We start from the raw sequence: 72089 nt of genomic DNA, 5'->3' as shown, positions 1-72089 counted from the left end.
CTCCAGGAGGGACCCTGAGATTCCAGAGCCCATTTGAGCTCTTCCTTCCAATAAAGGACCCTCTGTGGACCCAAGCTCTGCCAGCATTTATCTGGGATGGACATGGTATGGTCAGAGCTCCTATTAATCTTGTAAAGATGAGAGGTCCAGGTGAGCACACCTGGCCCAGGTCTGCTTGACATTACCCTGGAGCTAGTCTGGGTGTTTGACTTCCCTGTTTTGGTTCAGAAGTCCTCAGTCTCTGGTCTTTAGAATTCACCCCATGCTTTAGGCAGAATGTACTTCCTGGATATTCTTTTCTTTCAGCCGCTTCTTTTGACCTTCCCTTTCTGGTCAGTATTTACCTGCATCCTCTGAGATCCCTCTTTGTAAATTCTATTCTCTTCCACTGACTGACACTGTGGACAATCTGCCTAGAATCCCTCTAGTCCTGTTTCTGTGCATTTATAGATTTATGCATATCCTCTCCTTATAATCAACATATGATCCTGACTCAAGTTTTTACAGCAAGTATTGTGTGATAAATGAAACATCTTTCCTCTTCAGTAAATGAGACTCTATTATATCATTTTTTAACAGCTGTTTAATTTCTACAAACAGTTCCTTTATCCTTTATCCCCTATGGTAATTTCCTAGTTTTTTCTGCTACAAATAATTCTGCCATAATATATTTTCTTTTCATAAGGGAGCACAAATTATGGGGATAAGGGCATGGGTGGCAGGTTGCATGGGGGAGGGTCCCCTAACATCATGAGATGTGTGGCTTATATACCAGGTGCCCTGCTCATTGAGATGTAGAGTAGGCAATGTGCCTTTGTATGGGTAGTTGTATGATTGCAGCTAAATATATGTCTGTACATTTTTGTTCAGCGAAATGAGGGTGAAGGGCAGAGGTTCCAAGAGTCAGAGGTCTTTGCTCAAATCCCAACTCTCCAGTTTACCAGAATGTGACGCCTTGGGGTGATTTCTTAATGTCTCTGTGCCTCAGTTTCCTCACCTGTAAAATGGGCTTGAACATATTTCACAGAATTGTCATAAGGACCAAGTGCATTAATTAATGTAATGTACTTGTAGCAGTATCCAGCACAGAGTAATCACCAAAAACCTTTGACAGAATGTTCACGTTGTGAGTTTTCCCTGTGTTGATTATTTTAGGCAACTGCATATTGCCTCTGAATTAACATGAATATGTATCTCATATTGTGTAGAATGTATTGCAAATTACATATTGTGTGTGTGCTTACATACCCTGTAAGAGTGGGCCTCTCAAGGTTGTTTGAAATAAGGAAAGATATAAATAAATAAACACACCAAAAGATAAAAAGGTAATAACTATTTTTAAGATATATAAATGTATGTGAATTTCTCTATATCAATAGGCTCTGTTCTTGGGACTCTCTGGTAGAAAAGGCAACAGTAAGAGAGGTTCTCTCCTGTTCCATCATTAAGGGTTAATGAAAATTGGATGTCAGAGGTCTATTAGACATAGGTAGAAGCATAGACTCAGGATTTTCCATTGCTGTGGAAGAGAATGCAGTGCAATGAAACAAAAGGGTGTCATCTTTTTAGAGTGGGATGGGCAACAGCTGGAGGAAGAAACCAAACGCGTTTTCCTACCAACATCCCTTCCAAACAGCACTCTTCCTTCTTCCCACCAATCCAACCCTCTTTGTTCAACTGTCTACCCAACCTGCCCAACAATCCCCAGCCCAAGCAATTGGATCTTGATCATCTACATTATGGCAATACCATTCCTCTTGTCAGTGATTCATTTTGGGTGGGCATGTAACTTAGTTTTGACTTAGGAGGCATGAAGGAATGCATTCAGGAAAGGGTTCCAGGAAAGGTTTTTCTCTCCTAAGAAGATGACAATGGAATATAAGCCCTCTTCTTCCTCTTAGTGAGAACATGTCAGACTGTGAAACCTGGCACTGCTACAGTGACCTGTGATGTAGAAAGGCAGCCAGGAAAGAAAGCTAATTTAGAGGAGGATATAATTAAAATTTATCTCTTATCCTGATTGTTTGCAACTTAGACCTTCTCTTGTTATGGGAGGTTAGACATCTTTACTATTTAAACAGGTAGAGTTCAGTGTCCTGATATTGTAATGAAAAACTTCCTAAATGATAAAAAGCTATACTCCAGAGCTAGCACATATTATTGCCAAAGAGCCTGCTAATGGCTCTGTTTATGATGAATCAGCAAGACTTATCTCTGGGTTATAGGAAGCAACATTTAGGATTAATTTATATATAAACAATGTAGGATTCAGGACTTAGAAGCTGGTCTTTAACTGGGTCAAAGTCATAGCCAGATGTTATGATTTCCTAATACATCTTTCTTAGGTGGAACTCCAGACAAGAGCCTCAGGGTCATTCCACCAGTTAAATGAAGCTTCTTAAGTGTTCTTAAATTAATACAAAGTGTGAACTTGTTATGTTACCATAGCTATACAGTTTAGGCATGATCCATATCTAAGTTACAAATTTCATGAAAAATAGTTTATTCAAACAAGAATATTATATGAAAAAATGAGGTGAGAGGAAAAAAACTATAGGGTAAGAAGAAGAATTTAAACTATGAGAGCTAGAATTTCTTAGCAAAGGAACTGTCAAGTTTACCCATCCAATAATGTCCTTGGTAAACTGTCTCGTCAAGAAGCTTCTGACAGGCAATTCCTGAACTTTCAGAGAAAAATAGAATTAAAAAAAAAACACAAAATCAAGAAATTATGTTAAAGAAAAGAAATAATAATAATAGTGGAAATCATTTTCAACATGGACCTCACCAAAACAAATAATTATGGAGGTGCACATATTATACCCTGAGTCATTAATTTATAAATGACAAAGATCGGAAATCAGGGATTTTCTCACCCAAAAGACATCCTAGTTACTAAACCTATGATGCAAAATATAACAAAAGTCAACAAAAGAAAAATGAAAAGGAATGTATGTAATTACACCAAAGACAGGATGCATGACATTTTTCACCGACTGATATTACAATAGGTAGATGGATTAGCTAACTATACAATATGACTTAAAAAAAATACAGAAAGGATTATTTTTAAATAATGTCATCTAAAGGGCTTAGTTAACTTCCTTTTGTTGAATAGAATTCACACTTTAGTGACAGTACTTTAAGAGTTTATGAGCAAATGCAGGAATGCTGTAGAATAGTTTTTAGACCACCTACATTTAGCATACATTAAATTACACAACACATTCCTTTTAGTGAATACTTTTTTTTAATAGCATTCATTCCAGTTACTGATAGAACTGCAAACAGAGGTATACTTTTTAATTAATTCACAAAATGCAGCTGTACTTCTAGATCTTGGCAGCTGTCCAATTATTTTATTGTAAATTAAAATGAAGAAGAGAGAAAATACTTCTACCAGAAAGAGTTTCAAATTTCCCTACTGCTTTTTAATTTTGGAGGGATATCAGTAGATGCAAACTCTGGGCAAGTGTACAGCAAAAATTAGAGTCTCAGTGGACAGGACATAGACCCAAAAAGTGACGTGTATGTGAAAAAAGCCATGATATAATGAGGTACACTCACAAGATAATATTAGCTTATCACCTGAATTGGTCAGACTCTTGATTATAAGTGACAGAAATCTAATGAAAATCAGCTTCCACCAAAAGGGAAATACATTGACTTGCAAAACCAAACTGTAGTAAAAGCAGGTGTGGCTTTAGCTAGAACTAAGTAATCAAATGTCATTAGACTTGATCTTCTCTTGCTCTATTAATTGTATTTTCTTCTACTATCGATCCACTGTATATATGTAACAAGATATATGGCTGCTGGCAATTTCTGGGCTCATTCTAACAGCTTAATAAAGAGGGCAAAGAAAAGATTCTAGGAAAACTTTCTGATTGACCTGCCTTTTGTGATTGAGCAATAACTGGCCAAGTTTGTGAAGTTCAGTTAATTTAGACTGGGGCCAAGGATGTGGGTCATGCAGACTTATTCTTATTTTTTGGCTCTTTAACAATACCTCTCATGATATGGAAAAGGTATAAAAATTACTTAATAATAATGCATGCAGGAGAAATTCTAATTAGCCATAGTTAGAGAAGAGGTAGATAAAGTCTGTACAAGATCATGAAGCTATAAATTGTAAGGCTCCTTCATTTTCTGAATAGAAAAGCTGTAACCCCTGAAAAAGAATTTTTGTGCTTTTAAGTGTAAATGTTATTTGAGAAATAGTTTTCTAATTTCTTAATCCTTCATATTCTTCATGGGGGTGATGCTTAGGAAGGTGAGGTTTTCATTGTCCCACTGCAGAATTTGCCTCACGTGTCTTGTGATTTTTTTTCTTTGTTTATGGTATTGGACTATCACTATCCTTCTAGTCCTATTATATGTTCCCTCATTCTCTCAGGTTCAGCATGTAATTCACATAGTTATATACTTCTAAATGAAAGGCTATTAAATTCAACTCAAGTAAAGGCAACCAAATATCAGTGTTTTCATTGACTAATCCTGAGGTGACTATTGGTGGTCCTCTATTCCAGCTCACCATGTACAACTTTCCTTTCATTTCTTTTTTCTTCTCTCCACTTCCTTCTCTTCCTGTATCCACCTAAACTCTTGAATGTCATGGAATCAAACCAGTAAAAGTTAAAAAGAGCATTTAGGGAAAACTGTAAGAAGGGCACATCGTACTTACCCAGGTCTTCTTCCCTGTATCTCCAGATTCTGCATTTCTTTGTGTCTTAGTTTTGTACTCTCAGACCAGCTTCTCCCCATGACAGAAACATGGCCTGGCAGCCCCCGGTTTATGTCAGAGCTTCACCACAGTGAACGGGCTGCTCCTATCTCCTTAGTTTCAATTTGAAAAATCTAGGGGAATTACGCTTCTTAGTCTGGCTCAGGACATATGCCTATCCTTAATGCCAGGAAAGTGGAGAATTCTGATTGCCAGCCTCACTGGACCACAGGATGAGGGATGAAGAAGTGCCCTCAAAGACGAGGCATCTTCTTTCCATAAGATGATAATGATCAAAAGGCAACCCAATACCTAATCACAATATTTCCCTTTCCTTTGCCTCTTTCATTCCTTTTCCCCTTTCCTCTTTCCATTTCTTTTATCTTCTCCACTCTTCACCTTTCATCTCTTCTCCTGTTCTCTCCAATATTCTTTTTCTCTTCTTCTTCCTTCTCTTTCTCTTCTCATCTTTCTCCTCCTCATCCTTGCTATTGCTCATACTCCTTCTGTTCCCCCGCCCCCCCCCCCCCAGTATTAATAGTTCATGCTTGCCAAAGGTGCCTACAGCCATTACTGATACAACTGACAGGAATCTAGCAGACTTCAACTTGATTTCTGCTTCTTATTGAAGGTGTCAGGGGTCCACAAGACCACCACCAAGTTCATTGATTTGGTAGAAGTACTCACAGAATTCAGGAAAGCTATCATACTCATGGTCACAGTTTATTATAGCAAAAGGATACAAATTAAAATCAGCCAAGGAAAAAGGCCCAATAGGGGAGAGTGCTAGGAGAGTCTCAGAGAGACTTTCTAGTTGTCCACTCCCAGTGGGTCATAGGGATAATGCTTCATTCTTCCAGAAAACATGTGTGACAACAGACACAAAGTATTGCCAAGTAGAGATCCTCACCTGAGCCTTTGTGTAGAGGTATTTTATTGGAGGTCAGTCATGGAGGCATGGAGTGCCTGAATGACTGATCTTAGTTACATAGTCTCCAGCCCTCCAGAGGTCAAACCGATGCAGCCTGGTTCAAGACCTCTGTAGCAGTTTGAGATTATTTATGAACTCCCAAAAAGATAAGGATTATGTTTGTAAACTGGTCTGTTCCTCTGGGCATTATACCCTTTGATTGTATTAGATTCAGCTGAGATGTCTGATTAATGTTGAGAATAGGGCTTTGATTCAACCATGTCAGTAGGTGTATCTCAGGTTAAGTCCCTGCCCCCTTGGTGGGCTGAAATAAATGGGCACTCACCCAGAAAGACACAGAAGAAGATATACAGGAAAAGAGCAAGAGCTCCATAGACACTGCAGGGGAGAGGACTTTATCCTGTGACCCCAGGAAGAGAGATGAGCCATTCAACTCATAGTTTGGAGCTGAGCCCAGAAAGAAACAAGCTCTATTATGCCAGCTTATAGCTGAGAAAGAGGAAGGCTGAACCCTTGCAGAGATTGCTCACCATCTTGTTTCACCTTGTGACAACTGACTTGGGTGAAAAAGCACCTCTTATGGCACCTTGAGTTGTACTCTTTAGGGCCTTGTGACTGTAAGCTTTTGCCCCAAATAAAAGCCAACAGATTTCTGGTACTTTGCATCAGTACCCTTTGGCTGACTAATACAACCCCTATCCTAAATCATACTGTTAACATAAACTATCTGACCTGGCTCAAGGCCCCAAGGACACAAAGACACTTTTATCAGGCAGGATATTCTAAGGGCTTAGAAGTTATGCCCAGGAGCTGGTCAAGGACCAACCCTATTTTTGTAACATGCAATGTTTAAATATCCCAAGCCTGCTGAGTTAACCTTTTATTGTGTATTGATTATCCAGATCAGTAGGTAAGGGGTAAAGAATTGGGCAGAGCCTCTTTGTTGCTCAAATGTGGACTCTCTCTAAGCTGAACTCAGCATATAAAAGCAATAACTTCTGCCCAGTGTGGGACATGACTCCCAGAGATGAGCCTCCCTGGCACCAAGGGATTGCTACCAAGTACCAAGCAGCAATGTATCTGGAAAAAAAGGAAAAAAAAAAAAAAAAAAAAACCACCTTTACCAAAAATGGGAAAAGCTAAAGTCCAATGAGTTTGTATGGATTAGAGACTTCAAAGTGAGTTGGGAGGCCATCCCAGAGGTAGTGCTTATGCACATCTCAACAGGATCTCATTGACAGCCAAAGTAGATACTACCACAGATAGTGAAACTCCTCAGGGATATGGTGAAATCCAGACACGATAGGGCAGATAGCTCAGGAATTTGACCCCTTGCCAGTGGGCCCCAATCTGGTATTTATGCTCTGCAGTGTGACAGAGTTAGACTCAGCAGTGGTTTCCCTATGCATGACTCTTCTGTCCTTCTACTTGAACCTATAATTAGTACTAGAGTTGATAGGTGTACATCCAAGAAACTTAAATCTTTGAACTGTCCATGTGCCAGCTGAGCCCCAAATCTCAGTGGAGTTGCAGCACCTACTCTCCAGCACAGTGGACTCACCCAGGACAACTAACGGGGAGGAGATGATGGACAAACAACACACCAAGGAATTGAGAGTGCCTACAATTGCAAGCAAGAGAGTCCCTTCCATCAGATGTATGGGATAAAACTGGACATCACCATTCCAGCATCCTCAGGATTGGGAAATGAACTATGGACTTAAATAAACTTGCTAGTATTCTACTATAGACTTACTGTGATTCTGGCAATGGAAGAAATACCATTGTTGTGGAGGCAGTGACCCATGGATATTCTGGGATTGAGGAGAGGGAAAACCAGGTGTGATAGGGGGGCATTTTTGTACTTGGGAATCATCCTAAATGACATTATAATGACAGATACAGACCATTATATATCCAGCCATAATCTTCAGAGTCAAATGGGAAAGAGTATAAACTACAATGTAAACTATAATCCATGCTTAGTGGCAATGCTTCAAAATGTGTTTATCAATTGTAATGAATGTACCATTATGATGAAGTATGTTGCTAATGTGGGAGAATGTGGAGGAAGCAGGACATATGGGAATCCCTTATATATTCTCTGTAACATTTATGTAATCGAAGCATCTTTTGAACAATAAAAATGAAAAAAAAAAAAGAATTGGGAGATCCTAAATTAGCTATTAGTCTATCTTTACCATTCAAATTTGGAAAATTTCCAAGCTTTCTGGTAAGTGTGTCCTAGGTGCGAAAACAGATTTTTTATAACCACAAATGAATTTATGAGACAAGAATGACTTCCTAAACTTTAGAAGTATTAAACTTCAGTCCCAAACCCTCTCAATGCCTTTGCACCTTTTATGAAAAATCTTCTAACATATTAACCTTTCATTTAAATGCTTATTGAACTTTACTCTGCTGGTTGCAAATTAACAAGAGCCCAGCAGCTGAAAAAAGTCCATATAGAACACATAGTTAATGTGGTCAGTAAGACAATTTGGAATTATGTATGAAGGTAATTGGAGCATTTCAACCTCTAAGCACATAATAGCAACATCTTTAGTGAACCATCTATTTGCCAGTTAATATTAAGAAGTCAATTAAATTAAAGTATCTTTAAAGCTATGGTGCTCAAGTTATTTGTTTCCTAATTCACATTGCTTGGAATTTGCCTTGTTCATATCTCTCCATTCCTGACAGAGCATATGGTTTATAGCAGGGACCTAGTCAATTTTGTTGAATGAATGAATGAATGATGAATGAATGAATAAATGAAGAGTTCCTGGTCATCTAAGACAGCTTCTTCATGCAATACGAGGAATACTTTAAATTGCTTGATGGTTCATATATGGCCAAACCTGGTGACCCAGGCTTCCTGAAGCTGGTTTTGAAGTCTCTTCCTGCCACAGTAGCATACAGATGAATGCAACTAAGAATCTGTCTCTGAGATCCCTGGATGCCATTGTTAACAGTGATCATCTGCAAAACCAATCCAGACAAACAAGGAAAATGACTTCAAGGCCGAGTTCTCTTTCTGAAGTTTATCCCCCCAAAAAAGTGATGGAGATGTGGATGAGAAAATCCCAGCATCTTCAAATGCTTGAATTTCAAAGAATCTTAGAGAAACCAATATATTGAAAAATCGAGTCCCAGGATAATGTTCCAAATTTGACATATTGGTAACACTTTACATTGTCCCATTATCTTTTTAAAGTATGTAGTACATTTAAAATTTTTTTCATAACAGGGTGAGAAAAATATGTATTTAACAGGCAATAGTATTTATTCTGACAAATGGTGGTATTTTTAAGGCCAACACTCAATACAGATTAACTTGAAGCTTCCTAAAAATCCTTTAAAAATGATCTCCAAATTAAATGATTGCCTCTTGATGGTAAAAGAGTTGGATTTATTTTTACATTTAAACATGTGGTTCAATGTAGATAAGATTCTAACAACAAATCTGTCTTTTTACTATTAATCTAGAAATTGTCAAAATGAAAAATTTTGTAAAATTGTTTGTATATACAGTGACAGGGACAGGGATTCTTTTAATAAGGACTGAGTTTGACAAGAGAAATGTACTCTTTTTGGTGGTGTGTATATTTATAATATAAACTTATATGTATATAATATATATACACATATATTTAGTTATCGGTGCTTAACAAACTACTTCAAAATTTTAGTAGCTTACAACAAACATTTGATATCTCTGCTTCTGGGTGTCAAGAATCTGGATGCCTCTGTCTCAGTGACTCTCTGAAGACTGGGACTGCAGTCATCTTGGAGCTCCACTTCGGGGAATCCACTTTCAAGTAAACCCACATGGCTGTTGGCAAGTCTTATGACTTCACTGCTTGTTGGCCAGAAATATCAATTCCTTGTCATGTGGATCTCCCCATAGGGCAGCTCACTCATGATAGCCGGCTTCCCTCAGAACTGGCTAGAGAGCAAGAGAGAGCATACCTAAGACAGAAACCCCAGGCTTTTTGTCACACAATCTCAGAAGTGACATCTTATCACTTGTCATATTCTATTCATCAGGAGTGAATCAAAAAGTCCAGCCCACATACAAGGGGAGGGAACTACAGCAGGATGCAAAAACCAAGAGGCAGGGGATCATTGGGGGCCTTTTAGAGGTTACCTTCTATACACACAAATATGCAAGCATATATATATATGCAAACATATATATATACACACACACACATTTATATGTACATTGACATTTATATATAGAGAAAATTTATGCTACAAACACCTGATTGTTACATCATAAATATGATAAAATGCAGCATTCCTGCTAGCATTAACAAGTCTTCTCTGCCAGTTCAGTATAAACTGCTCTCTATCAACAATTCTCATCAAGTATCAATTGAACAAAGTGAGGGAAGGATTAGTAATTTCAGTGACTTGATGCAATGAAATCCTAAAATGGAATTTTATCTTCATGACTCGTGTGACTTTTATGGCCAGCACCATCTCTAATTTCAGGCAAGGGGATCTTCCTGCCCTGGGCTCCGTGATTTAGAAGGTCCTGCTCTAGTTCTCCCCTGGACACCCTCAACCATGGGACGAGTGGATGTGCCTACCTGGAGACCTTACCCCTCATCTTCTTCATACTCTGTATGTTATCTCCTGAAATTCTCCAGTCCAAGATGTGCATGCGTACACCAAGGCCCAAGGGATAGTCAAGGGTGGCTGTCTGGGGGGGTGGACAGACTTAGATGTGGGGGTTGGGGTAGCCACACACATGTCCACAGGGTTCCCTTTTTCTGCACAGCGCTGGGCCTGAGAAAGAAAGACTGCTTGCAACATGCCAAGCGGGATGGTGGTGGTGGTGAGGGGCTCCTTTTGCACGCCTCCTGAAGACCTTGCAAAGATTGGGAGTACAGCTGCCTCAATACCTAGATATATAGTTACTTTTCTTTTTTACTTAGAGGAAACATATGTAATAGGACAATCCTGACTGAAATGGAATCCCTAAAGGATTTTAAGAACTCAATTGGAAAGAAGCTAAGCAAAGTCTCATTTTTACAAAGAGTTTCTTGCTCCCAGAAAGGAACATTTCCATTTATCCCTGGGACAACCTGTTACTTTGTTTTGAGATGGTCATCCGACCTTACAGTATTTAGTTGTAATTGCAAGGTATGTATCCACCCATTGTTCTTGGGAGAAAATGTGCAATCACACTGAAAGTAGCATAGGTTTTTAACTGGAAATTATTGTGTTTGGTTAAATGTGGATCTTTTCTAGAGGTTTCCAGTCATTTCAGACAGTATAGAAATGTTTCCAAACTGGACCCACTTTTTATTCCTTTACAGGTAGGTATTTGGGGGTTGTGTGGATTCTGAGAGGAGACATGGTATAGACAGAAGAAGGGGAAATGGGTTGCTTTCTTGAGAGAGTTTAAGAAAAACTAGATGTGGACACTCTTGCTTCTGGATCCTGATAACAAAGTCTCTTAGAGAGAAATTTGTGGTATCCTTTTGGCTCTGAACCCACCACCAGTCTGATAATTCAAAAGAAGTCAGAGCCTCTGCTCACAAGATGTGTGGTAATATGAGAGACTCATAGTGAATTGTCTTCCAACATTCCACTGTCATTTGCATTTTGTATGAAAAAAAATTGGTAGTGACTGGGAATTTAAGGCTTAAAATGTACAAAGCTCTTATTTAATGTTCTGGTCATTAAATGTTATTGAAAAGATATATCTTTTCATACTTATATAAGTATAAGATATAAGAGAGTATATTATTGTGGCTGATGTACTGTGCATTCTCTGCTCATTCTACATCATAGAAAATGGCCGATCATGATCATTTTACCTAAAAAACATGTCAAGATATTTCTTTGTTTCACTAACTCAGAAACAAAAGACAGGCTGATCATTGGAATTGGTCAGGACAAAATTAGGAAGAGAATTTTTACAATTATGTTGCTTTAATGATAGCCATCACATTTACTACAAATATTTTTTTCTCACACTTTTCACTGGAAGATTGTTCTTTAAAAACAATTATATGTCGGCATCTCAGTAAGAGTCTAACTCTGGGAACAATACATACTACTAGTCTAGGACAGGGTCATCAAACAATAGATTCTTTTTGAACTGAACTTCCAACTTATTCATTTTGCCGTGCAGAAAACTGAAACTCAGGCCCAGAAACATTAAGTAACTTGAAGGTGGCCAACAACTAGTTAATGTGGGAGCTAAGACTAAACCCCACATGCCCTGACTTGGAGCACATGGTTCTTTCTTCTTATCCAAACCACATACATGATATGATAGAGCTTTCAAACTGGGGTATGCATATCCCTGCAGGCAATGGCAGTGTGCCAGGGAGGTAAAGCCATAGGATAAACACAGGGTGTCTTGCTTCAATATAAATATTACTCAAAGATTTGATGGGCGTTAGGGGGACCACTTTATTTTTATATTAAAACAAGATTGATTGTGGAGTATGCACATTTTACATGAATTTTTAAAATTTCAGGCTGATTCCTCAGGCTATGATCCCACTTCATGGAGGTAAAAGTTCTTTCTGCTCACTCTGCTACGGATATTTCTGTTGCAAAAATTTTATACCACCAATCTGAGGATGTTTGGGAAGGCCATCTTAGCCAAAAAGTACCTTCACAAACCTCCACACTTCACATTACACAATTAGAGTGGCATTTTTTAAACCTTTGTGATCAGTGAAATTGTAAATTCTTTTTGAAATGGAAACACATTAAGATGATTGTGAATAAGTTTCTCAATTCCTTTCCAAGAACAGTGTTTCTGTTGTTGTTTTTTTTTAATTTGCTTTTCTCTTCTTTATAAGTGCAAGGTAAAGAGGTTTGAAAACAGAGAAAGGATAAAATTTCTAATAGGATTTTGGTAGAAATTAACTGGTCAGTAGTTTAATCCTACTTGATATTCTATAAAAGTATTTTCCATATGTTTCTAAAATTCACATTTGTGTAATGTACAAAATTGAACAAGTAGTATGTATTTCTATTTTTCCATGAAGCATATTTGTGAACAATATCTGAAATATGTAAAGCACTTTAACAGCAAAAATGGGGAACAAGAGACCAGTGAATTATTCCTCTCATCTGATTTTTATTTCTGGGATAAAAACCTTTTAAACAATAGTTCTCAAGTGATTATCCCCTCCACGATAACTTGGAGAGCTTTTATCCCCGAATACTTTTTAGAAGTACTGAAATAGTGTGTATTTGATTTCTCCACTGAGACATTTTTAAACGCTCTAATCCAACACTAGCGTTTTTTAATGCAAATAGCCTGCCCCATTTTAAAAAGCTACATTTAATTCCCAGACTTCCAGTTAAAATTTGGAGCTGAGAAGCCGACTCATGCAATTCAATCAGCATTTATTGAGTGCACTGTGTTTGGCCCAGCCAGAAGGTAGAGATAACACAAACAGGATACTGCTTCCAAGGTTTCTCAAGCTAGAGGGGAACCAGACTCATAAATAATGATATAAACTAGTCTATGCCAGAGGTTCCAATAGATCTAGGGGAGATATTAAAAAAAAAAAAATCTTGGAAGAGAGACAGGTCAAATAGTGATTCAACTTAATCCATTTTCTGCCTGAGGAATAATTTCTAGATAGAAGACTCAGCTACTGAATTCCCACCTCCACCCCAGGACCAGGTGGAGGGTAAGGGGACTGAGGCACTTGCTTTGGCATCAAAATGTTGAGAGGGCACCAGAAACTCAACCGTCAAGATAAAGATCTTAATCCAAATTTTTTTAAAAAGCAAAATTTATTCAGAAACATCTACGATGAACAAAAGGTCAAAACTTTACATAAAGACAGGATCAATTATTCTGCTGTCTTCCTTTTGCCCCTGACTCCAAAGCAGCTCAGGAAGGCACTGCTGCACCTCAGGCCTCTGCGCCCTCACTGTGGCTAGGGATCGCCAAAGACGCATCTATTTTCAGAGCTCAAATCAATAAAATAATGAAATTATTATTCCTGGGTGACTGCAGTTTGGGCCCTCTGACCCACTCTTGGTCTCTGGCAGAGTCGAGCAAGCCTCCCCTCCCGCGTCCGCCCACACGTGGCCCCGCGCAGATGAAACACAGGCGTCCCGGGTGTGGCGCGGGGCGCGCTGCAGCACCACCCGCGCGCACGTCACAGAAGTCCGGACCGGGCTTCAAATCCTCTCGAGGGTGTCGACTTTCAGTCCACCGGGCAATGGTCATTGCAGGTATCAGTCGAAACACGAGCTGCGGGTCGGGCTGGGCCGGGCCCACTGCTGTGCCATGATCCGGAACCCGAATGCCCCGAGCCTCCGAAACGCGAATGTGACGAGGGTGCCGAGCGCGGCCCTGGAGAGCAGTCGCAGGGTAAGAGCGTCCCCCTCCACACCTTGAGACCTCCCTGCCACTGCCAGAGTGCCTCTGGGGCCCCCGGGGCAGATCCCAGCCAAACCCTGCATCTGCACCAAAGAGGAACCGAGGTCGGTATCCTCCTGGGGAGGATTTGGGGGTGCCCTCTGCTCCACGCTGATAGACTTTTATTGACTTTTTACCATATAAAATATGCTACATATAAAAATGGCGATTTGAAGATAAGGTAATAAGGCCATAAATACAAGAGTCCTGAATAAGGAATATCCAAAAGGCTTAACAAGATACAGATATATATTCCTGAGATGTTGTTCTCCTAAGCTCCAGAGGGTAACATCGAAAAGAAAAGGTTCTTTGATGAACAATACAAAGAGTTGAGGGCAGTTCAGGTAATGGCTAAAAGCAGTGCATGGAGGCAGAAGTCCTCAAAAGATGACATAGGTGCTATCAAGGTGTCCTAGAATTGGCAGAACTTTTATACATGGCTTGGAGCTTCTATGATTAAATAAGACCAGGAGTTCTATCATGAATTGAAGCTTCACAGCACTGAGTCCTAATTTGTATGTGTGTGTGTATTGTTTATAGTTACTGGAATTTATCTATCATTACAATATGAAAATCATCAAAGAGGACATTTTCTTTCTTCTACACATTTTAATGGAGATTTTATTTTTCTAGAACTTATTCCCACAATTTTTAAACATCTATTTTATCTAGATCCGAAGGCACTGGATGCTGAGGGGTAGGGGTGGGTACCTGCTATCCTTTTTTGTGCTAGAATTGCTTATCTACATCTGTATTAATCAGCCAAAGGGGTGCTGATGCAAAATACCAGAAATTGGTTGGTTTTTATAAAGGGTATTTATTTGAGGTGGGAACTTACAGATACCAGGCCATAAAGCATAAGTTACTGCCCTCACCAAAGTCTGTTTTCCCTGTGTTGGAACAAGATGGCTGCAACATCCGGGAGGGTTCAGGCTTCCTGGGTTCCTCTCTTCCCAGGGCTTGCTTCTTTCCAGGCTTAGGGTTCCTCTCTTCCTGGGGCTCCAGCTTAAGGTTTCAGCATCAAACTTCAACATCAAAACCCCCCCAACTCTGTCCTTTGCCATGCCTTTTATCTGTGAGTCCTCACCCACCAAAGGGTGGGGACTCAATGCCCTACTAGCATAAGAGGTTTACATAATTACTTAATCAAGTAAACCTATGAATCCAATATAATCTAATATGCCCAGAGGAAAAGATCAGTTTACAAACGTAATCCAGTATTTCTTTTGGAATTCATCAATAATATCAAACTGCTAAAACATCCAATTCTTTACTTTCCTCATATTATCCATTTGCCTTGCTCCATGCTATAATGATTTGATATCTGACTTTTACCTCAACAGGCTTCTGAACTTACCCTTTAAATTCAATATGATTTTGAGTTAATATTTTTCACACCCTATGCAACACTTTACACAATGGATTCAATTTCCACCTTGTTGAATATACCCCTTGCCTACTACATTCCTTTTGTCTCCACCAAATTCATAACCATCCCTCTGTCTCCTTATCCAACTTGTTTCCCTCTTCTCTATAAATGCAGACACTTGACAATGATCTTATGTGGATCTACATCTCTCCTCTGTGCTGATATGATTCACAATCTCCATATCTACCCCGTCATCTCTGGTGGGCACCGATTTCACACTTGAAGCTTTCTGGAAGATAACTTGACCTACATGTTCCATCAGGGCCTCAAATTCAGCATTTCCCAGCTAAATTCATCTTCCCTCTCAGCCACTCTTTTCATCATCATGTCAGCACACCATCATTACCTGATTTCCTCTGCACTTACTCTCAGCTTCCAGTTACTTGACAGTTCTCAGTAATCCTCTTTACACTCCCCATGTCATATCTGTTCACTGCTTATTCCTCCCACTATCCTAAGCCAGGCTTATTGACTCTTTCCTTCATTTTTCAGAGGTGGTCTTGTTTTGAAGATGTAAAAAAATTTGAGTTTCCCAATACACATGTTCTCTGCTAAAGTTGAACAAAGCAACACTCTGCCTTCTTGTTTCAGGTCTTATACTGTAAACCAATGTCCTTTTCATGGTATATTTAGTACCATGTTTTCACATTTTTCTGCTATTTGTTGGTGATTTTGCTGTTTAAAATGGCCTCCAAGCATAGCACTGAAGTATTGCCCAGTGTTCATAAGTGCAAGAAGACAAAGAACTACCTTACAGAGAAAACTCAAATGTTATATTATTATAAGCTTCTTTCAGAATGAGTTCACAACCAAATGCTGTTGGTTGTGAGTTCAATGTTAATGAATCAACAATATGTTTTAAATAAGGCATCTTTAAACAGAAACATACTTAAAACAATTTAAATGTTGATTGGTTGATGAAAGTGTTGCAACCAAAGGCTTTCAGGAAACTATCAATGTATTTCCCAAGGAACAATGGTTCAGAATATGCTAATTCATTGTTTACAGTGACATTAAAGAACACAACTATCATAAATAATGTGAATCAACTCTATGTGTATATATATATGAAAATTAAAATTACAGATTATGTAAAAATACATGGTTTTAAGTTAGAATTCTCAGGGACTCTAAAAGTTTTATTTGGGCACTGTTTTAGTACATGCTTCTGAGCCTAACTTGCAAAGTTAGCAAAAATAATATGCCCCAATCCACCTTTCTTAGTTGATTTCTCTTTATTTCCTTCCATCTGTCTTTCACTGCAGCCAAAGACTGTGCATCTATACATGCCTCACACTTCCTTCCCCCACTTCTGCCTAAAAAGTCCTTATACCAACACCTGGTTTCTAGTCTCTTCTTGCCCTTCAAGGTCCAGCACAAATGTCAGTCCTGCTCTGAAATCTTCTCAGATTGCACAGGCCAACAGTAATTTCATTTTTCTCTGAATTTGCTCTATCATGTTTTTCTCATGGCCCTCAACTCTTCCAATCTTCTTGAATAGTATTATATGTGGCCTTCCTTCCCCTACTAACAGGTTTACTCATAGATTACTTAATTTTCATTGCTATCGTTACCAAAGCAGCTAATCACAGACTCCTGTCTGCTCTATGCACTTGGTATTTGTGGTCCAATAAATGACTGAATGAATCTGTTTGGCCCTATTATTTTTTAAATGTTAATCTTAAAGAATGCTTACTGGGCTTCTTTAGATGAAGGAAATATGCTGCTCCTGAGCTCTGTTGATTGGGAACTGGAACTGCTCCATCAGGGATTCTCTGAAACTTGAGTCTTCTTGGCATGTTTTCATGGTTCTTGGCTCTTTGACATTAATACTTGTTACCAGATTCATATGAAATTTTTGGTTGGAAAGAAACATTATGATAAAAAGCTGTGTAAATAAGTGATTAATTACACCAGCAATTTACATATTATGCTGATACTTTCAATTTTCCTCTTGCTCTCTTATTTTTCAAAATGTGATTTAAATTCTTAGATATTTATTCTATGGCTAAAATATGTTAAACGTGTATTACCAAATTAATAAGTGTTTCTTACAAAATATTCAAACATAATAAAGTATGTACTGCATAGAAAGTGAAAGAATCCCCCATGATTTCAAGTAAGGACTTTAACAGTTTGGAGTGTGTTCATTGTGTAAGCATATATTCAACATATAGGTATTATTTTTATAAAATATATTGCTATGGTTACACATATCATGCTGCTGATAGTTTTTTTCCTTAAAAATATATTTTGCATATGTTTGTATGTCAATATATATTTTAAACTATTGTACAGTATGCCATTATGAGGTTAAACCTTAACCCATTCTCCAGTTAGTGAGGGAGTATTTCACAATTACAGTGTATGCCAAGGGGAGCGATAGTATTCATATTTTTTAGTGTGTATATACCTGTGTATTTTTGAGCACTAGAAATGGCTGGATCCAGTTAGCAACTTATTGATAATTTTAATATGTACCTACAAACTTTAATTCTCCTTTGGCTAGCTTTTAACATCCATATAGTATGCACACTTATGATTGACTGTGTGTAGTAGGTACTGATGCTTAAGTTAAAAAGCCCAGATGAGATGGCTTAAATCCAATCCAATGGACTTTTTCAAAATTTTTTTTCATTTATTTTATGTTTGTCTTTTTTTGGTCTTTATTTATTTTTTTAATGTTACATTAAAAAAATATGAGGTCCCCATATACTCCCCACCCCCCACCTCATTCCTCCCCCCAAAACAACAACCTCTTCCATTATCATGAGACATTCATTGCTCTTGGTGAATACATCTCTGAGCACCGCTGCACCACATGGTCAGTGGTTCACACCATAGCCCACACTCTCCCACAGTCCACCCAGTGGGCCATGGGAGGACATACAATGTCCAGTAACTGTCCCTGCAGCACCACCCAGGACAACTCCAACCCCCGAAAATGCCCCCACATCACATCTCTTCCTCCCACTCCCTACCCCCAGCAGCCACCATGGCCACTTTCTCCACACCAATGCCACATTTTCTTCGATTACTAATCACAATAGTTCATGAATAGAATATTAATAAGTCCACTCTAATCCATACTCTATTCCTCCATCCTGTGGACCTTAGAATGGTTGTGTCCACTCCACATCTATATCAAGAGGAGGCTTAGATTCCACATGGATGCTGGATGCAATTCTCCTGCTTTCAGTTGTAGGCACTCTTGGCTTCCTGGTGTGGTGGTTGACCTTCTTCACCTCCATGTTAGCTGAGTGGGGTAAGTCCAATAAACCAGAGTATAGGAGTTGCAAGTCTGTTGAGGCTCAGGGCCTGACTATCACATGGTCAGTCCAGAGATTCAGGTCCCTTGGGTATACACTAAACCCCAGCACCAACTACAGATCTGGTAAAAGTAACAGGAGAGGCTTGTGGACAAAGATCACATCCGAGTCCAGCTCCATCACACAGAAACACAAACTCCAAAGTAGGGCCAACTGACACTGAACTCCATCTGCCATGAGCATAGAACCTGTGGGATCAGGTTAACAAAATTCCCTCATGGGAATGCCTAAGCCTAAATCTATGAATCCTCCATGTACCTAGACTCAACTTGCTTTAACAGAGTAACAAAGGAAGTTTGGAAATATAAATTAGCAGCTGATCTCCATCTCTAGGATATCTAGCTACTTTGCTTCTTTAGACATTTGTTTATCTGACTAAATCTTAACCCTTCTTAAAATCCTCTATTAAATAATACAACCATCATAAACTTTCATAAAGTACTCACTGACAATACAACCTTACCAACCACAACAAATCCACTCCAAACTGAAATTTTGTGACTCTTTTGACCCTGGTAATTACAAGTTTGTCAGATTCCAGAAGTGCAATTGTTATACTTTTTTTTTTGTTCAGTCTTATCAGCTTAACTCTTTTCATGGCAAATTGTAGATGGGCCTTAATTTTTCCATACCATCATAGGCCATGGGGCCTATAAATATTGTTTTGTGATTTAGAAAAGGACCTTAAGAAGAAAAAGCAAAGCACTAAAATAGTTTATTGGATTTGTATTTTCAAAATAAAATTGGTTGGAATAAAAGTTGCTTCTTCACCAAAAATTCCCATGGTGCAATTTTGTTAATAACTCATGAAAAATGATGTTACTCTTTGTGTTTTCATTTATTTATAGAAAATTGCATTTGTTCACTCACTTGTACATTTGTCAGACATTTGTTGAGACCTTTATTGGGTGCCAGGTCCAGTATGCTGGCACATAAAAGATTTTTCTATCATAACATATATTATGTTCTATTTCCTCCATCTCCAAACCAGCTACTGGGTGTCTTCTGTAAATAAGGGAAACTACCAAACACCAATTCTTCATTTTTGAAGTAGATTTAAGAATAATTATTTAAAGAATGAATTACCCTGCCTCACAGAGAATAGAAAACTTGTTTTGAGTGTATATATTGTGTGTACACATACACATTTTTTCTCTCTGATTAGAAATTATTTACTCATCTGCATCCAGGATTAAGGTTAATGAAATTCAACCACAAAAATGAATAAATAATATATAATTGTAGTGTAGGAATTTATCATTTTAGAGTAGTTGCCTCCGTATTCACCTTTCTTTTGATCTTCTTGTAGACGTTATTGTTATTGACTGCAAATGCCTCAGTATTTTCTGCTCATTGGAATGTGGTTTGACAGATTAATTATATGTTATCAGGCAGTTGAAGATCAGCTAAAGATATGTGGCCACAAGAGGGATGCTGATGTCTTGGAGCTGTTCCTTTCTCAAAAGTAAGTGTATTTTATGTAAGAAATGGAAGGGTATTGTGTTGTAATATTTTATGGATTCAAACGTTCTTTTCTGTTTTTCCCTTCCTGGTCTGGGTGGACAAATATTACCCTCTAATTACTTTCCTACTTGTTAGGCTACACAATCTCTATTGGAAAGGCAGAATATTGAAATGGGGAAAAAACGAAGTTTATAGAACTAGTCTGAGTTGAATCCCAGCTCTGTCTCTCCTACCTGGGTGATCTCAGGCATGTCATGTAACCTCTCTGTTAGGGTTGTCAGATTTAGCAAATAAAAATATAAGGTGTCCAGTTAAATTTGAATATCAGAGACATAATATATATTTTTTAATGTATGTGTATTGTACATTGGGGCATTTGTGTTTCTCTGCAATTCAAATCTAACTGGGTGTCCTGCTATTTTATCTGGCAACCCTGTTCTTTCTGAATAATAATAGTACCTCCTTTACAGGGTTTTGTAAAGATTAAATGAGTTAGTAGAAATTAAGGGAAAGTCTAGTACACAGGAAGCATGTAATGAGTGTTAGTACAGTTTGTATTATTAGAGAGCAGTTACTCATTATAACCCTATCCTATATAAATAATCCCTTTTATGCTGTAGTCCCTATGCTATACTAACAACCCCTATACCAGTAAGTAGGAAAACCTCTCCCTTATATCAACAAATGCTGTTGTTTTCACTCAAACTCCCTGAGGTGGCAGAGAGCAAAGTGGGTTCTTCTACAGGGTGGTCACAGTGTCTGAGATGGAAAGCAGGGGTAAGAGGGAGAGGAAGTTACAGGTAGGTTTAGATTCTGATCCTACAGTTGTTGCTGGCCTGTAATTTACTGTCTGTGCAGATATAGTTTGCATTATAATAACAATGAATCTATTTTCATATCTGTTTTCCCTCTCCATGTTTTTTAGTTCTTCTGAAATCTATGTATTATTGCAAAATAGGCCTGACCTGTATTTACTCTTATGTAATCTTTGGACCTCAGCTACTTTTAAAATAAAATGCACTGTTTTATCAACTAAATTAATCACCTTTATCTCTAGTGCCTTGAGTATCCCCTATTAATAAATATCTCCCTCTTGTTATATGTAATTTAAAAATTTTTTAACTTATTAGTACAAAGAATAAAGTTTATATCTGTAATGGCCCTAAATCTCTTGATAGGAAGGGAATAAATAGCTGGCCAATTTGAGATTTAAAAAATTATAAATTTTGAATAAAACAGGTGAAAGGAAGAATTCTGACACACTGAAGGTCATATTTTGATCTTTTTTATGGATCAGTTAATTTTACAATAATGAAAAGTACTTCATATGGTCAAAAGATTACATCTCTAAGCCTGATGTGATTTTTACAACTGTATACTGTTGATCACATGGGTAAGTGGGTATCAGTAAGAACTGCTTTAAAATACTTGAAAAAAATTAAAAATACTGATTCTTTGACAGTGGAATTAGTGGTCTTTTTGTGTGAAGGACAACAGATTTTATAATTTAAGAATACATAGCATTTAATCTGACTAGGGACAAAACATGTTTCACAGGCTAGACACCAATAACCTAAGGTATTTGTTTAAGTCTTCATTGCCCTTGGAAAATGGAAAGTGTCTTACCAATGTCTGCTTGAGTAATTATTGAGTGGTGACAGAACATATATTGTGAAAACTGTTGACATATTATTGTCAGCACAAGCTCATTGCCATCGTTAGTAGTAGAATTACTTTTGTTTTTTTTCATTTGCTTCACCTTAAAATATTACAGCCCATTATTGATTTGATACAGGTTTATGTGCAGAATGAACCCTTTTAACTTGAAGGAACTGAAGTACCCTCAGAAATGAATTAGACTGATGTCACAGTTTATGGTGGAGTAGGGTGCACAAAGAATGACTTCCCTCCACTGAAAGAGCCATATGCTGACAAAGGCTGACCAAATGACTTTTTCAGAACTCTGAATTCTAATCCAAAAATTATAGAAACCAGGGAACTGTTTAAGGAAGAAAAGAGCAGCAGGATTTTGGTAAGAGCAAGATTTCATCTGTCCTCATCCACCCACGATCCTCCATTTCTCAGCCTGGCAATAGTGGCTGTAGGGATGGAAGCCCACATTCCTGGTACAGCCTGCTGGTGCCAGCTAGTACAGACCTTGTTCTTAAAATAATGTGGTTGTACATGTTGACCTGTCTAGTAGTTCCCTGAGGGACAAGCACAAAGGCTGACTTTGGTTTCTCACCATCCTCCCGGAGTCTGGGGGAGCTTCCCATGTGGCAATAACATCTGTTGAAAGATTTAAAGACACAAATTACCCATGCACTCCAGGAGCAAGATATGACAGATGGGGCAAGCAGCAGACAGATCCAAACCCTGGGAAGGAAAAGGCTGAAGAGCAAGTATCTTGGAAGAATAGTAGCTTAGATGGGCCCCACGTACACCAGAGGAAGAAGGAGTGTAACACACATGTCCAAGATCAGGCACATGTTCAGAAAAGACCTGAGAGGATACAATGTTTGAACCTCTGGCATATCTGTGGGCTCAATGAAAGCAGAAGTTAAAGACTAAGGCAGAATTGTAGGTTCCTTGGCTTAGCATTGAAAAAGTGCCCCAACTAAGAGCTAAGCTTCAAAGACAGAGAGAGTATTATTATTTTTCCTTCTTTCTTTTTCTATTTCCTGGTGTTTATGGAAATCTCCGTCAGGTCACTCGTTGACCACTGAGATAATGAACAGAGACTTAAGTGACCACACACAATAAGAATTACATCTTTGCAAAAATAGTTTGGAAAACTCAATAAACGTATGGACAACTGTGGCCCTCAACAATCAACAACAGGGCAGTGGACTTGGTCCAGTGGTTAGGGGGTCCGTCTACCACATGGGAGGTCTGCAGTTTAAACCCCGGGCCTCCTTGACCCGTGTGGTGCTGGCCCATGCGCAGCGCTGATGCGCACAAGGAGTGCCCTGCCATGCAGGGGTGTCCCCCGTGTAGGGAAGCCCCACGCACAAGGAGTGCGCCCCGTAAGGAGAGCCACCCAGCACGAAAGAAAGTGCAGCCTGCCCAGGAATGGTGCCACACACACGGAGAGCTGACACAACAAGATGACGCAACTAAAAGAAACACAGATTCCCGTGCCGCTGACAACAACAGAAGCAGACAAAGAAGACACAGCAAATAGACACAGAGAAAAGACAACAGGGTGGGGGGAGAAGGGGAGAGAAATAAATCTTTAAAAAAAAAAAAACAATCAACAACAGCAAACCCTGGAGAATGGGGAGAATCTCATTTCCAGAGTTACCAAAGTCATAATATTAAAAATATTAAAAATGTCAAATTTTCAACAAAAAATAACAGGCAATAAAAAGTACAGGAAAGTGTGACCCATACACAAGAAAAAAATGGACAGAAACTGTCTCTGAGGAAGTGCAAATATTGGAATTAATAGACAATGACTTTAAACCAACTGTTTTAAATATGCTCACAGGGGTAAAGTAAACCATGCACAAAGAACTAAAGAAAAACAGGAAACAATGTATGGACATAATAATGTCACTAAAGAGATAGAAACTATAAAAAGGAACGAAATAAAAATTCTGGAGCTGAAAAGGACAATTAAAATGAAAAAAATAAATATCACTAGAGAGGTTTGTGATGGGTTGAATTGTGTACCCAAAAAGATATGTTGAAATCCTACCCCAGTTCTGTGAATGTGACCTTATTTGGAAATAGGGTTTTTGAAGGAGTAATTAATTAATATGAGGCCAAACTATATTAGAGCAGGTCCTAATGCAGTGTGACTGATGTCCTTATAGAAAGAGTAAAATTTGGACAATAGAGGAGAGAATGCCATGTGATGATGGAGGCAGAGTTTGAGGGGGTTTGGGTCCAGATTTGGACATAGAGAGATGTATGCACAGAAGAAAGCCAAGTGAAGACAGAGGCAGAGATTGTAGTGATGCATCTTCAAGACAAGGGATGCTTAGGATTGCTGGAAAACCAATAGAAGCAAGAAAAAAAAAAGGGGGGTGGGTGGGTGGATTCTTCCCTATAGGTTTCAAAGGGACCTTGGCACTGACAACATCATTTCAGATTTCTAGCCTCCAGAACTGTAAGACTAGAATTTTGTTGTTTTAAGCCACATAATTTGAGGCACTTTGTTAAGGCAGTCCTAGGAAATGAATACAGGGTTCAATAGCAGATCTAAATAGGAAAAAGAATCAGTAAACTTAAAGATAGGACAACAGAAATTATCCAGTATGAATAGCAAAAAGGAAAAATAAAGAATGAAGAAAGGTGACTAGAGCCTAAGGGACCTGTGGGACACCATCGTGAAGACCAGTAGACTCACTGTGCGAGTCTCAGAGGGAGAGAAGAGAGAGAGGAAAGGGAAGAAAGAATATTTCAAGAAATAATGTCAAAAATCCCAAATTTAATGAAAGACATGAATCTATAAATATAAGAAATGCAAAGACTTGTAATTTGCAATGGTTTCTTAGATATGACATGAGCAACAAAAGAAAAGTTTTAAAAATTGACTTCATATTTAAATCTATTGTGTATCAAAGGACATTATCAAGAAAGTGGAAAGACTTCCTATAGAATGGGAGGAAATTGTTGCAAATTGTGGTGGATTGAGGCTTTCGTGGACCTCAGAAAAGACTGTTCTTAAATTAATCCATTCCTGTGGGTGTGAACCTATTGTAGATGGGACCCTTTAATTAGATTACTTCAGGTGGGGGCCCTTTGATAGGTTACTTCAGTAGGGAATGTCCCAGGGTGAGTCTTAATTCTCTTAGTGGAATCCTTTATAAATGGTATGAATATGGAGAGAGGGACCTGAAGACACAGAGAGAACCCCCCCCAAGAAACTGAGAAAAGGTCCTAGAAGACAGAAGTGGAAATCAGTGGAACCCAGGGGAGAGAAAGCCACAGGAGCAGAAAGAAAGCAGGAGGAAGCTAGAAGCTGAAAGCAACAAGACCCAGAGGAAAAAGGAAATATACTATATGACACCACTGTGCTGCCATGTGACAAGAGTCCCAGATTGCTGCCAGCTGGTCTTCAGGGAGAAAGCTTCACCTGATGCCTTAATTCAGACATTTTTCTCAGCCTTGGAACTATAAGCTTATGAGTTAATAAATCCCCATTGTAAAAGCCAACCCATTTCTGGTATATTGCCTTGGCAGCCTTTAGTTAACTAAAAACACAAATCATGTATCTAATGATGGTCTGTTATTCACAATATATAAAAAACTCTTGCAACTCAACAAGAAAAGACAACTATCCCATGTAGAAAATGGATAAAGGACTTGAATAGATATTTTTCAAAAAATACACATGGCCAAAACACATGAAAAGATGCTTAATATCATTAGTCATTAGGAAAATGCAAATGAAAACCATAATGAGGTACTACTTCACACCTAATAGGATGGCTATTAATTTTTTTTAAAGTAAATATATCAGCTTCAAAAAATAAAATAGACAAAAAGCAGCTTAACGAATTCTGGAAACATTACTTTAAAAAAATTCTGTCAAGCATCTTTATCCTATTTAATCCTAAATATAAATTCAGTTGTTTCTCCAGTGTTAAGAAAGATAAGTAAATGAGCACAGATTGGTTAAATACCATGACCAAGATCTACTTGTTAATGAAGAAAATAAAGGAAAAAAATGCTTGATTATATTCATATCTCATAAAATTAAATCCCATATTCTTTTTCTGACCTTTAGCATTGATAGCTTACCTTCTTTGCCTTTGCTACAAACATATTACAATATTACTGTTAAGTGTAGTCTATAAATTACATTAGTTCTATTTTTCCTATGTATAACCATATTCTTAACACCTTGTGATAGAGGAACATTTTTGTATTTATGCTATTAACCACAGTCCTCATCTACCACTAAAATCAAAATATCACACAGTCCCTAGATTATCCTCTAGAATAATCCGAAGAAACAGTAATCAGATTGATAGTTACTGTGGTGGTTTGAGGCTGTATATACCCCAGAAAAACATGTTCTTAAATCGAATCCATTCTTGTGGATGTAAATCCATCTCAGTAGGACCTTTTGATGAGATTAGTTCAGGTAAGATAGGTCTTAATCCTATTACTGGAATCCTTTTTTTTTTTAGATTTATTTTTATTTATTTAATTCCCCTCCCCTCCCCTGGTTGTCTGTTTTCTGTGTCTTTTTGCTGCGTCTTGTTTCTTTGTCCGCTTCTGTCGTCGTCAGTGGCACGGGAAGTGTGGGCGGCGCCATTCCTCGGCAGGCTGCTCCCTCCTTCGCGCTGGGCGGCTCTCCTTATGGGTGCACTCCTTGCGCGTGGGGCTCCCCTACGCGGGGGACACCCCTGTGTAGCACAGGCACTCCTTGCGCGCATCAGCACTGCGCATGGGCCAGCTCCACACGGGTCAAGGAGGCCCGGGGCTTGAACCGCAGACCTCCCATGTGGTAGACGGACGCCCTAACCACTGGGCCAAAGTCCATTTCCCTGGAGTCCTTTATAAATGGAATGAAGGGACAGAGACAGAGAGAGAGACAAGAGACGGAGGGAGGGAGGGAAAGGACGCCAGGGAAGCAAGAAACTAAAAGCAGTAAAACCTGGAAGAGAAGGGAGAGACCAGCAGATGCTGCTATGCTTATGTACCTTGCCATGTGGCAAAGGAGCTAAGAATCACTGGCAGCTGGTGTTTGGAAAGAAATCATTACCTTGATGATGCTTTGATTTGGACGTTTTCTTGGCCTCAGACTGTAGCTAAAAAATTCCCATTGTTTAAGCCAATCCATTTCCTGGTATCTGCTTTAAGCAGCCTAGGAAACAAAAACAAGTTACCAAGGAGGAGGGAGAAATAAGGAGCAAACTTCTTAAGGATATGAGTTTCCTCTTGGGGTGGAACTAGATTGAAGTGGTGGTTGGCCATTATGAAGGTACTAAATATTCCTGAATTGTTTGCTTTAAAGTGGTAAATTTTATATTATGCAAATTTTACCTTATCTAATACCTGGAAAGTTAACATTGATATTCCTAATTCAAAGAAATTAATGACAGAAATATGATTGACAGAGTTAATACCTTTCAGAATTAGCATATTAAAATAACTTGTGGGCAATCCTTGGGGAAATTCCCTAAGTGGACCCTGAGAGCCTTTGATGTTACCAAGTAATGATTTTTTTAAAAATAATGGGAATGAATAAAACTACCATGCAGTAATTATTGCCCATCACAATAGCTAAGGTGTACCAAGTTCCAAGTGCTACTTCCCATAAATAGGCTACATATCGATAGTGAGAGAGGAAAATATATTAAGTGTGCAAATCTCCCGTTAAAAGTTGTTTTGGGGGAAACTGGAACTTTTTTTGTGTGTGCTAAAAAACAGGGAACTGCTCAAAGATGAATGATACATTTCAAAAGGACTCAGAAGTCTGCTTGAAGGGCCTTCCATTTGGGAGAATTTGAGAATTAAAAATTACAGTAGTAAGGGATTTAGGTAAGTAGGAAGTGATGGGAGAAAGTGAATGAGAGAAAAAAGGGTGAGAAACAGAAGAATGCCAGCTGAAAAAAAAAAAAGTAAAAAGAACGAGAGCATTAGAAAATCACTATTTTATAATCCCCAATCTACTAACTGATTCAAGTAAAGATTATCAATCAAAACTAAAGCCAGGGAGCAGGTGTAGCTCAGTGGATCGAGCACCCACTTCCCATGTACAAGGTCCTGAGTTCCATCACTTATACCTCCTAAAAAAACAAAACAAAACAAAAAAGCACAAAGTTAAAGGCATTGAATAAATAGTTAAGAAACAAGGTATACACATGGCTTAAAAGTTTTGTCCCACATATTATTTTTCAGTTATAATATTTGTACTTCTACAATGGAGAGACCAAGAAGACAACCACTTTAACGAAAAGACTGAATTTAGCTTCACAGAGTTTGGGAAAAAATGACATAATTTACCTCCTGACATGCTGCAATCAGAAGTACACATCATCACCTATGTAATTGAAAAGTGATCTACCTTGAATTTAAACATTAGAAAGCAATCATCTAAATAAAAAATGTGGGACATTCTTAAAAGAAAACTGGACTCTTCAGAAAGTAAATGTTAAGGTCAAAAAAAAAGGAAGGGAGACTAGTCTAAATTAATATACACTACAGGGTTATACCAACTGAAGATGCAATGCATGGATGTCAATGGAATTCTGAATTTAAATAACACTATAAAAGAAATGTAGGGGCAATTTGGAACATTTGAGTATGAACAAAATATTATATAATATTAATGAATGAATTAAATTATGAGTTAAATTTAATTTTCCTAAGAATGATAAAGGTATTGTGATTATGCAGGAAAATGTCCTGATTTGGGGCTATGCATTGTGAAGTAGTTAGAAGCCTGCAATAATAAGCTGCAACTTATTATCAAATGATTCACCTAGAAAATTATCAATCAATGTGTTAGGAGATAGTGATTAGATAGAAAGGTAGGTAGAGATAGAAAGTTTAGTTTGATTCCTGCTATGACAAATACCTCACAATGTTGGCTTAAACAACGGGAATTTATTGCCTCATGATTTTGAGGTTAGAAATCCAAAATCAAGGTATTGGCAAGGCTTGCTTTCTCCCTGAATCTGTAGCATTCTGGTGCTGGCTGCTGACAATCTTTGGTGTTTCTTCGCATGTATCTCTGCCTTCCTCCACATAGCAATGTCCTATTCTTTCATCTGCTCTTCCAGTTTTCTACTGACTTCTGTCTCATCTTATGTTTCTCTTTCTGTAACACCTTCAGTAATATGGATTAAGGTCCCCCCTCCTGCAGTTGGGTCACACCTTACCTAAAAATAGCATCTTCAAGAGGTCCTCTTTATAATGGGTTCACACTCACAGGAATGCAGATTAAGATTAGGAAATAATATTGGGGTTCATAATTTCTTAACTTCCATCATTATAGATGATAGACAGATGGGGTATAAATAAGACTAGATAGATAGATAGATAGATAGATAGATAGATAGATAGATAGATAGAGATAGGTGAATGGATGGATAAAGTCGGCATAAATGTGACAAAATATTAAAATATTAAAAATTATGAAGGGTATAAAGTGCTCACAGTATTTTTCCTTCAACCCTTCATAAGTTTAAAACTTTTCAACATAAAAAGTTGGTGAGAAAGTTTTCTTTTGTTTAGAAGGGCAATTTACATGATATAAAAAGTAAGTATGTTTTCATAAAAACTAGGAAAATTTTGCCCCTCTGTGTCTCAAGGTAAAAACTAATTATGAGAGGCTGTTATCATAAATGAGTTTATATATACATATACACACACACATATATATATATACACATATGTATGTAATATCAGCACTGATTTTTTTAAGTGCTTAGAAAAGTGCTTGGCACACAAGTGCATGTTCTATAAGTGCTCAAAGAATGATACATATATGCATACATACTTGGGGCCCACAATATCTGCCCTGAAGAAAGAAATAAAAGGAAGAAATAAAAATAAATGTTGCAGTCCACCTTAGTCAAATGACCAATTTCTAATACTCCCAGAGGCTCTGCTGTCAATCATCTTGCCCCCTCTCCATGTGTCTCTCTCTCTACTGAGTGAGATGCATCAGCTCCAAGGCCAAGGACCACTTAGACGGTTTCTCTCATAGTTCAAGAAAGGTGGATGATATTTTGACCCTATAATTAATCGACAATAAATAAAGAATAAAACACTTTATTAAATCTTTGTCTCTTAGTGTCTTGCAATTTCCATCTCTAAGTCCAGACTGTAGAACAACAGGGACTGACTCCAAAATAAGGGACCCACAAACAATGTTGAAGCAGGAGCTGATTGTGTTTTACACATTTGCTTTAAAGACCAGTATCTTCTGCATTTAATTTCCCTCTGTCATCTTCCTAATGTAACATGTTTTGATAAATTCAGTCATAATGAGATGTAAATTTCTGCTAATGTAATAAAATGCTCTTTTTTTAGGGATTTGCTTTAACAGATAAAATCATAATTCAAGTAAATGAAATTATAATTATGGAAGTTAAGAAATTAGAAATGGGCTGGCAAATATGAAAGGACAAAGAGATACACCTTTTCAGTTAACACAAATCATATCACCTATATGACCAGTCTTATCCATGAGTGAATTAATTGTCACTAATGTTCACCATTTTTTTTCTTCCAGAGAATTGACAGAGGTCATTGATCTTTCCAGGTTTAAAAAGTTAAAATACTTATGGCTTCATCATAACAAGGTAATTTCCTATTTTATCTTTAAATAACTCTATAATTAAATGATCACACTTTCATATTTTAATAAAACTAATGTTTAAAGGTATTAATATTTTTCTATACTCCTAAAGTACATTTAGGTAAGAAACTGATACTATACATATGTAACTGGTACATTGAATAAGTACAATTTGTTAGATATTATCAGAAAGCAATATCACTTTTGTGTTCTGTGTTGTATCAGAATTAGTCTTTGGGGAAAGATAGTTTTGGAGTAGGTAGGCAGGATCAGAGCAGAAATAAATGAAATTGAAAACAACAGCAACAACAACAACAAAACAATAGAAAAAACAACAAAACCAAAAGCTGGTTCTTTGACAAGATGAACAAAATGGACAAACCCTTAGCTAGACTGACAAAAAAAGAGAGAAGATGCAAGTAAAATCAGAAATGAGAAGAAGGACATTACCACTGACCTCACAGAAATATGAGAGATGTAAGAGAATACTATGAATAACTGTATTCCAAAAACTAGACAATGTAGATGAAAGGGGCCAATTCCTAGAAACACATGAACAACATACACTAATCCTAAAAGAAATAGAAGACTCAACAAAACAATCTCAAGTACAGAGAATGAAACAATCATCAAAATCCTCCAAAAGATGAAAAGTCCAGAACCAGGTGGCTTCACAGGTGAATTCTACCACTCATTCAAAGATGATCTAACAAATGGTGCTGGGAGAACTGGGTATCCATATCCAAAAGAAACAAAAAGGATCCCTATCTCCCAATTTATGCAATAATTAACTCAAAATGGATCAAAGACCTAAATATAAAAGCTAAAACCTTAAAACTTCTACAAGAAAATGTAGGGAAACATTTTCAAGATCTTGTGGTAGGTTGTAGTTTCTTAAGCCTTATACCCAAAGCACAAGCAATAAAAGAAAAAAAATAGATGAATGGGACCTTATCAAAGTTAAATGCTTTTGTTCTTCAAAAAACTTTACCAGGAAAGTAAAAAGGCAGCCTACTCAATGGGAGAAAATATTTGGAAACCACACATCCAATAAGGGCTTAATTTCCATGTTATATAAAGAGATTGTACAACTCAATAAAAAGACAAAAAGATTAAAAATGGGCAAAAGACTTAAATAGGCAATTTTCCAAAGAGGAAAAACAAATGGCCAAAAGGACATGAAAAAATGTTCAGTGCCACTAGCTAGTAGGGAAATATACATCAAGACTACAGTGAGATACCATTTCACACGTTATGGAATGGCTATTATATAAAAAAACAAACAGAAAACTACAAGTGCTGGAGCTGATGTGGAGTAACAGGAACACTCTTTCACTGTTGGTGGCAATGTAAAATGGTGCAGCCTCTGGTGAAGATAGTTTGGCAGTACTTCAAGAAGCTGATATGCGCTAACAGTACCATTTTTAGGAATATATTCAGAAGAACTGAAAGCAAGGACTCAAACTGACATTTACACATTGATGTTCATAGCAGCATTATTCATAATTGCTAAAATAGGGAACCAGTCCAAATGTCCATCAACTAATGACTAGAAAGCAACAGTGGAATACAATTCAGCTATAAGAAGAATTGAAATTGAAATGACAGCATGGATGAACCTTGAGGATATTATGTTGACTGAAATAAGCCAGACACACAAGGACAAATACTGTATGATCTCACTACTATGAACTAACTATGATGAGTGAACTCACAGAAGTAAACTCACAGAAATAAACTTTGGAGTATAGGTTACTAGGAGATAGAATGTGGGTTGAGAATGGGAGCTGGTGCTTAATGTATGTAGTATTTTTAATAAGGTTTATTTTAAAAGTTGTGGAGATGAATAGAGTTGATGGCAACATATTATAGTGAGTATAACTAAAACTACTGATTTGTAAAAGCTATTGTGGCAGAAAGGGGTAGTCTGTGAATTGATGGAATTGAAAGGAAGCTAGAAAATATTCTAGGGACTGTTAAACAGTGATTTCAGTGGTGAATGAAGATTGTGGTTAATAGTATAAATATATGAATGGTCTTCTTTTACCAAGTGTTAAAAATATGGTGATACACTGGAAAATTACAACTAATGTAACTTATGGGAGATAGTTAACAATAATATTGTAATATTTCTGCAGCAAAGGCAAAACATATATCAAATTGGTTCTAAGGAACGATAGGGGGTATATGGGATTGGGTGATTTTTTTTCTTTTTGGAATAATGAAAAAGTTCTAAAATTGACTGAGTTGATGACATGACAACTCTGTGATGAAAACGAGAACCACTGAGTAAACACTTTGAATGGACTGTACAAAGCATGGGATTACATAAGATGGTGAATCCTGTAGTGAAAGGTGGACTGTGGTTAACAGAACAAATATGAGAATGTTGTCTCATGAACTATAACAAATATATAATACTAATACAGGATGTTAATAATCAGGTGGATTGGGGGAAAAATACACCAAATATAAGAGATGGGCTATAGTTAGTAGTAATATTTTGATGAAGCTCTTTCATAGTTTGTAACAAATGTTTTACAATAATGTAAGGTATTGGTGGTGGGAGCGTGTATGAGAACCCTGTATGATGATATGCATGTTTGTTTTGTAAGTTCACAACTCTTATTATATACTTGTAGCTAATGTGTGTTCGTGTATGAATAATATACTTCAATAAACATTTTTTAAATGAAAAAAAGAAACCTGTTCATTTATTCCCAGGTTTGTGGATGAAAATTTAGGGGGTCTTACAGCTTTTCTCATCTCTCTTAGGTAATGCAAAACATAGCACCAGTTCAGAAATGAGAATTCCCAGGAGACAATATTAATTACTTTTTAATTCACAAATGAGACATTATGTGTCTTTTCCAGCTAGGGCTGACTGCAGATGGCCTCCTACTTCGTTTCAGATATGGAGGTATGGTCTGCTGCTTTTTTTCCCTCTCAGCTGCATCTCAGCTCACTCTAGGATTGGCATGGAATTGAGGAGGTGTGGGGAGTAGAGGAAAGACAAGGGGGAACCAAAAATTCTTGATTTCTATCCCCTGTTACTAACAGATGTCCAATACTGATTCTTTTCCTTTTATGGATTATCCAGTCTCCCCTGCTAGACTCCTCCATTGCTAACTCCTCTTCTCTGGCCTCTCCAGATCTCACTTCACATTTTATTTTCCTGATGCTAACAACCAAAGGTCTCCTGGCCTTGGCAAACTACATCCTTGGGTAGGATCACTTGTAAAATGCTGCAGATCAACACTCCTACAGTGGTTTCATCTCAGTTCCCAATGTCAGAGGCCAGGTTGGTTGGTTACCTCCCAGTTGCTGCACAAGGAGATTTGGCTTCTTCAGGAGTTGTCAGGCACAGACAGTCCCAAACTATAGAAAACACTCTTCAGGCTTACCTATGGCCCTTGGAGCTTCTTTTATGAAGCTAGGGTTTAGGAGGCAGTATCCTTTAGTGGGGATCTGACTGGGGTTCCAGGCTTCTCCCTAAGTCAAAGAACAAAATTGAACTGATATTCAAATCCAGTAATTATATTTATTCGGTCAATCCATTGTCCTCACTTTCTGACATTTGACTTTCTAACACCTTGTTATCTGTTCTTTATAAACTGATAAACCAATTTTAACATTTTCAATTTAGACTCAAAAATAATTTGAATTTTTAGTTACAGTCAGCCTATCTAGCAGTAGTCCCACTTCACAACATTGCATATTTAGACATTCATGTTTATGAAACTATTTCAATATTTCATAGACTTTTTAATCTTTTCCTTATTAGAGCAATTGTAGGTTTACAAAAAAATCATCCAGAAAATAGAGTTCCCATATTCTCCCCTCACACATTTAGTTTTCCTTTGCATTAGTGTGGTAGCTTTGTAAAACTGATGAAACAATACTATTATTATTAACTATAGTCCATAGCTTACATTAGGGATCACTGTGTTTTCCAGTCCTATGCTTTTTTTCCTTAATTTTTCTTCTAGTAATATATATATATATATACACAACAAAAAATTTCCCCTTTTAATCACATTAAAATACCTAATTCATTGCTGTTAATTACATTTACAATGTTGTGCTACCATCACCACCATCTGTTATCAAAGCTTTCCTATTAGTCAAACAGAAATTCTGTAAACATTAAGTATTAACTCTTCATTCCCTTGTATGTTAGTTTGAGTCTTTCATGGACCACAGAAAATTATGTTCTTAAATTAATCTATTTCTGTGTGTGAGAAATTATTGTAGGTGAAACCTTTTGATTAGACTGTTCAGTAAAGTGTAGCACCGGGTGGTGCTTAATCCTTTTACTGAAGTCCTTTATAAATGAGTTGAATAAACAGTGAAGAGAGGCCTCAGACACAGAGAGAAACCTCCAGAGCTGAAATCAACATAACCCAGGAGAGAGAAAGCTGTAGAAGCAGACAGAAAGTCACAGTAGCATAGAGAAAGCTGTAAGAAGCCAGAAGCAGAAGGCAATGAGACCCAGGGGAGAAAGTAGAGCCCCAGCAGATGTCTCCATGTGCCTTGCCATGTGAGAGAGAATTCCAGGATTGCTGGTGACCAGTCTTTTGATGAACCCTTGATTTAGACATTTTTCTTGGCCTCAAAACTGTAAGTTTCTAAGTTAATAAATCCCCATTGTAAAAGCCAACCCATTTCTGGTATATTTCCTTGGCAGCCTTCAGCAAACTAAAACATCTGGTAACTTGTATTTTATTTTCTGACTCTATGACTTTATTTATTCTAATTATTTCATGTCAGTGAGATCATACAATATTTGTCCTTATTTATTTATTTATTTTAAAAAATAGTTAGATTATATATATGTTACATAAAAAATGTAGGGGATTCCCACATGCCCCACTCCCTACCCCTCCCAAACTCTCCCACATTGACAACATCCTTCATTAGTGTGGTACATTTGTTACAATTGATGAACACTGTATTAGCCAAATACCAGATGCAAAATACCAGAAATTGGTTGGTTTTTATAAAACGTATTTATTTGTGGTAGGAGCCTACAAATACCAGGCCATAAAGCATAAGTTACTTCCCTCACCAAAGTCTATTTTCACGTGTTGGAGCAAGATGGCTTCTGACGGCTGTGAGAGTTCTGGCTTCCTGGATTCCTCCCTTCCGGAGTCTTGCTTCTCTCTGGGTTCAAGAGTCCTTTCTTCCTGGGATTGGCTTCTCTTTCCTCTGTGAACTTACTTTCTGGGGCTCCAGTGAAAGTCTTCAGCATCAAACTCCAACATCAGAAACCCTTAACTCTGTTCTTTGCCATGCCTTTTATTTATTTATTTTTTTAAAGATTTATTAATTTATTTATTTATTTCTCTCCCCTTCCCCCCTTCTCTCCCCCCCCCCCCCCCCCCCCCCCCCCGCCGGTTGTCTGTTCTCTGTGTCTATTTGCTGCATCTTCTTCTTTGTCTGCTTCTGTTGTTATCAGCAGCACTGGAATCTGTGTTTCTTTTTGTTGCGTCATCTTGTGTGTCAGCTCTCCATGTGTGTGGTGCCATTCCTGAGCAGGCTGCACTATTTCGTGCTGAATGGCTTTCCTTACAGGGCACACTCCTTGCGCATGGGGCTCCCTACACAGGGGACACCCCTGCATGGCAGGGCACTCTTTGCGCGTATCAGCACTGTGCGTGGGCCAGCTCCACATGGTTCAAGGAGGCCCAGGGTTTGAACCGTGGACCTCCCATGTGGTAGACGGATGCCCTAACCACTGGGCCAAGTCCATCTCCTGCCATGCCTTTTATCTGTGAGTCCCCCCACTCACCAAGGGGGGAGAACTCAACACACTAATTATAACTCAATCATGCCCAGGTACAGATCAGATTACAAACATAATCCAGTATCTATTTTTGGAATTCATAACCATATCAAACTGCTACAATATATACTGGAGCATTGTCACTATGTGTGGATTATAGTTTAAACTCTCTCCCACATGATTTTGTAAGTTATGACAAGATATACAATGGCATGTATCTGTCATTGCAATGCCATTTAGAGCAGTTTCAGTGTTCCTAGGATGCCCCCATATTAACACCTATTTTTCCCCTCTCCCTTCCCTTACAACCTCGTGTGGCCACTGCCTCCACATCAATAATAAATGTTCTTCCATTGCTAGAACAGTAATTCTATAGTAGAATAACAGTAAGTCTACTCTAATCCATTGTTTATTCCCCAATCCTGAGGATTCTGGGATGATGATGCCCACTCTACCTCTAATTGAGAGGGGGCTTAGATCCCATGGGTCATCTTCTTGCAGTTGTAGACTCTCTCTGTTCCTTGGGATGGCCATTGTCCATCATCATCTCCTTGATAGTTGTCCTGGGTGAGTCCAGTAAACTGGAGAGTAGGTGTTCCATCTCTATTGAGTTTCAGGGCCTGACTGGCACATGGAAAGCCTAATGATTTAAGTCTCTTGCACATAAACCTATCAACTCTAGTACTAACTGTAGATTCAAATACAAGGGGCAGAAGAGCCATTTGTAGGGAAACCACAACCGAGTCCAACTCTATCACACTGGGGAGCATAAATTCCAAAGTAGGGTCCACTGGTAGGGTGCTCAACTACTGAGCTGCCAACCCTGCCTGTAGTGTTTGGATGTCTCCAGCAAATATTTATCTTTTTGTGTTTGGCTTCTTTCACTCAACATGATGTCTTCAAGATTCATCCATGTTGTTGCATGTATCAAAATTTCATTCTTTCTTTGACTGAATAATATTCCATTGCGTGTATATACTACATTTTGTTTATCATTCATCTCCATCTGGTGACAGACACTTGGGTTGCTTCCATCTTTTGGCAATTGTGCATAATTCTGCTATGAGCATTGGTGTGAAAATATCTATTTGAATTCCTGCTTTAAGTTCTTTTGGGTAAATATTTAGAAGTGGGATTGACAGGTAATTCTATAGTTGACTTTCTTTTTTTTAAAATTTTTGCATAATTTTTATTTTAAAAAGAAGACTGTGGTGCAATGGGTCAAATGATGGCCTTTTTAATAAATGGTAATTTGTGAAGTGGAACTTTCTGAGGAACACTCCAACCTGTTTTGTACAATGGCTGCACCATTTTACATTCCCACCAATGAATGAGGGTTGGTATTTCTCCACATTCTCTCCAACACTTGTTTTCCATTTTTTAAATAAATTGGAGTTTATTAGACATTTCTAATGGATATAAACTGGTAAATCATTGTGGTTTTGATTTGCATTTCCCCAATGCCTAATGATAGTAAACATCTTTTCATGCACGTATTGTCCTTTTGCATACCTTCTTTGGATAAATGACTATTCAAGTCTTTCCTTTTTTTGAAATTGGTTTATTTATCTTTTTGTTGTTGAGTTGTAGGATTTCTTTATAAATTCTGGATATTAAACTTATCAAATATGTGGTTTCCAAATATTGTCTCTGAGAGGATAGATTGTCTTTTTTCATGATGAAGTATTTAGATGTACAAATGCTTTTATTCTGAAAAAGGTCAATATTTCTATTTTTCTTTTGTTACTCATGCTTTTGGTATAAAGTTTAAAACAACAGTGCCTAATGCAAAGTCCTGAAGATGCTTCCCTATGTTTTCTTCTATGTGTTTTATAGTTCTGATCCTTATATTCAGGGCTTTGATCCATACCAAGTTAATTTTGTATATGGTGTGAGGTAAGGATCCACTTTCATTCTTTTGCAAATGGATAGCTAGTTTTCTCAACTTCTCCTGTCTATCATATGGGAGGTACCAGGTTTGGGTCTTGGGGCCTCCTGGTGAAGGCATGCAGGCCTGAATGGTGAGCTAGCCTGTGCGGACAGCTGGACTGTGTGGCAAGCTGACACAACAAGATGATGAAACCAAAAAGAGACACAGAGAAAAAGACAATGAAAGACAGAATGAACCAGGATGCTGAGGTGGCTCAAGTGATTGAGTGTCTCTCTCATACATCAGAAAGTCCCAGGAATGGTTCTTGGTGCCTCCTAAAAGAGAAAATGAGAAGAGAAGACGAGCAGACACAAAAGAATGCACAGTGAATGGATGCAGAGAGCAGACAGTGAGTGCAAGTGGCAGGGGTGGGTGGGGGGATAAATAAAAATAATCTTAAAAAAGACAAATGACCAGATTAAAAAATGGGCAAAAGGCCTGAATAGATATTTTTCTGAAGAAGAGATACAAATGGTGAATAAACACATGGAAAAATGTTTAACTTCCCTGGTTATTAGGGAAATGCAAATCAAAACTACAATGAGATTTCATTTCATACTAACTAGAATGGGCTACTGTTAATGAAATAGAAAACTACAAGTGTTGGAAAGGATGTGGAGAGAATAGAACACTTATTCAATGTTTATGGGAATGTAGAATGGTGCAGCCACTGTGGAAGTCTATTTGACAGTTCCTAAGGAAGTTAGATTTAGCTGTTAATGTGACTCAGCAATACCACTACTAGGCATGTACCCAGAAGAACAGAGCAGAGACAGAAACAGACATCTGCACACTGATGTTCATACAGCATTATTCACAATTGCCAAAATACAGAAACAACCCAGGTATCTATCAATTGACAAATGGATAAACGAACTCTGGTATATATACATGATGGAATATTATTCAGCTGTGAGAAGAAATGAAGTAGTAAAGTATATGACAATGTGGTTGAACGTGGAGGATATTATGTTGAGTGAAGCAAGCCAGGCACAAAAGGACAAATAGTGTATGATTTAGCTCTTATGAACTAACTATAATGAGCAAACTCACAGAGTTAATAGCTAGAATATAAGTCACCAGAGAATAGACTGTGGTTAGAGAATTGAAAGCTGAGGTTTAATCTGCGCAGAATTGGTAAAAACTTGTTTGTAAATGTTCGGAAATGAATAGAAATAGTGAAAGCCCATCATGGGATTTGTAATTAGTAGTGTTAACATATGGGTATGTTAGTGGTTTGTTTTTTGTTGTTTTATTCTTTTGGTTTTTTTTTTTGAGTGATGAAAATGCTCTATTATTGATTGAAGTGTTGAATGTGCAACCTAGTCATTATACCAAATGTCATTGATTATACACTTTAGATAAATTATATAGTTTATTTATAATTGAAAAAATAAAAGGTGGTTTGGGGGAAAGTACACCAAATGTAAGATACAGGCTATAGTTAGTAGTAATACTTTGACAGGGCTCTTTCATAATTTGTTACAAATGTTTCACAACAGTGCAAGATATTTGTGGTGGGGTATTATATGGGAGTCCTGTATGATGTTAGGCATGTTTGTTTTATAAGTTCACAAGTTTTACTATATACTTATTGTTTAAAATAAATGATATACTTCAATAAATTGTTTTTAGAAAGAAAAAGAAAAAGAAAAAAATGATCCTAGGTTCATCCTTAGATCCTGTTAAGATATGCTATTGTTTCCTATCTCCCAGAGAATCAGCACATGTTGAGAATTTAGAAATTTGCATAAAGTTAAATATTTAAAAGAGAATTTTTAATGTGTAAAATTAGTGAAGAACAAATTGAAAATTAAAATAGTTTTAATGTGCTCTCATAAATACTTGATAAAGAGTTCTCTGACAGTACTTTCAGGTAGCTTTACCACATGTTTTGCATCGTGAAACTTTTGTTGGTTCCTTCAGTCAGATTTGTGTATTAAGTGTGGCTATGTATATTTGTTTATAAATATCATACTTTGCTCCAAAGGATTTTTAGAGCAGCAACAGTCTCATGGTAGAGTGAAGATCTATTTAATAACAAAACAAACTAGCATGCATTCCATAAAATTTGGACTCTTATGTGTTTTTGTTGCTTCAGGGCAACATTAATTCTATCCCTTGTGTCAGCTTCATTGAAGGAATTATATTTTGTTGAATATTTAAAGCCTTCTAAAAAAAAAGGAAATGAATATAAAGCTTCAGTGCATGATTGTGAAATTCATATAGATGAACAACATGTATCCAGTAGTGATTTGAAATAATTTAGCTAAGAAATATAATCTACTTCTGGAAAAGAGCATATATAAAAGCTTTAACAATGTGATATTGAAAGTATGAGAAGGAAGGAAAGTCTGTTCACATTAGATAAAAATAGCTATTTTGGAAAAATTTTTAAGTGTATAAACTATTTTCAAGTCTGTAAATCTATTAAAATAAGATCCAAATGAATATATTGGGAGGAACACCATAAAAATAAACTTAGGAGTCCTAGAAGTATATGATCATTTTTATTTTTTTAAGTATTATATAAAAAAGTCCCCAATAAATATTAATACTTAGTTTTATGTAAATTTGTGAAATATTACAATTTTAGTATTCAAATATACAATAATATACTATTTTAAATCACACAAAATTGTAGGTTTTTTCAGAATTTCACCGCATTGTATTCCCACTGGGCAATAGGTCTTTGCTCACAGGGTTTCTCAACCTCAGCACTACTGACTTTTTTACCTGGATAATTCATGGTTGTGGGTGCCATCCTTTATATTGTAGGATATCCAGGAGCCTGAACAAATTAAAAATTCTAATATTTTTTCATAAACACAGTATTTCCATTGTTATCATGTTAGTCACAAATGGCATGTAATCATCAATTAAAAATTTGATGAGGGTAAATCCATATATTGCTTCGTGTTTTACTTTTCTATTGTTTTAAAAAATGTCACTTTTTCTTATTTGATATTTTACCTGTTTTGCCACACTGAACTTTTCTTTTCTAGGGTACTAGTTAAGGTACAAGAACTTCACTCAACAGAAGTCCATTTTAACTTATGTAAGAAAAAAATATTGAAAAGATATTAGATATATACTGAGTTGCTTGAATCAAGCTCAAAAAGTTCTCAGGACCAAAGGAAGCCATGGTCAAAGCCATGCCATGCGAAAGGTTTCCACAGACATTGTGACTTGTCAGTCAGCAATGAAAGCCCCACTTTGGGCTCCCACTGCCCCTGTCATCAGTGCTGGATGCTGGACGCCTCCACCAGCTCCCATCCCATGGAAAATGTGTATTGCTGCCTCTGTGTGTGCCACCACAAATTTAACTCCCACCTGTCTCTATGTCTATGAATTACTAGATTCTGATTCAAAATTCTGGGTGGATTCATTGAATTGGCTTAGCCTAGGTCACGTGTCCACACGCTGGCTGCCAGGAAGTTTGGGAAAGCAAGTACCTTGCCTTTTCTGCTTCTCTAGTAGGGAGGAGGGTCTGACTACTACCCAGATTCATAAAATGAAGAATTCCTTGAATTGTGGAGAGTAAGTTTAGATTCTGGGAAGCCAAAAAATAATGTTAAGTGTCTGCCACATTTATTAGATAATGTTTAGAAAGATGAAAGCTAAAGGAATAGCTCAAAAATCAGCATTAGGGATAATTAAGAGAACTTGGCACAGAGTAGTTATTTAATAAATAGATGTATAACTGAGAGCTCAGGTACAATTATGGTTTTGTCCCGTACCAGCTGATATTTAGCAAATCACATAATCTCTCTAGAGCTCCTTTTCTACTTATGTAATATAGGGTATTTTTAATCCATATAAGTGTTTCAAGGGTGTCTTGAAAAATAAGTGAGCTGACATATGTGAAGCACTGAGTCCAGAGAATGGCACACAGTAGGAATAAATTAAATATTGTGGTAGGGTGAATTATGTACCTCAATGAAAAGCAAATTCTTAATCTACATTCCTGTGGGTATGAACTCATATGCACATTAAGACTTTTGAAGGCATTATTTTTAGTGAAGGTATGTCCCAACTTAATCAAGGTGAACCTTAATGCATATTAATAGAGTCCTGGGAAGTGGATGTGGTTCAAACAATTGAGCTCCCACCTACCACGTGAGAGGTCCCTGGTTTGGTTCCTGGTGCCTCCTAAAGAAGACAACAAGCTGACGTAACAGGCAGGCACAGAAAACTGACATGAGAAACACAGGAGAAAGAAAATAATGGGAGAGACAACAAAGCAGGGTATGGAGGTGGCTTGAGTGATTAGTTACCTCTCTCCACGTTGGAGGACAAGGGTTCAGTTCCTGGTGCCTCCTAAAGAAACAAAGAAAACAGGCACAGCAAATGCAAACAACAAGGGGGTGGGAAGAAATAAATAAATAAAATAAACCTTAAAAAAAAATAGAGTCCTTTATAAGCAGAAGATTCACAGTTATTCAGAGTAGTCCACACAGAAAGAAGCCAGAAGTCTAAGGAAACTGGAAGATGAGACACAAGGAGAGAGAGATCCCGATGTGACAGGAGGCAGAGATGCAAGTCAAGGAGCACTAAGGGAGGGTGCAGTAAGCCAGCACCAGAACTCTACAGACTTCGGGGAGAAAGCATTGCCTTGCCAGTGCCTTGATTTTGGACTTGCAGCCTCTGAAATCATGAGCTAATAAATGTTTACGCCAACCGATTCTCATATTTAGAACAATATTTTAGCTAATTTGCCTAATTTTCTACTAGTTATCAGTATGATTGTTGCTGAGATGAAGACTTGTGGAGTCCTGATCCTTTGTATGTGGCATGTATGTATGTGTTTCCTATCTAGAAACCTGTGATATTATCTTTGTCCCTGGTGTTCTGACATTTCATAATGAAGTAATTTTATTTTAATTCATTATGCTGAGCTTGGGAATTTTCAATATGGGAATGCATGTCTTTCATTTTTGAGAAATTTTCTTAAAGTATTTTGTTGACTTCTTCCGCTTCCATGTTCACTATTCTCTCTTTCTGGAGCTTCTGCTATGAAAATACTAAACTACTGAACTGGTCTTCTAATTTTATTACATTTTCTCGCTTATATTCTATTTCTTTTTCATTTGGCTCTACTTTCTGGGAGATTTCCTCAATGTTCTCTTCCAACTCTTATATTAAGTCCTATGTCTGCTTTTATGATTTTGATTCCAAGGTCTCTTTTTTGTCCTTTAAATGTTTATTTTTATATTGCATTTCTTGTTTCAAGGGTACACTCTCTTCTCTAATATCTTTAGTATAATATAGTGTTGTTGCTTCTGCTATTTGCATAATGTTTTCTCTAAATTGATCTTGTTTCCATTTATTTCTTTTGATCGCTCTTTTTCATGTCAAAATTGTTTCCTCAAATGTTCTTGACTATCTGCTCATATATAAGATGGAAGTCTAAAATGTTGATCAGAAGTACTGATCCTCATGTGTGGATGAAGCTTGCTCACTATGAATTTCACTTTTATCTGGCAGGGAAGTTTTGTGGAAAACCCTGATATTAGAATTTTTAGATTTTTAGATCTCTCCTCTTGGACTGACAAATTCCCCAACAAAGCCTATTCCTGGCCCCTTACTGATAGGTAAAGAGGTGGCTGCCAATATTCAGAGGGCCAAGCTGGGGAAAGAAGGCTAGAACTTCTCAATAGTCTGTGTACATACTAGCTCTTAATCTTTCTCTTTTCACTGAGGATCCTTTACCTTCAACTTTGCCTGGGGTCTAATGGTCCAGGAACTCTGTCTTTTATTCTTTCCAGAGAATAAACCTCTCCAGTCTTTTGGTGTTAGTTGTGGCTCAGTTGCCTGGTAGAGACACTGAAGAGCATTTTCTATGAATGAAAGTACTTTTTCAATATCTTTCAATAATCCTCATTCAATCCCTTTTCCTTTATCTTCATTTCCAGTTATTACGTCTTTTTAGAATATTGTAATATGTATCAAGTTGCCTTCTGATTTAGAATTTGACTTTCTTATTTCTCTTAATTCTATTATCATTTGACCATATGCTTTCCGCTTCCAAATGGCATTGTTACTCTCTCATTTCCAGTTCTCTATGCCTTTATGGATATAGGCCTTTTAAATCAATTCTCTTACTGTTGTTTTAAGTGAGCTTTTAGATGGAGAAAAATTGGATGTTTATGTCCAACCTAAATCTTTAACCAGAAATCCTCATCTATACAATCTAACTTGTATAATTCTGAAGTTCTCTTCCAAATCTAAAGTCTTTGGTTTGTTTCATGATAATAGAAGCTTTTTGAAGTCATCCTTTATGTTGATGACACCATTTGAGTTTAATGACATAGTTCCCATAGTTGATTTTACAAGCTGATACCTTAGAGGATTGTTATGGGGCATAATTTGAAGGATACTGGAAGTTTCCTCAGAGCTCAAATATCTATTCAAATAGACATAAAGTCAACAATTAGAGACTAATTGATCATAATCCTCTAATTTAAAAAATATCTCTGGAATAGTTTATCTTAAGCCTAGTCAAACACATAATAATTTACCTCTGTAAAATGGGATTCTACGGGAAACGGACTTTGGCCCAGTGGTTAGGGCGTCCGTCTACCATATGGGAGGTCCGCGGTTCAAACCCCGGGCCTCCTTGACCCGTGTGGAGCTGGCCATGCGCAGTGCTGATGCGCGCAAGGAGTGCCGTGCCACGCAAAGGGTGTCCCCCGCGTGGGGGAGCCCCACGCGCAAGGAGTGTGCCCGTGAGGAAAGCCGCCCAGCGTGAAAAGAAAGAGCAGCCTGCCCAGGAATGGCGCCGCCCACACTTCCCGTGCCGCTGATGACAACAGAAGCGGACAAAGAAACAAGACGCAGCAAATAGACACCAAGAACAGACAACCAGGGGAGGGGGGGAAATTAAATAAATAAATACATCTTTAAAAAAAAAAAAAAAAAATGGGATTCTAAAGCATGTTGAAATAGGATAAATTAGGAAGGAAAAGGGAATAATGGGATGCTCAGGGACAAAAGGGTGCCAGGAAGAGAAAGATAAATGCTCAAAGGCAAAGTTGATAGAGACATGAACAAGTGCACTTACTTGTTTGCGTGTTATTTAGTGCTACTGTTGGGTAGTTATTTTAGTTTGGATTGGTTGGTTATTATATTAGTTTATTAGAGCTAATATAACAAAGTACCACAAAGCAGGTGGCTAAGACATCAAGAATGTATTGTATTACAATTCTGGCAGCTAGAAATCCAAAATCAAGGTGTCAACAGGGCCATGCATCCTCTTAAATCTGTAGGGGATAACCCTCCCTTTTGTCTTCCAGCTTCTGGTGTTTGCTGGCAATCCTTTGTATTCCTTGTCTTGAAATTGCATCACTCCAATCTCAGGCTGTGTCTTATAGGGACACCAGTCATTTTAGATTAGGACCCATCCAATTCCATCTCATCTTCGCTATACACTATTTCCAAGTAAGTTCACATTCAGTGCCATGGGTTAGGGTTTAAACATATCTTTTCAGGGGACACTAATTCATTCCATACCAGGAAGCATTTGCATCTATCAAGGGTCTGCTGTTAGGTTTTCAGAAACAAATGTAAACACCTCTTATGGGGTGGGGCCAAGGTAGGACAATGCCTGGAACCCAAAGCCAGCCTGAGGTAGAGCAGCCAGGTTAAAGCCTACTGTTGAGAGCAACCAAAATTATCTGAGAAGTTAAGATTATGCCAGCTGAATAGAGCAAGGCAATCCAGTTGCTCAGGCCAATTCTGGGAATGAGCTGAGCTGGAGGGCTCGGCTTTCTGTCCTCCAGTTAGTATAGTTGTTTCCAGCAAGGACTCTGGACTCATTGGCAAATCCTTGTTCTACCAAATACTGTGTAATCCTGGACAAGTTATTTAACCTCTCCATGCCATAGTTTCCTCATCTTAAAATAAATTAATAATGGTATTTCTACCTCATCAGTTTGCTGTGTCTTATATCTATCTACTTATTTACCTAGTATATAGTGAGGTTATATCGTGTATTATTGAAGTGCCCAGAGACTATTATATTTATTTTCTACTTTTCTTCCATTTCAGGCCAAATATTTTTACCTAGACATGTTTTAGGAATATTAGAGTTATTGCTGAAATACTAAAAGAAAATTAATTTGGGATATATTTTTCTTTACTCAATCTAGTCATCTGATATACTTCAAAATAGTGTCTTCTGGGTGTTTCCTGTATATAAAAGTGTCCCATAATTTGGGGAAAGAGGACAATTGCGATGTAACTTATGTCAATATTTAGTTTAGAAGTCAGACAAATTGGGGTTTGAATCTTTGCTCTGCTGCTTATGATCCCTGGACTTTGAGAAAAGTACTTCTCCGAGCCTCAGTTTCCAACCAGCAAACTGGAGATAAAACAAACAGCATGAGGCTCTTGTACGGACCATATTAAATAGTGTCTGTGACAGCATCCAGCTCAGTATCTGGCTCATAATAAGTACTTCATAAATGTAATTCTCCTCTCCTTCATCTAAATCCTTCCTCTAAATCAGAGGTTCTTAACTGGAGGGGATTTCCCCACCAAGTAGCATTTTGCAATATCTAGAGACATTTTGATTGTCATGACTAGGAGTTGGGGTTCTCACTGGCATCTAGTGGTTAGATGCCAGGGATGTTGCTAAACATTGTACAATTCACAGGACAGCCCCCACAATGAAGAATTGTCTGGCATACAAAAATGTCAATAGTGCCAAGGTTTTAAAAAACCCTGCCTACAAGAATGCCTCCTTAATTTTAAATTTATACTAGAAACATTTTCCTACCTATAAATGCTTCTGTAATTCCCTGTAAATGCTTTACCTTAAGTATAAGAGCTCTTAGCTCTATAAAAAGGGGTAATAATGGTAATAATAATAATACATAATAGTTACCATTATTAAGCACTTGCTAAGTGCTAAGACTTGAGTAAATATGTGATTTTCAAATGTCAGATTAAATATCAAAAAAATACTTTTTTTTAAGGAAAAAAAATCAGTCCTAGAGCAATCCGTATAATCAATAGTGTGTAACATTGAACTTGGGACTTCATAGATGGGAACCAGGCTCTCAACCACTGAACTACATCCATTCCCAGTATATATCTATTAATTGATAATCATAATAAAATTTTACTTTAATAAGGGCTTGAGTATCAGGAAAATCATAATGTCTTCCAATTCCTGTTCCTAGATCTTGACTTTAACAACCTGATACATTGCAATTGTGTTTTAAGTCCTGGGAATTCTACCTTGGAACCATTTCTCAATTCCCTCATGGCTCATCTTCTACTGCCATTACTCTACTTTGGGCCACCATCATGTTAACCTGAATTAGGGTAACCACCTCCTTATTTATCAGGTGCCATTACACTTACGATCCTCTCTATCTTTTTTCCACTCTGCCGTTTTCTTTCTAAACTAAAATTGGACAATAACTTTCCTCTATACAAAATCTTTCAATAGCACCTGAAGGCTCTCATGATCTGGGTTGTCTCTTGCCACTCTATTCCCATTCATACCCACCCAACAAACAGTACAGTCTTAAAATCCCAGTAACCGTGTCCCGAGGATTGTTAATGCTCTTGAGGAAACTGTGATTCCATGGTAAGATGAAACTGTTGAATTTATTAGAATTCTACCTGTGTTAATGAGTAAAGCAAGACAAAGCCTCAACTAATTAGTAATGTTCAGTCAATGTGTGGTTGGGCAGGTGACTGGAAAAAGAGAGAAGAAAAAGTCATGGTTTCCACTGATGTTCTTTTCCTATGCTGATGTCAGGTGTGGCTATTATTAGAGCAGGGAGTGGTGAGCGGGAGAAGGAAAGGAGTGGATTACTGCCAGAAGGCCAGGAGAGAAAATGGAAAAAGACAGGAAGCCAACTGGCACTCATACCTTCCTGCCTTGACAGCTACTCCTGCCCAGGGGAAGCATGGCTACTTTTGTGAGTTAACAGAAGCCGTGGTGAAACTATTGGTGGTCCTTCTGCATAAGTGCAGCTGTAATTCAGTGGAAATGAATGTGTGAAACAATGAGATGAACAGCACAGTCGCCTTTTATAGCTTCAGAACTTGTGAGTGTTGCAGATAGAAGGGAGACAATCAATTAAATATACCAGTATTCAAACTTTTGATACAAATCAAAAATGTTTTTTCTGAGATGTGAGAGTTGCATGAATAAAATTTCCAATAAATGTTTATTAAGTCAGAGGAGTTGGTATCTGTCTATATGAAATCTATTCACAAAAGACTAAATAGTTCTATATAACTGGTGAACATAGTTCATTTCTCTGATAAGCTTTAATAAAAACACAAAACTAATTTACAATCAAGGGCATATATTTTGACACATATAAAGCACTAAATACTACTAAATACTTGATCAATAACTAGTTCATGAGGATGTTCTCTCTGCTTGATGGTCAAGGTATCTTATACTTAATTTACCTGCCAACCTTAGACCCTACCTGCCCCTCCTCTGTTACTGTATCAAGTCTCATCCTTGCAACTCAAACAAACATATTAACTTATATTAAAGTTATAGACTTAGTATTAAAATACATTAGGTTATCATTACAAAGTTACAGAAACATTTTTGAGTTCTTTATTTACTCTCCAACTGGCTAGGAATTCAATGCTTGTAACATTTGCCTTTACTTCCTTTAATCTAACTCAATGGTTCTTAAACTTTTGTAGGCATAAAAGACATAATGTTTAGAATTGAATACCCCATATCTTTATTGTATTGTATTTGAGAATTTCAAGAATGTTTTTGATTATTTCCCATTCATATACACTGAACTTAGAAAATCTAGCATTAACAGTGTGACTCCCATTTTGTGAGGAGGGTGGGGAAATGGAAAGGACAAGATACTTTAAAAGAATACTCTAAGAGATTTATAGTTTCTTTTCTTTAGAAAGACAAAAAACTCTAGTGGATCACATGATCAGTTGTGCAAGTCAAACTAAATGTCGGGGTAGTCAAGAAGATGGAGTTACCGGGAAAGACCTTGTTAAAAAAAGATGGAATTTGAAAGTTATGTATAAGTAACAGGTTTATGCTGGGCTTTGCCTTCTAGTTGTGGATGGTGCCTGGTTTAGAGTTGTTGGCGCTGGGCCTGACCTGGCAAAGTTACTTCCCGACTTTATGCAGATTCCAGAGTCCTCAGCTAAACTTAGGAATCTGTTTATCAGAATGACAGCGTGCCAGAGAAGAGGAGATGGTTTTCAGACTGCAGCATAAAGAAATATAGCACAGAATTAGACCATTATTCAGGAGCTCTGACACAAAAGATCTGGAGGAGGTGAGAGTTTGTAGAAACAAAAGTAGGGCATAACAAAGCAAGAAGACAGAGATGCAAGAAGATCAAAGGATGTTTTCAAACAAATCTCTGGAACAGCAGAAACCTCCTGTGGCATTGTATAGTGTGCTGTGCCTTGCTGGCCTGGGGCTTGTTCTTAAGAATGAGCAGACATATACCAGGAAGAGAAGATATGCAGAAAAGAAAATCCTAATTAGTAAACATATCGGAAATGGCCTTGGCATCATCTGAGGACAGAGCCTTGGCATATAATAGGCAATTAATAATATTTTTGGTGACTTGATGGATATGTGATGCTAGATCCAATGAAAATGTATGGAGTAGAACTGGGAAAAATATTGTTAGAGCAAAAGGGCTAGGCCAGATAACAGAGGCTTTGAAAACCATGCAAGGGAGTTTGGCCCAGATGTGGTCAGAGCAGTTTGTTTTAAGTTAGCTTAAAACATCCTTTTCCTCGCACTGTCCTCAAGAACAGTCTAGATCTAAAAAAATTAATTATGGTAGCAAAATTCAATGCTTATTGTTTTATTACAAAAAATTTTTTAAATTTAAAAAAATATAAAATTAATGTAGAAAATATTTTTTCTCTTTCATTTTCAGCTCCATGGGATAACCTTTTTAACTAGAAACTACTGTCTGACAGAACTGTATCTAAACAACAATGGAATATTTGATATAGAAGGTATGTCTTAAATTTTACCTGTCAATTGTACAAATTTCAATGAAGTTATAATCTTCAATTGTGATATTGCTAATGATGGGTAAAAATATGTTTAAACATTTCTGTTAGGTTATGTGATGGAATCTATCATTTGGTAATGTTTTTATTTACATTTCATTGTAAGAAAAGTGCTGTTGGTTTGGTTTTATAAATCTAAATTATATTTGCCAGAAGAAGAAAAGAACATAACCCCACCCAAAGCAACCAAACAAACAAAATAATTTCTACAGGCAAAAAAAAATTAAAACAATAACAATGGAAAGAAATAGATTCTATATTCCCATATTGCAATTGATCATTTGATCAATTGTGTGTGTTTTTGTTTGTTTTTTGAGGTATCAAGGCCAGGGACTGAACCCTGGATCTCAAGTGTGGGAAGTTGGCACTCAATCACTGAGTCACATCAGCTCCCCTGAATTGGTCCCTTCCTTTGGTTTGCTTGTTGTTCCTGCTACTGTTTAGGAGGCACTGGGAACCGAACCTGGGTCCTCCCATTTGGGAAGCAGGCGCTCAACTGCTAGAGCCACATCCACTACCCTCAATTATGTTCTTAGTAAAAACTCATAATATTAAGTATCATTCCTCCTTTCATTATTTGTAATGTAGTCTTTGTTTTGCTAATCATTTATTCATTATTTTTAAATGTTTAAAATATGGTAAAAAGGTTTGTTTGTTTTTTACAGGCCTGCACTATTTGCCTTCATTGCATATCCTCATGCTACACCACAATGAATTAACAAACATTGATGCAACAATGAAGGAATTAAAGGGAATGCTAAATCTGAAGATCCTAAGTATCAATTTGCACTTATATGTGGCCATTAGTTAAAATAAAGTGAAGAATTTTTCCATTTTTCAGGTTTAAAATTAGAAGAGCAATTATTATAGCTAAAATACTCAGATATTACTGAAAATGAGATGAAATTTTATTCTTTTTTCATATATGATTTTGAAAGAATAATGGGTAAAAAAAATTTTTGTGAAATGATGTGGCATTTCAAATGAAAATGATAAAAGTAACAAAAGATGTTAAAAAGATGTAAATATGTATTTTTTAATCTTACCTCAAAAGCAATTTTAAAACATATATTACATGATTCCGTTTATGTGCAACATCTATAGACACAGCAACACTGAGAGGTAGCTATTAGTTTCATTTTAAAATAGATTAGTGGTGATGATAAGGCGGTTAAGAGGTGATAACTGAACAGCACCGGCTACCTTTTTGGAGTGAAGAAAATATTCTAAAACTGACTGTGGTGGTGGTTGCACAACTTTGTCACTGCACTAAAACCCATTGAATTTTCATTTTAAATGAGTGAAGTGTGTGGTATGTAAATTATATTACAATAAAGCTGATGTCTAAAAAAAATACATTTTAATCCTTCAGTTGAACAAACAACAAACTTCATTCATGTATATTGACTCACAACCAGGAAGGAACTGAACTCAGTATTGGGAGGAGGTGAGAGATGGGTTGAAAATAAATACTACACAGTCCCTACTCACTCATGATTTTGAAGGGGAAATGAGCATATACAACCGTAATTCAAGACAAAGTGTTCTGAGGCATATTAAGGTAAAAGACCCTAGATACATGAAGGGCTTTTCAAACTTTTGAGTTTGGAGATTTTTAATATATGTCTTGAAATGTTTTTTACTATTCATCTGGGACATTGTTTTGTATACATGTAAACTGATGTTGATGGTGGAATTCTTGATCAGATCAATATATAAAGAGTGACTTAAATTTTTGTGTGTTTTCAGTGTAATCAGTTATGTCTAGCAGATAGAAGAAAATTAGTTTTTGTGCTTCTAGGTAGATTCATTAAATGCAAACATAAAGTCATACCAAGGTGATGGCAATTTCTTGCTTATTTTGGCAACGTGATGAGGCCACTGGCTGTTAGGAATTTCTTAGAGCTTTCTGGTCGTCTAGGAAAGACTCAGGACTGGCTTGCATATTTGAATTATCTAACCATTCTATGCTGAACAAAGGCTTTTACGATTAAAGAATTGGTTATCCTAGATCCAGAACTTGCTTATCCTTGTTTTTCTGTAAAATGAGGCTAATACTTCTCAGGGTCACTTTTAACATTAAGGTAACTCTGTAAAACATTGTATTTTTTAAAAAAGCATTGCTCATCAATATTTTGAAACAGGAACAAAATCAAAAGTTGTTTTATTGTGGATTATATAATTTACATATTGAATTAAGTTAAGATATATACAGTCTAGAAAGTCTGTTAATTAGTTAATAAATTTGAGAAAATATACCTGACATTCTAAATAATAATCATTATAACATCTTTGAATATTTTTCCTTTGGAGAAAAATGTTTTCTTATCATAGTCTCACTTAAATCTTCATAGCAATCCTATGAGATGATTAGGATTTGTAATGTTTCCAACATGCAAGGTTCAGAGATTTAACCAAACTAAGGAATGTTGAGACTCAAACTCATGCCTTGTTTCATTTATTTATCATTTATATATATATATATATTTTTTTTAAGATTTATTTTTTATTTATTCCACCCCCCCCCCCCCAGTTGTCTGCTCTCTGTGTCCATTTGCTGCATGTTTTTTCGTGACCACTTCTATCCTTATCAGTGGCACCAGGAATCTGTGTTTCTTTTTGTTGCGTCATCTTGTTGTGCCAGCTCTCCATGTTTGCGGTGCCATTCCTGGGCAGGCTGCACTTTCTTTTGCACTGGGTGGCTTTCCTTACAGGGCGCACTCCTTGCACGTGGGGCTCCCCTATGCAGAGGACACCCCTGCATGGCACGGCACTCCTTGCACGCATCAGCACTGCGCATGGGCCAGCTCCACACGGGTCAAGGAGGCCCGGGGTTTGAACCGTGGACCTCCCACGTGGTAGGCGGATGCCCTAACCACTGGGCCAAGTCTGCTTCCCTCATTTATATATTCATGTAATGTTTGTCATTCATTCATTCAATAAATGTTGATTGCACGCTTACTATATGACAGTCTATTAGATAATAGGGATACAAAGGTGAACAAGAAAGACCCAGTCTGGACCTAATGGAACTTAGTTTTATCCTCTTAGCCTAAATATTTTTTAGAGAGCTGGAGTGGCTTTCCTAGAAACTATTTGGACAGTTTTCTAAATGTAAGAACTTAATGATTTAAGCAAATTTATGTTATACAACATCATCTTGATAGCAATAAACAGTAGTAAACAGTGTTGTGCCCTGCACAAGGGTGCCCAGCCCTGGAGTGAAGTGAGCCTGAAATCCATTCCATGCCCCACTCATTACCCATGTCCTCAAGTGCAGAACTGTGAAAGCCCTGAGGTGGGGGCTCTTGGGAGATACCTTATGTAATTCTTTTAAAGCCTTCTCTGTCAGTGGCGCCTGGTAGTGTAATTGTCCACATTTTAGCTGTCACGACAATGTAAGTGTCCTTTACCTAAAATCATTGTGAGTTAATTCAAGTTATATAATTGTCCAACTGAGAATCTTATAGCAGGATCACTTTTTGAGGTAGAGAGAATACTATGCCCAACTACAAAAAAGAATTTTCTGAAAACTCTCTGTAGCAAATATTCACATTCTGAATCTGTGCGCTATTTTCGTGATAGGTATTGTAAGAGGAAAAAATATTTGTATTTACATAATATTAATTTTATTTGTGCAGCAAAGTCCTCAGATTATGTTTCTATGAGCCTCATTTGCAATCACAGATTAGATTTACCTCACTAACTAAAAGGCAAATATGTGTATTTTCAAATGATAGAATTTTTATTTGTCTTTTCATGTTGTAAGACCATATAAAAATCTAAGGCATTATTCCACTTCAAATGCAAGTTCTTCAGAGGGTGAGAAAATAGCCTGGAGGGTTAATCCATTTCAGCATTGCACCCTCCACTGGCATTTATGAGGAGAATTGCCAAGTACTTGCCCAGGAGACACATGGCTGGGAGCTTCAGGGAGGCCTAAAACCAGCTGCAGAGTGTGAGGTCCTAGTGACTGCAATTCCTGACTTCCAGGCTGAGTCAGGAGGGCCCCACCTCTTCTCTTCAGGCAGTCTACCTTTCCACACCCTTCCTCTTCAGTTCCATTTCCCCCTTCCCTCCATCCTCCACCCTCCTTCTAAATCAGAATCTCACTGTGTCAAAAATCACATAATGGCCAGTAACTTCCACAGACCTGCAGTTTCCCTGCCCCTTTTCCACCACAAAGGGAGAAAGCAGCACTACCACCACCAGTGCCAACCGCAGCAGCAACTAAAAACACTTAACCCATTCTCCTCTTCCTAAACTGTCAGCTTCCTCATTTCTCCTACAATAGTCTATCGTTCATTAAACTTAGTCCCCCTCGATTGCATGATTTTTAAGACCTCCTTCCTTGCAGAGCTTCAGGATTAGTCTCCCTTTCAGGAGAGCTCTCCACTTGTGTGTGGAAACAGCTCTTAACACTTAAAAAAATATATATATATATATATACATATATGTATATATATGTATATATATATGTTTAAAGATACTTAGATGACACAAAATATTACACACAAAAATATATGGGATTCCCATATGTCCCACTCCACACCTCCCACCCTTCCCTACATTAACAACTTCTTTCATTAGAGTGGTACATTCATTGCAATCGATGAACACATTTGGAGCATGGATTATAGTTTACATTGAAGTTTACACTCTCTCCTCCTCAATTCTGTAGGTTATGGCAGGATATACAAATGGCCTGTATCTGCTGTTGTAATGACATTCAGGCCAATTCCAAGTCCTGAAAATGCCCCTGTATTACACCTCTTTTTCCCTTTCCCTGCCTTCAGCATCTCCAGCGGCCACTGTCTCCCCATCAATGATATAATTTCCATTGCTAGAATCACAATAAGTCTTAGTGGAATACCAGTAAGTCCACTCTAGTCCATATTTTATTCCTTAATCCTGAGGATTCTGAGATGTTAAATCTTGATTACTTTTCATTACTGGGGCCCAGTCCCCTGCTAACGCAAGCACAGCCAGGATGCTAAGAAGGATGCTGTAAGATACGGACGACAGTGAGCTGTAGTATATGAAGTTCAAATGATGTTCTTTCGTCATCTGTAACAAATATTCCACAGCAATGCATGGTGTTAGTGGTGGAACGATGTACGGGACTCCTGTATGGTATGCATGATTGTTTTGTAAACTCACAACTTCTCTGAAAAAGAGGGCAAAGGATGCTGGGAGGTGGGGATGGAACCATGATCTTGAGGGTCTCTTCATTTGAGCCTTTTTACCTGAAATGCCTCTGAAGGTGGGACTACCCCACTTACCCTCCTAAATAAAAAGCAAAACAAAATGATCCTCCTAACCGAAAGAACCATAAGGGTCTTTCACTGTTCTTTGCCCCAAAGAAGAGAATGTTCTGACCTCCTCACCTTTCTCATTCACTGCTTTATCATATTTTTGCCTTTTAAAATTAAGGAATAATTTCCTTATTTGATAAAAATCATTTGGTGCACGGTTGCCCACAGATTTTAGTTAAGATAAGGTAGTGATAGTGAAGATGCTGACCTTACTAAGTAACTTTAACCCAGAACCCTAAAATCTTGGTGTCTGACCATTGACAGCTGTTCTCTATAGGCACAGAATATAACTGCTTTTAACCTCTTTATACTACTATTTTCCCCATCTGTTAATATGGATGTGTTGGAACCTTATTAATGGCATCAACATTCTTTAAAGACTGCCTTAAAAACAGTGGGGTTAATTTTAATGATGATTTTTTAAAATTCTGATTTTAAAGTTAAAAAAAATAATTGGAACGAAATACTTAGTTGATTTTTTTTCTTATCCACTTCAGTAATAAGTAGCTTCACACATGTAACTCATGTAACTCAAGTATATGCAGTAAGATAGGTATTTTGATATATTATTGGGTAAATGTGAATTGCTTAGACACAGAATCCCAAATTAAGATAAGCGAGACATTGCTGGCGCCACTAAGGTGTATTCAATAAGTAGCCTAGAGGGAAGGTGGATTAAATAGTATTAACCTATTGAAAGTGAAAGTGTAAGCAATTTCACTTTCATAGTTTTCTAAAGGAATGTGCCCATACATCATAGAAGGTTTTAGAACTTTCAGACACAGGAAACCAATTTCATATCTTAGAAACTTAATTTATGGTAATTCTAGTAGCATCAATCCAAAACTCATAAATCTGAAAATTTAAATGTTTAATAGTATAGGAGAAAAAAGAGAGAGCTGAAAATGTGATTGCTCCCTTCCCAACTTTAAGAGCTAGGAAAAAAGTGAAGAAAAATAAAGATGAAATGCCTTTCAAATTATTTAATTCTATTTACTTTTTTAAATGTTAATTTAGGCAAAGTCTGGGCTAACAGCCTAGTTTTCTGATTTGCTGTCACTCAGACTTTACTTTATCATGCAATGAATGGTGAATCACCACAAGCACGCTGAGTTTTAAGTATTGAAGCACTTTCCAAGTAAGTAATTTAAGAGTAGTGAATCCAAGATTTGTGTTTTGTTTAGCTCAAGTTGAAGTCTTTACATCTACATAAAATGTTACTTAACTAAGGACTAGGACAAAAAAAGAAGAAAGAAAGAAAGAAATTAAATAGTAAAGTTTACATAAGGTTTACAGAAGGAAAAAAGAATATGAAAAGAGTATACCAAGAATAAACATCACTGAAAGCTGAGGGTACATTTGCTGTTAGCAGCATGTGCATAACTCTACAGCTGCTATAATGTGTTTCAGGGTTATGAGGTGTCAGATGTGATTCCTCAAGAAACTAACCACATCTGCATTAAAGCATTCATGACTTTTTCTTCCCTCTAAATTCTCAATAAAAAACAACTGTGTTTTGCTTTTACATCCTTGAAGGATATCCTTTTCTCTGCTCTCTAGTTCAAAATATAATGCATGATCCCTGTTTTTTAAAAAAATCTGCCCTTATTACTGGTTTAATATACATCTGTTCTGTTCTCTTATAGTCCTGTAGATATAATTATTTATTACTTTAAATTCCTTCTCTTTTGAAAAAGGAAAATGCAAGCCATTTTTGTCACTTAAGGAATTTTGGAAAATTTCCATTTCGATTTTCCTCTCATTTTCCCAGTACGTATTTTCTTTCTTTTAAATTCCTCTTTTGCTCCTGGCTTTATGTTTCCTTCACGCAGGGCCTCACTCTGCACCAGGTGTCTTCCATTGTCTGCTTTAAGGCCCTCTAAAGCGCATGTTTTCCCTGGGGAACAGCTATGTATAATGATTTTATTAGTCAGAAAATTTCGTGTTTATACGGCAAATAGCAGGAAGTTTTACTACCTACACAGAAAGCATCCAGATGATCAACTTTTTCAGGTTTCATCTAAAGAGTTGGTTGTCTTTTAGCATGGTCTCTCCTCACCTCCCCATCTTTAGGTTACAGACAGTTCTTTACAAATACCAAGTAGCTATTTTCTAGGTTTCTAATGCTTAATATTTCCATGCCTTTATCATACCTCTTTGTATTTTGTAAATAGACAAAATGTGCCCGCATTACTCTTAAATTTAACACATCATTAGAAGAGCTTCATTTTGTTGAGTGTTATATTTGTGCAATTGCTAGAGCTCTTTCTGCTACTGCCATCTAGTGGTTCTCAATAGATTATTTTCCAGGAGTGTGTTTTAGAAATTGCATGTAGGCAGAATCCAAATCCAAATTTCCAACTGGAAATCAAGAAAATTTCTTTCATCGTGCACTTAAGTCACCCTGCTTAACATTATCTAAGGATAAATAGGGAGAATACCTTTTTCTTGAAAAACAAAAGCCTCACAACCTCTATTCGAAGATTTTGGGGTTTTTTAAATGTACTAATATGTTGTTCCCTAACAGGTGTGATATCAGAAACGCCATCTCATCTCCAGTCCCTGTACTGGAGAGTATGATTTATTACTTCTCTTAGCTCCTGCTCACAAGAACGTCAGAGCCACCCACATCTCATCAGAACTAGAAAACATGCCAGGCCCACGTCTGCCACCTCAGCTCCTGCTGAGACCGAAGCTGCTTCTGACATTTACATATTCTAAATTATGCACATTGGCGTGGAGCATGAGGAAGAAATTTCTATTAGTGCGAGGTGTAGTGCATCTCTGCCCCACCTCCACATCCAGCACCCTTGTGACTTTGAGACACAGAGAATGGAACCAAGCAGACAAATGCTTGAATAAAAAGCAGAGGCAGGACTCTCATACAACTAATATCTAGTTCTTTCTCTACTAATTTACTTATGGGCATATTAATATTTTCCTCATTTGGGTCAGATATGGGACAATGATATGTCTCTAACACCTAGTCCACTTCCTAACAGATAGTAAGTACTCAATAAATATTTGTTGAATGAATTTAATAGAGAGGAAAATGAAGGGCTGCTCTGAATAAGCAGGCCATTGGTTTGGTTTATGGAGCAGAGCTTTACATATCCTTATGTTTTACATTAACCCTGCAATTCCCTATATTTTATCAAGTGATAAATTTAATTTCTAAATAAATAAAATTTCTAAAACTGGTATTTTAATTTGGATTCATTCTTTGCAGGTCTCTACCAAAACCCTTTGACCCAATATAACTTCTACCGTTTACATGTGATCTATCACCTTCCAGGAGTGGAGGTGCTTGACCGAAATCGTAAGGATGCCTCTTTCTTGCAGAGAAGTGTTTGAGAAGCAGTCTTATAATTCTGTGCTTTAACGATGTTGAAAGTAATTTTCTTTGTGAATGAAAGTTTTTCCATGACCTATTTTTGATACCTCGACCACTTCATTGGAAAGACCATCTAACTGAGTGTGAGGAAAGGTCTTCCTTCTGGTCCTAGTTTTGACATTAATGTAGTGGATGCCAAATGCGTTTATCCCTGGCACCTTAGTTTCTTATTCTTAAAATGAAGGAATTGTACTAAATCTCCTAAGGCCTATTTAAGTTCTAAAATTCATATTCTTTGAAATTCTGTAAGCATACATTAAAACTGATATAATCAGTGATAACTTCTTTTTGAATACATCTGTAGATATTCTTTATAAACTAGTATGTCTGATTTTTACAAGCCACAAAAGATTTTACATTTTTAGAGACCTATTTTACCCCCAAATGCCTTACTACCTACCTCTCTACATATCTTTCTATCTCTATAGGTTTGAACATTTTCAATAATTAATTGCCGAGTAACTTCTTTCTCTGAAGATATATCAAGACCTTATGTTTATAGCTCTTCTCCTCATAGCCTTGAGGAAATGAAGGGAGGTGCAGTAGCTACTATTCCTGTCAACTGTGGCAATGTGTTAAAAAGTGCCTGGGATGCATAAGACTGCAGGATTGATCTGTGCCTTGGGACATGAAGGACATATATTGAGCATTTGTCAGATTGTGGAAGTAACTGAATTAGTTATGACAGGTTGTTCACATATAACCAAGTTCAGAAAAATAAATTTTTGAAAGTGTTCAATATTTCTAATCACTCTGCATATCTATGTTTAGTGCCATGAAGTAACATTATTTTTGCTTTTACCAGAAGTTACAGAAAAAGAGAGAAGATCAACAATTACCATTTTTAACCATGAACAGTCTCATATTCTCCAATCAATAGCATTCGGAGGAAAAGTGGATGCCTCATGGGATCCTAGATCACCATTTAAGCAGAAACCAGCCCAGAAAGTACCTTCAGGTATTTTGAAAAAATTGTAATTAAAACTCTTCAATCTTCTGAGTAGACTAATAATAACGATATATAAGATAAGTACCAAATAAGGGAATAAATAATTTCCAATTTTATTATTTTATTAGTCTAATTAAAGTGAATATGTGGTTTTTATCCTTACTCAATATATGAAATAAAATATATCGTTATGATAATAATGAGATAATACCCTGAAGCTCTGACCTCAGTAACTACTACAGTGTAATGGGCTTAGTAAATAAGCTGTAATTGTTATTATGACCACTATCATAGGACAATTTCACCAACTAAGAATAGAAGTTTTGGAAAAAATATCAAGAGGTAATAAAGGTCATCTGCAATTCCTCCGCCTAGATATTAAATTTGTTAATATTTTGTACGCTCACATACAAACATTATATACAAGTATAACTGGAATATTTCAATGATAGTTCAACAGAGTATTTCTTATATGTAAAATAAATCTAAGTACAATGATTAAACAAATAGGGGTTTATTTTCATATGAAAACAAAGAGTGCAAAGATAGGGTGTCTGGGTTTAGTTTGCAAGTTCCATTATGTCCCTGGTGTTCAAGAATACATCTGTTTTTTTATTCTGCCATTCTTAGTGTGCTTTACGGTTATAAAGTGGCTGCTGTGCCACTCGGTATAATATAGTCATTAGAGGGAGGTGGGGGAGGAGGGAGGAAGGAAGGAAGGAAGGAAGGGAGGGAGGGAGGGAAGGAGGGAGGGAGGGTGATTTAAAATGTGCAAAGAGAAAAGCCTTTTCCTCATAATACTTTGCCAAAGAGACATTTGAAAGAGAACCAATTAGCTTTTCTAGAAATGAAGGGAAAATTATTAAATTCTAATATAATTTTGAGGAAATTACCCAAAATGCAACATATAGGAGAAGACTGAGGATATTAATTAGCTATTGAGATGAGGAGACATTAGAAAGAGAAGATCCAAAAAAGTTTAGCAGCAGTTCCCAAAGGGGGGAAAAAATGGAGAAATTGAGGGGAAGGTGATGTTTGAAGTGATACTGACTGGGAATTTTTCAAATTTGGTAAATGGTCAGAATGCTTAGATTCATCAGGAAAAATGAATCCAAAGAAAAATATGTAAAACAAAACAAACAAACAAACAAAAATCCAGCATCAAAGGCAAAAGATCTTAACACAGTCAGAGAGAAAATGCAGATTACCTACAAAAGAATAACAGAGTCATAACAAACTCCTTAAGAGCAATTATGGACATCAGAACACAGTGACTTTTCAAATGCTGAGGGACATGGTCAACCAAAAATTCTATAAACTACTAAATTATTATTCAAGAATGAGTTAGAGAAAAAAAAGAAAAAGAAAGAGAAATAGACTTTTCACTTAACTTTTTATTATGAACATTAAATTGAAAGAATAGCACATAAACACCTGTATATGTCCATGCATATTCAACAATTGGTTAATATTCTGTCATATTTTCCCTCTTCCATATATGATGCTTTCCCTCTTTATTTGGGAAATATGGGGCTCTTCAGGAACTGTCATTTCATTGGTCATCCCTAACTACAATGTAAGCTGGAAATTTCAATTTATTGCTGAACCATTTAAATGTTTCAGTAACAGACATCATTACACTTCACTCCTAAAATAATTTATCCTGCAAATTTAGCAGTAAGGACATTCCCCTATGTAAAAACATAGCTATTATCACACCTATGAAAAGTAATTAATTCATTTATAGTATACAATATATAATCCATATTCAAGTGTTTTCAATTGTCCCAAGATGGCCTCTATAGTAGAGTTCTTGTGTTTTTTTTCCAAATCAGGATCCAGTCCAGGTTCATGATTTACATGTGGTTGTTATAGCTATTTAGTTTCTTTTAATTTTGAATAGATTCTCCAAATATTTTCCCATGGCTATTGAAGGAACCAAGCCATTGTAGAATGTCCCAGTTTGTATGACTGTTTCCTGATGGTTCATACAACTTATTCCTCTATCCCCTTTATTTTTTTATATAATTTATTTTTACTTTTAAAGAAGCTTTAGATTACATAAATGTTACATAAAAAAAGAAAAAAATAGGGGATTCCCATATGCCCCATTCCCTCCCCCTCCTACACTTTCCCACATTAACAACATCCTTCATTAATGTGGTACATTTGTTACAATTGAAGAACCCACCATTGAAGTATTGCTCCTAGCCATGATCGGCAGCTTACGTTATAGTTTATACTCTGTCTCGCACAATTTTGTAGGTTATGACAAAATATACAATGGCCTGTATCCATCACTGCAGTGTCATTCAGGACAAATCCAATGTCCCAAAATTGCCCCCAGATTACCCCTATTCTTCCCTCTTTCTCCCCTCAGAACCTCCAATGGCCACTGCCTTTACAGCAAAAAGAGTTCTTCCATTGCTGGAATAATAATAAGTCTATACTAGAATAATAATAAGTCTACTTTAGTCCATTGTTAATTCCCCAATATTGAGGATTTGGGGATGGTGATACCCACTCTGCTTCTAATTGAGATGGAGCTTAGATCCCCCTAATTCTCATAGAATGTATTTTAGTTTGCAAAAGACTGCCAATGCAAAAATACCAAAAATGGGTTGGCTTTTATAATAGGAATGTATTAGGGTAAAACCTTACAGTTCCAAGTCTGTGAAAACATCCCAAATCAAGGCATCATGAGAGATTCTGGCTCACCAAAAGTTGGCTGCTAACAGATCCTGTGTTCCACATGACAAGGAAAATGGCAGCTGGATTTTGTCTTCTCCTCCAGCTTACTTCCTCCCTGAGCTTTGCTGTGGGTGATCAGGCATATGGCTTGTCTTTTCTGAGCTCTGTCTCTTCAGCTTCGGGCTACTCTGCTAATTCCAGCCTCTGGTCTCTCTCTTAGACTCTCAGGGTTTCTTTCTTTCTGCAGCTGTAGGCAATCCTGGAGTCCTTCCTCACCTGGCAGGATAAAAAATGACAGCTGACTTTCTCTGTGTCTCTGTTTATATAAGATTCCAGTAAAAAGAATTAGGACCCACCACAGGCCCCACAGTCTAATCAAAGGCCTTTAATCGAAGTGATCTAATTAAAAATAATTTAATCGAAATGTTCCTTACTGAAGCTAACCAAAAGGTCCCAGATAAAATAGATTTGCATGCATAAGAATGGGTTAACTTAAGAACACAATTTTCTGGGATCCACAAAAGACTCAAACTAGCACATAATGGTATTAATATCTTTAGGACGTGTTCTGAAACCAGAGGAATGTGGTATAGAACAGTAGGTCTCAAGTGTGGTCTCCAAACCAATAGCATCAGCATCATTTAGGAACTGGTTACAAATGCATATTCTTGCCCCAGACTAGATCTACTCAATCAGCACTCAAGGAAGGGCCTAAGAATCTGTTGTAACAAGACATTTAGGTGATTCTGATGCACACTCAAAGAGCAATCAGTGCAGAGGTAAGAACGCAGGTTTTTGGATCACACTTTCCTGGGTTTGGATACCAGCTCTACTTATAATTAGATGTTTTAATTTGGACATTAATTGGCTTGAGTCTTCTTATTTTTAAAATGGGGATAATACCGTCCTTGGCTGTTATGATGCTTAATTGCAGTGAAATACGTAAAACATTGTAATGCCTAATCTGGCACATACCAAGTGCTTACTAAGCTGAACTATACTGTTAGCTCTTCTTAGGTTTTTCCTTTGCTTCATGTAAGAGATGAAACTGAATGTTATTGAATTAGTGAAAGTAAAACATACTCTGATAGGAAAGGAATCTCTGGACAGAAAATCTCCCCTTAAAAATACCAAATGTATACAAGAACAAACGATATAAGGCCACCCACAATCTACTTTTCTGGGACTGTAATTATTATAGTTGCAAGTAGCGTTGCTGATCAGCACCTGAATAACTCACATTTCTTTGTTTAATCAGATTGCTTTAAGAACTATTACCCTTTTATCATCTTTACTGCTTTTCCTATGAAACCTCCAAAAAAAATTCAGATGAAAAAAGTTTTACTTCTTCATTCGTTTTCCTAATTAATAGATGTTCATATGTTGACTATAGCCCAATTTTGTTTCTAGGTCCTAAAAATTGGCAGCTTGACTCTTACCTATCTCATTTTCACAAAATCTACTGTATCATTGCAAAAATAAAAATATCAAAATATTTTTAGCCCATTTAGCTTATCTTAAATAGCCAAACATTTATAATGAAACTAATAAAATCTGCTAAGTTTTTAAAACTTGTGCTTTATAGGTTTATAGTTCATATTCTTAAATAAATCTTATTGTGATATGGACATTTAAGTCTCTCAGTTCTTCTATTGGAAAGAAATCGAACTTGAAAATATTCGTTAGGCAATTCTAACACTGTATTTTAATTTTATTTTCTTTAATTATCTTTAAATTCAGAAAGAAACTAATAATATCCCAAAATAGTTTGAGTACAAAGGCTGATAAATTTTTCCAAATCTCGGCTGTCAATCCTTATCAGATAGGTATAGTTGAAGAACATGCATCTATTTTCATTAACGTAAAATGTCTTCTGGTCTTGTTGTGTGATAACTAATATTCTCATACCAAAACATTTTGGGCTGTTATATGCCTTGAAGGAGACTAAGCCATTTGCCGATTTCTTCCCAACTACTTAAATGTGGAAAAACATTAGGGGTTATTTAAAATAAATGAAAATATCAACAAACTTTTAAAATTTCTAAAAGTTGTCCTAAATCAAGGTTGTTAGATTTCCATCATGTCTGATCTTCTTTTCCAAACAAGGCAGAAGGCCAGGTGCTGGGCCCAGGCTGGGCCCCAGAGCCAGAGCTTGGTAGCTGAAGTGTGTACTACTCAGGAATAAGGAGCAAAATAAAAATGGCAGCAAGGCAAGCTGTTCAACAAATGGCAACTCACCAGAGAGTGGATTAATTCAGGTACAAGGAAACAGAACAGAATCCAGGGAAAACAGAAAATAAAACATTTGTAAGTGGGTGATTGAAAGCTCAGGAAGCAGAACCTGGCAGAAATCTCTAGGGGTATGTGTAGCAATGATAACAGGCAGGACCAGAAAAAGAAATTCCTTGGCTAGGTACCAGATGTCAAGGTGAGGTCTGGAGATGGGTTGACATAAAGCTGAGCAATCAAGGGCAGTGTGCAGAGTCAGAGGGTCTGTGAAAGCAAAAACCAGCTAGCTCAGCACGGTACTATCTTACACCGCTCCAAGAGGCACCATGCACAGAAGAAAATGACTGGGTTCTCCTGGAACTGTGCTGTGTAGCAGCCTTTGGCCAAAGAGAAAAACTAGGAATACTTTCTGAGGGAGATCTCATACACAAATGTAAATTCCAGAGAGTTTAAATATCTAAAGGTAATGAAATTTGCAAAGTAGTGGAAGAAAATACTTTCATATTCCTGAAGTGAAGAAGACCAGTCAACACCTGACACAAAACCTAGAAGCCATAAAAAAAAAAAAAGGTTGACAGATTTAACTACATAAGAAAGTAAAATTTATATAGTATAGGAACAAAATTAAAAGACAAGTTTGGAAGAAAGATTAATAATATATATAAGAAGCAAATGTTAATACCCATAACATCTAAAGGGCCTCTAAAAGTAATTTGTAAAATTCCAAAAGAAAATTTGGCAAAAGATATGGACAAGACATCTATAGAAGGAATTAATATAAATGTCCAATGATCAGTCTCACTATGATGAGATAAATGCAAATTAAAATGAGATAGCAGGAAATGGCCATGGGTCCATTGATTGGGCTTCTGTCTACCATATGGGAGGCCCTGGGTTTATGTCCCAGGGCCTCCTTGTGAAGGCAGGCTGGCCCATGCCCATGGAGAGCTGGCACAGCAAGACGACACAACAAAGGGAGACAAGCAGACACAGAAGAACACAGAGCGAGTGGACACGGAGAGCAGACAGCAAGCAAGCTGCAGGGGGAGGGAGGGATGAAAAAAAGATGAGATAGCATTTTCATCCAACAGGTAGACAAAAATTTAAAAGGTTGATGAAGGTAAGGGGCGAAAAGAGCACAATTCATATACTATTGACGGAAGTGTAAACTTCAACTATCTTGGAAGACCGTATGGCAGTGTCTATCAATATATCGACATATCAAATGTAAATACCATTTAATTTAGAAATTTAAGTGGAAGTAGCTCTCCTACAGAGTACTTGCACTTATGGGCAAAGGTAGGTATATAAGGCTATTGACTGCAACTTTTTAAAATAAAAGCAAAAAAAGTAGAAACAACCTGAATCGTCTTTCATAGGGGAATGTTTAATTATGGCACCTTCATATAATGCAAACTATTCCATTATAGAACTATTCCTTTTTTTTTTTTATTGACTTTGTAATAATATTACATTAAAAATATATATGTGAGGTCCCATTCAACCCCATCCCCCCACCCCCCCTCTCCCCCCCCCAACAACACTCGTTCCCATCATCATGACACATCCATTGGATTTGGTAAGTACATCTTTGGGCACCTCTGCACCTCATATACATTGGTTCACATCATAGCCCATACTCTCCTCCATTCCATCCAGTGGGCCCTGTGAGGATTTACAATGTCCGGTGATTGCCTCTGAAGTACCATCCAGGGCAGCTCCATGTCCCAAAGACGCCTCCACCTCTCATCTCTTCCTGCCTTTCCCCATACCCTTCGTCCACTATGTCCACTTTTCCCATTCCAATGCCACCTCTTCTGTGTGGACATTGGATTGGTTGTGTCCATTGCACCTCTATGTCAAGAGGAGGGTCAGATTCCACCTGGATGCTGGATGCAATCCTCCCATTTTCAGTTGTAATCACTCTAGGCTCCATGGTGTGGTGGTTGTCCTTCTTCAACTCCATCTTAGCTGAGTGTGGTAAGTCCAATAAATCAGATTGTAGGTGCTGGAGTCTGTTGAGGCTCAGGATCTGGCTATCACATTGTCAGTCCAGAGATTCAAATCCCCTAAATATATCTTAAACCCCAACATTAACTGTACCTCCAGCACATTGGCATGAAAGTCTTATGAAGGGAGATCCCATCTGAGTCCAGATTCATCACACATAAACACCATTTCCAAAGAGGGGCCATCTGCCCTGGTAGTTAACCCCATCGGCCATGACCATAACTCCCGTGGGTCTCTTTAGCCCTCAAAGGAACCAATATCTGGGGGTTGTATCTGCTTTATCTGTCTCTCTGACTCTGCTCAGTTGTGCATGAGGGCAAACCTTCTGCCAGCCTCCAGACTCTTTTTTAGAAACTCGTAGCCATATAAACTCATTTCTCCTTTCCATTTCCCCCTTACTTTAGGTCAAACAGCATTTTAAAGTCATGGTATTTTATGTAGACATGGATATTCTGCTGATCCGCATTGAACCTTCCGTATAAGGTCATTTTCCAGTTGCATCATCAGTTGGTAGTTGATAGTGGTCCCTCTAGAACTATTCCTTGACATATTTTGAATAATAAAAACTCGTTACATTAATGTAATGCAGAGTAATGAAAAAATTGGAATTTTGGTCTATGCTTTTGTGTGAATACACCTGTGCATTTATACAAAGAGGAGTCTGGAAGAATACCCACAAAACTTTTAAAAGTAGTACTTCGGACAAGAGGAATTGGAAAAATGAAAGTAAGTTTTCACCTTTTGTACTCCATTTTCAGTATCATTATAAGCAAAACGTGTACTTTTGTAATTAAAAAGGTAAATGACGAAACAGTCTACTAGGAAGATGATGAAGGGCATGGAAGGGTTGGGTCAGCCGCTTGTGGAGGGCATGAGGCCATGACTCCACTCCTAAGGCTGCAACTATGTGCTTTCTTGCCCTGGAAGAATGCTCCCTTTGCTTGTGGACTGGCAAGTGCTCATACTGTGGGCTTTGGTGTCCAACAGGTGCTGGCAAATTCTATCTCTATCCTGGCACTAGGCTTTCTGGAGAGGAATAAACAAAGAAACCAGAGTCTCTAGAGATCCATAAGAAATTCACACTTCAAGGACAAGACTTGAAGCTCTGAAGCTAAGGAAGATATAGATTTTGTGATCTAGGATTTTTTATTCCTCTTTGAAGTTAGTGCCACATATTCATATGGGTTAGATAGCCCTAAATATTTCTACTCATTTGGTCTATTAGTCCATTTATAGTGTGTGTACCTATTTGAAAAGATGATCAATTTATGCACATGGGTTTCAGTATCTTCATTATAAAAATTTCATTGATAACTAAACTGACAAAGCATCCTCTCTCAAGGTTTGATATTTACATTGTATAAAAGAATTTGGCCCATTAATCAAGGCAAAAAAATATATATTTAAGAAAAATTCAATTTGGAGTTAGGTATCAAGGTATGTTTTGATAAATTCATCTATTTATCTAAATGATTGTTTGAAAATAGAGACATACTGTACACTTTAAATTCCTTTATAGCATTGTTGTATAGTTTTAAATTGTTGAATAAACATTCGAAAAATACTAATTTAGAAATGTATTTTCTTTTAGATTTTGCATTTGGGAATAATGTAGACAAGTAAGTGACTTTTTAATATTTACTTTTATCAGATTATTTCTTAGTGTGCTGACCCTCTCAATTTTCCCCATTTCCCAAAATAGGTTTTAATGGATTAAAAAATGACTAGCTCATCAAAAGATGGGGAAAATAACTGTATCTTTCTGTGATAAATGAGTTCAAGCTACTTTTCATTATTTGACATATTTAGGTTTTTAATATTATTATTAGAACCCCAAATAAGTGGAAATGTAATTTGTTTTATAAAAAAATAAAATTTGTTAAGAATTATTAACTATTCCAAATGAGGGCCTTACCTTCCTTTTTTTCCTTCTACATATGTTCAGTGACAGCAATTGTTACATAGATTAGCATTTTACATTCACTGGAATTTATATTTTCTAAAGCAAATACTTCATTCATATTATGAAAGTTAGGCATTTCTAAGTCATGAATGTTGGTGAATTTAAAAATCATTCTTTTTTACTTTTGCACTTAGGGCCTTTTTCTTTGGATTCAATGCTGAAAGAAAAAATATTCTCAAGCACATATATAAAATATAATTTAGGGAAATAATACCTTTGTAATAAAATATATGTCTTATTGTATTAATTATGACAACTACAAATATTTTAATAATTTCATTTAACTACTTTTTTAAAAATTTATTTTATTTATTTCTCTTCTCCCCCCCCCCCATTGTCTGTTCTCTTGTGTCCATTTGATGTGTTCTGTGTCCACTTGCTTTCTTCAAGGCACTGAGAATCTGTCTCTTTTTGTTGCATCATCTTGCTACATCAGCTCTCCATGTGTGCAGCACTACTCCTGGGCAGGCTGTGCTTTTCTCATGCGGGGGTGGCTCTCCTTGTGGGGCACACTCCTTGCGTGTGGGGCTCCCCTACATGGGGGACATCACTGCGTAGCATGGCACTCCTTGTGTGCAGCAGCACTACGCATGGGCCAGCTCACACATGGGCCAGAAGGCCCTGGGTCCAAACCCTGGACCTGCTATGTGGTAGGCTGACGCTCTATCATTTGAGCCACATCCACTTCCCTAACACTATTTTTAAAACAGGAATGCAAGAATGTATGAGGCCTAAACTGCAGTAGCCAATCCCTAGATATGTTAAAATACTCTATTTTGAAAATAAACACTACAAACAAGAAGACAGTTACTTAGCCTGAGTTAGTCATTTGTCAGTAGAGCCCAAAAACTATTTGTTAGTGGTACTACACTACAAATAACATAGAAAAATATAACATTTATTAATTTAAATTAAAAAATCATTTGATCTAAGTGATTTTTTGACATAATTGCTATTCTTGCAGAACTGTGTTTGATGATCCAGAAGATGCCGTTTTTGTAAGATCCATGAAAAGATCAGTGATGGCAATTACCTCTCTGAACTGGGACACAGTTCCAACACGAGAAGAAAAATATCTTGAAGAAAAAAGCACAGAACCAGCTCAAATGCTCACAGTGACACTGAGATAAACTCTGTATTTCTAGAAACCATAGTGGTTTCCAGTGGTATATTAAACTTTCCTGTGATTTAGCATATTATGTATTTATTATGATATTATTTGAATCATTTAAATGTAAACAGAAACACCAATAATGAAAAATAATTCCTATATTTTTTTGTTTTTCTAATGCGAAATTTTTGTTAAAGTAAAACATGTTTACAGAAATGAACACAACTCATAAATATATACAAATAATTAGTGTTCATAAGGTACACAAATCATAAGTTATCATTCTGGTAACATGAACATACTCATGTAACTAGCATCGCAGATCAGGAAATGGAACATTGCCAGCACTCTCGATGGATGCCCCTTCATTCCTGTTACCAGCCACTAACTACCCCTCAGAAGTAATCACTATCCTGATTTCTAGACCATAAATTAATTGTCTTGTTTTGAAAGATATGTACATAGAGTCATAGGAGATAAATTCTGTGTGTCTGGCTTCTTTCATTCAACATTATAAAACACATCCATGTTGTTGTTAGAAGCATTAATTCTGTCATTCTCATTGCTGTATAATATTCCACTGTATGAATACACTACAGTTTATTTTTCCAGTCTACTGTTTTTTTATTCTCATCTCCAGAGGCATTTGCCAATTCTTGGTTTGGGTTAATGATCTGGGCTTTGCGCAGTTAGAAGCCTCTGGCTAGGAGAAAGAGAAGCCAGAAAAGCTTTTAGCTTTACCTGTTGTATTAGGCAGCCAAAGGGGTGCAGATGCAAAATACCAGAAATTGGTTGGTTTTTATAAAGGGTATTTATTTGGTTTTGGAGCCTACAGATACCAGGCCATAAAACATAAGTTACTTCCCTCACCAAAGTCTATTTTCACTTGTTGGAGAAAGATGGCTGCCAATAGCTGTGAGGGTTCAGGCTTCCTGTGATTCCTCCCTCCAGGGTCTTGCTTCTCTTTCCTCTCTGAGCTTACTTTCCAAGGCTATAGCTTAAGTCTTTAGCACCAAACTCAAACATCAAAACTCCAACATCAGAAACCCCTCAACTGTGTTCTTTGCCGTGCCTTTTATCTGCAAGTCCCCACCCACCAAGGGGCAGGAACTCAATGCCCTAATGATGTGGCCCAATTAAAGCCCTAATCATAACTCAATCAGCCCCAGGTACAGATCAGATTATAAACAAAATCTAATATCTATTTTTGGAATTCATGACCATATCAAACTGCTACACCTGTTATCCACAAAAGTCCACCAAATTGGACATTTAAGGTAACTTAGATGTATGGCTGTTTTTTCTGGAAGACATTTCCTCATGTCTAAAGCTGGATGGGATGTTAACATGCTAGATCAAAAGTTTATGAAAGGCAGAGTGACATTTCCCTCTTTCTGGTGGTATTAAGAAACATAAACATGCTGTAGAAGTGGAGTTGAAATCAAAATAAGCAAGAGATGAAAGCCCTTGAAGGAGTAGTAAGATGACACTGAGACTCTTCAGCCTCCTTTCACATGTAGGTGTTTATCATTCTGCACACAGCTAGAATCTGACAATCCAGGTGTGGTTCCCTGCAGAAGGATGCTGCTGGGGGGAAGCAAAAAAGCAGATACTTGAGCATTCATGTGGTTGAGTGACTGCTATCAAGGCTGATATCAAGGCAGAAGTGATAGCATGTGGCTTCCTAGATTAACTCAGAACAGGAATGGAAATATTTTCTTGCTTTCGCTCCTGGATCACTTATTGTGGGTGATGCCAGCTACCTTATATTGAGGACACTTGAGCAGTCCTTTAGAGAGGAAATAAGATCTCTAGTCAGTTCTACCAAAAAATCAAGATTCATCCCCCAGCTTCCAGATCTGAGACATTTCTTAGACTCAAAGCCTATTCACTAAAGGAAAGATCAAATCCTCTTGAGAAACCTCTAAACAATGAGAATAGACAATATGATTCCTCACTAATCCTTTCCCCAAGGGGAGCCCCAATTACCTGAATAATTGCATACTGGGAAAAGGTGAATAATCAGCTCTTTTCAAAACTGTTGGATAAATGGTCTTACCTTAAAGTGATATGAGTAGAACAAAATACCACCATGCCCCATG

The 72089-nt window shown here is 37.2% G+C and overlaps 1 protein-coding gene across 1 annotated transcript; it reads left to right on the top strand.

Moving 5' to 3' along the window:
* The first annotated feature begins 13873 nt into the window (after positions 1 to 13873).
* LRRC72 (leucine rich repeat containing 72) lies at positions 13874 to 70070 on the top strand. The gene is made up of 9 exons (XM_004467958.4): positions 13874 to 14022; positions 20220 to 20293; positions 30494 to 30563; positions 50187 to 50268; positions 50991 to 51101; positions 58870 to 58959; positions 59840 to 59992; positions 68505 to 68532; positions 69841 to 70070. The coding sequence occupies exons 1-9, from the start codon at positions 13939 to 13941 to the stop codon at positions 70004 to 70006; spliced, it is 858 nt and encodes a 285-aa protein (XP_004468015.2). The 5' UTR covers positions 13874 to 13938; the 3' UTR covers positions 70007 to 70070.
* Positions 70071 to 72089: the final 2019 nt, after the last annotated feature.

The sequence above is a fragment of the Dasypus novemcinctus genome, chromosome 5 (assembly GCF_030445035.2).
Source record: "Dasypus novemcinctus isolate mDasNov1 chromosome 5, mDasNov1.1.hap2, whole genome shotgun sequence".
Taxonomy (NCBI): domain Eukaryota; kingdom Metazoa; phylum Chordata; class Mammalia; order Cingulata; family Dasypodidae; genus Dasypus; species Dasypus novemcinctus.
This window is presented reverse-complemented; position numbering and strand designations above follow the sequence as displayed.

Coding starts and splice junctions, on each gene's coding strand:
- LRRC72 (XM_004467958.4), top strand. CDS start 13,939: ATGATCCGGAACCCGAATGCCCCGAGCCTCCGAAACGCGAATGTGACG. Junction 50,269..50,990: donor TGGAATATTTGATATAGAAG/GTATGTCTTAAA, acceptor TGTTTTTTACAG/GCCTGCACTATTTGCCTTCA. Junction 58,960..59,839: donor GGAGGTGCTTGACCGAAATC/GTAAGGATGCCT, acceptor TGCTTTTACCAG/AAGTTACAGAAAAAGAGAGA.